The sequence below is a fragment of the Leuciscus leuciscus genome, assembly GCF_965113295.1.
Source record: "Leuciscus leuciscus genome assembly, chromosome: 16".
NCBI lineage: Eukaryota > Metazoa > Chordata > Actinopteri > Cypriniformes > Leuciscidae > Leuciscus > Leuciscus leuciscus.
The window spans coordinates 2,676,203-2,735,579 of record NC_138740.1 but is presented as its reverse complement, the minus strand read 5'-3'; the positions used below and the strand labels follow the sequence as shown (position 1 = coordinate 2,735,579).

The window sequence follows — 59,377 nt, the reverse complement described above, 5'->3', positions numbered from 1 at the left end:
GTGAAAATATATATTTTATGTATTCTCTCATTCACCTCTATAAAACACTGACGGATCATGAGCCGCTCTCGTGTAAATGAACACAGTGCCGCGCTTCACTCTGAAACACAACACAACAAAGTAAACTATATACTTATTACATTAGAAAGCGCTACTGATATCGGTATATCATGCAGAAGATCGTATTGAAACTATTCAGAAATATTCATAAAAAATATGATAATGCTGAAGTTTTATTTTGGAAGACATAATAAACAAAAATGATCATCATAATAAAAGAAAATTTTTTTAAGATAAACACACAATACCACTCGTATTTACTGAGATACTATTTGGTATTTCGTAGCTTAATGATTCATTCTGTGTCATATTCTGTGCAAAGAATCAACACATGCTCAACTGTTTCTGGCAGACCAGGAAACTCTATCTATCTCTATTATAGATCTGCCATCCGGGTGTGTGATGATCTGGAATCCGCTGATGAAAAAAAAGGAATCTGCTGATGATGCTCCGGCTTACTGCGCATGCGCGGCGCAGCTTGCGTACGCTCTCTTGTGTAAGTCTGTCGTGACTCGTGTCTCTCTGCACGTCTCTCCTCCTCTCGGCTGAGTCCTGTCCTCCTCACGACCTTACAGAGGTATGTTCAGATGTCAGACCTTTATCCTGCGGGAGATTATAAAGTCGTGCGTGTCATTGAGGGTGAATGTGATTGCCTGTATCTCTAGTGTTTTAGTGACTCTGGGATGATGATGATTGTGATGGTGAAGCGCATCAATGTCGCGAGCAGGGCCTGAATGCTACAACTCATGCTTATAATGCGCTCGCAGTGTCTGTGCATGAGCATCGAGTGCGCGCTATCCTGATCAGATGTGCACGTGCTGTTTAAATGCATTCATCCTGTTTATGTTATTGCATTTTTATGGTTTTATTGAAATGCAAACGCGCACGCATGACTCTTGTCATTGTCTCGCTGCGCAAGCAGAACGCTTAGACAAACCAAAGGAAATATTGAAGTGTTACAGTACTGATGTGTGAAAGTGTCTGACAGCTGTGATTCTGTGCTCATTTATCCTCAGTCTACTCTCTGATAGTGGCCTAAAAATCTGCGCCACTGAGTCTGATGCTTTCATGTGTAGAGCTCGTGTTGATTCATGCATAGAATATGCTCTTTGTGCTTAACTTCTCTGGCTTATTCTTAGAGAAATATTCGCATGAATCACGTATAGTGTGTGTAAGGGAATAGGCTTTTATTGTAATGGGTGTATGATTGATGTATTCATGTGTCAACCAACATTAGGCCGGTTTTGCTGTGTAAAATATCTCACCGGGGCTGAATTGGTCCATCTTTGGAGAAGCTGCTCACTGCAGAGCCAATGGGTGGGGCTTGACGTTCAGCCCCTCCTCTCTGGACGCAGGGGCGGAGCTTGAACCCATAACCTTATCCCTAATGAGGTCAAGCTCCGCCCGTTAGAGCCACAGAGGTGACTGTTAGACTCATGACGTCTAGATAGGGAGCTCTGTCTGCAGTGAGCAACACTTGCACGTGTTCATGCGCCGCTCCCTGTGTGACCTTGCCGTGACCTCTGCCATCTTCTGTCCTGCTCACCTGACACTCTCTCTGCATTGCAGACAATGGCCGTTCCTCCGACATATGTGGACCTGGGCAAGTCTGCCAGGGACATCTTCACCAAAGGATACGGTATGAATTCATCTGTTTTTATATTAGCGCTAAAGGTGCATTCACACTACAAGCGACTTTGCCAGTGGCTGGCGGTGAGGTCACTAGATGGCGTTCCCACTACTGGTTGCCTAGTAATGTTTGTGAGTGACATTCACGGATGTTACTCCAATGTTGTAGACAACAAATCAGTTTTTTTGCCCCTACAAACAAACATTTTGGAAGGAAAAGAAAAATATAAATGGAATCAGTATATAACATGCATAATATTAAAGATGAACGAGAAACAGCGAGTGCTCGTTGCCATCGCGGCTATTTAACTGCAGCAAACGGGCAAATGCTGGTCTATGGGTTCACGAAAGCATTCAGTCTCGGAGTCAGCACGGCGAGTACCACCGTATGCACACGGAGACATATCATACATTATAGGACAGTTTCTGACTGCTAAAACAAGCTTCTCATTCATCTAGCCTCGGTCGGACTCGGCACTGAAGGGTGATGGATCACGTGACTCCACTGACTTCACTCCTATTGGTTGTCACTCCCAAAAGTCACTCTTCATTTGCATAAAGTTGAACAGATCGCTGGACACGCCCCATCCAGTCGCCAACGGTCACTGTCGCTCGTGTCGCCGGAAATCACCCGCTCTCCATTGAAATGAATTGGATCCTGTCGCTTTGTCGCTGGTAGTGTGAACGCACCTTAAGGCTGTAACCATGTCTGAAACATTGGCGAGGACCAAAGATATTTTTTGTTTGTGTGTGTTAATAGTGTTTGAACATAAATGTGTGTCGGCAGTGTGTGTACACAACCACGCTATAATGGTAAAAATCCACACACTCCTCTTTTTTTTTTTTTTTATCTCCATAAATCATAAGCAGTGTCTCAGAACAAGCCGTTTGCAGATTGTAGCGTTTGTGACGTCACATATGATTAGGCCCCGCCCATGACTGCTGACGGACTCAGCCCTATTAGCACAGGCCCCGCCCACGACTGCTGACGGACTCCGCCCTATTAGCATAGGCCCCACCCACTACTGCTGACAGACTCCATCCTATTAGCATAGGCCCCACTCACCACCAATGATAGACTTTGCCCTATTAGCACAGGCCCCGCCCATGACTGCTGACGGACTCCGCCCTATTAGCATAGGCCCCACCCACTACTGCTGACAGACTCCGTCCTATTAGCACAGGCCCCGCCCACCACCAATGATAGACTCTGCCCTATTAGCATAGGCCCCGCCTACTACTGCTGACAGACTCCACCCTATTAGCACAGGCCCCGCCCACCACCAATGATAGACTCGGCCCTATTAGCATAGACCCCGCCCTCAGTGATCTGTACAGAATGCACTCTTGCGAAAGTCATAATTTTGTAGGGCTGATGAAAAACTAAATTTGCTCACAATCAGCTACAAAACTGAAAAGCAACTCTTTTGTTCAAAAAGTGCAAAATAAATAGAATCATGAAAAAAAAACGTGCAGAGATTAGTTTTCTTTGCGCGTGAGAGTTCATTAACATGCGGTGACGATGGCGGATGCACAAAGTTCAATATTACACTTTTTCAAGAAGCGGCACTGAGGCTTCCCATTTCCAGCACGCGCATATTTCATCACTGAACTATAGTGAGACTTCCACGAGTCACGACACAAATCTGCACAATACCAAATGATTTTCTCTCATTATAACAGTGGAAACAACTTAAAATACTCCATCATTTATGATCATACAGATTAGAGTAGGATATCATTTGAGACTGTTAAAGGAATACTTCACGGATTAGCATTACGCTTTGTATCAGTAGAAACCCGGTGGTATTCTCGAGTGACCGTGCTTCCCTCTCTCATATCCCCCTGAGACCAGAGATTTCTGTATTGTGTGTCTGGAAAAAAACCTCAGATGACGCAAAAATCGTCATTTATCATCATCTGAGGCTCTTTAGTCCAGAGGCGAGAGACTCCAGCCAGTAGGAGGAGCTCGTTCCGCATGTCTTCAACCCGCCCATAGGGGGATCTCACCATAAAACACCGTCTTTTCAGTTTCGAGTCGACTAGTAGCCTAGCTGTATCATTTCTCCCGATACTGCCCTCTGTAACCGGTGGGCGTGGCTTGGGAGTGTCCTCGTTAGGGCAGCAAAGCAAGTGCATTCTGGGAGTTGTAGTCTTTCATCCACATGAGCCAAAAATACATTTTCAGGCTTTTCTCAGTCTAGAAGGCACCAACTTCTAAAATAATTTCACATTTCTACATAAATTTCCAGCGGTGAAATATCCCTTTAAGGGTCTGTTTGTATTTGTGTACACTCACAATCTCTCTCTCTCCCTCTCCCTCTCCCTCTCCCTCTCCCCCTCCCCCCTGTTATATATGTATAGCCGCTTTCCGACCGGAGGAACCTTTTCACAGTTCCTAGAACTATTGGCTAAAGTACCCGGATGTCGGCGTGTTCGCACCGCAGGAACTAGGAACGATTTTAGTTCTAGGAACTCCATTTGGAGGAACTAATTTAGGTCTTACTTCAGAGTAGGGTCTAAACCAGCACTATAGGAACTACCTGTGACGTTAGTGTACGCTGATGACCGAACGCACGTGGAACACCAGCACCCGCCATTTTTAAAACAGCTAGAATGTAAACACACAGATTATAGCCTATATATTTACTCCAGAAACTAGATGCAAACATCGCTAACTAATAAACACAGAGAATGCGAGCATTGTTTGCTCTGGCGTTCTTAGCGCCGCCAAAGTAAAGGTCTGTCGCGTCACTCCCTTACCCCTCCTACCAGTTCCTATGGCCACTTGGCCAGTGCGAACGCAAACAGCAAAACCGAGTTTGGGGGAGAGTAGTTCATAGAACTGTTTAGAAGTGGACAGTTCCTAGAACTAAGTTCCTGTAACTACTTGGTCGGAAAGCGGCTTATGTATACAAATATATATATATACAGTATACACACACACACACACACACACACACACACACAGACCATTACATAATACACAGTTATGCAGAGACTTTGGTAGTTTTTTAGCTTAAATTCTGATAAAAAACAAACAAGTTGAAATAATGCAGGATAATAAAAAAAGAAAAAAAGAAAGCGGATAACATCAGTTAACATCCTCATAGTGTAACCATTTGTCTTTAATGGTTCACAAGTAAAGATCTTTAAAAATCAATTCCCCAATGGAGAAACTGAACTTTTCAGGAACCTGACTGTTGCACTCTATTAGAAGTCTATTAGAACGACTGAACAGCGAGTCCTCCGAAAGCAGACACAGAACATCTGTTATAATATAATGAAATTACATGATTTTATCGATCAGCCGTTTCACACAGTTGGTGGAAACTTTCTCTGATAACCTGGCTTGCTTTGGTCAGAAGTCTCCGGCAGCTTATTAAAGTGCATGTGTGATTCCCTGAGATATTGAGGTCCTGGGTTAGGGTTAGGGTTAGGGTTAGGGATATGGGATTTATGGACACACACCGACCGCTCTTCATGCTGTTCTGTGTTAGTGATGCTTGTCTTTGTCATTTGCAGGTTTTGGTCTCATCAAGTTGGACTTGAAAACGAGGTCAGAGAATGGATTGGTAAGTAGACAGTGGATCGTAGACAAAATCAACAACGCTTGACGTGATTTCTGTTCAGATGTCTACTTCACTCACAGGATCAGACTGTGGGACAAACTGCTGATGTGTAGTTTTAAAAAGCCAGAATCTTTAATGCTTTCTTTTTTTGGCAAGAATCTGCTCTGAGGTTAATGTAGACACTAAGAGATGCATAGAGCACTTGACCTTTTGACTGTTTACTCGTGTTAGTGTGAGCTAGGAATGTTAATGTCCGTACACTTAAACCTGTCATCGACTTGGAAATGACAAAGGATTTTGTCTTTAGATACAGAAGAGTTTAGGCCTGGTTGTCGACACTGATTTCACGAATCAATTTTGGCTCTTGATTTAATTAGTATTTTGATTTAGTACGTATACGTGTCCATTCAAGAGGAGAGAGTCTCTCAACTGAAGCTGTAAACTATACTGGGAATCCTGGCAGCTTGCACATTATTATAACAGTTTATATTTAAGTGCTTTATTTGGATATAATAAAACCGACATGGGTACAGACATTTAAATTTGGCATTAAACCAGTTTATATATTTAATGATATAATCATATCTACTCCAATTCGTTAAGTATAAACATTGAAACGATCTGTTTTCATGACAGTTTGTTTTAAACATAAATTAAATAATGAAGACATCTCTAACAGGTTAAGAAAAAATGTAGTGCATATATAATATCCGGGCTCCAGAATAACATTAGAGAAGAGTAGGTGTATTTAATTATAAAATTACTGTTGTTTTGCATCAATAAGTGCAGTTTTACAATAAGGTTCATTAGTTAACATTAGTTAATGTATTAACTAACATGAACTAAACATGAGCAATACATTTGTTACTGTATTTATTCATCTTTGTTAATGTTAATAATTGATACAAATACAGCTGTTCATTGTTTGTTCATGTTATTTCACAGTGCATTAACAAGATTTAATAAAGTATTAGTAAATGCTGAAATAAAAATTAACAAAGATTAATAAATGCTGTATAAGTGCAGTTCATTTATAGTTCATGCTAACTAATGTAGTTAACTAATGTCAACTAATGAACCCTTATTGTAAAGTGTTAGCATTTATTTCTTATAAATGCACGTTTGACAGTAAAGCACCGAGCTGGAGTTAAGGTGCAGATGAAATTAACTTTTATTAACAACAGTAACATGCAAAAACCACATTTTTATTGGTATTTTTGTTGTTAAATATGCTTCTCTTATTAAATGTACCATTGTTCTACTATAGTATCATACTGAACTGACCGACAGCTTCAGTGATTATATAAAAGCGAGGCTTTATGTCGAACGCACATGAACTAACAAAAAAGAACTAACAAACAATATTTGAATGTTAGTGAGAAGAAGAAAAATAAAGGCATCTTGAGTAAAACGCCTCTATATTTAACAAAACGCATGCAAAAGACAGAACTAGAAGCGATTTGACCAATTTTACAGAATACTTTGACAAAAAATTGTGTTATAGTGATTTCATTATGTCTAAATATAAATTTAAAGAGCAAAATTTGTGCAAAAAAATATATATTAGTGAGTGGAAATGATTAATAAGTCAATAAGTGCTCCTCTGCCGCCATCTACTGGTGATACTGGTAATTTCATGTCTTTTCATTTTTAAATAAAAGCATTTGTTTGCCACTTAGAGTTAGTTTTCCTAGATCTTGAAACTTTGAGCTTTACAAGTGGTGACTATCTTTTAAGGATGAACAAATAATGTTATCACATTAATCTTACTGGTTATCACATTAAAAATAACATGTAAATCGGATAATATTTAGAGCTTTGAAGTGTTTTGAAATTGAAAAGTACTTGAAAGTCCTTAAAGTGCTTGAAATTCACTCTCAAAAGGTTGTTTGAACCAGAAATGAATAATGTAAAAGCATTAGACTCTTTCGATACCATGGTTACAGTTAGTGTTTCTACATTAAATCCATGGTAAATGTTGGTGATTTGTGGACTGAAAAGCATTCCATAACTTGTTCGCTCAATGTTTCACAATGTCTCTCCTAGTTTCCTAGTTATCTATGGTTTTTAACAAAGAATATTAGGGGCTTTCGCACCAGAGGAACCTCTTCCTAGTTCCTAGAAACTATTGGCGGAAGATCCCGGATTTTGGCGCGTTCGCACCGCAGGAACTAGGAACGATTTCACTTCTAGGAACTCCTTATGGAGGAACTAATGTAGCTAATAACTAATGTAACCCTAACCCTCCTACCCTAGAGTCGGTCTAAACCAGCGCTGTAGGAACTATCAGTGACGTTAGTGTTCGCTGATTGGCCATTTTAAAAAGCTGTAAACGCACAGATTATAGCATATATATTTACTCCAGAAACTAACTCTACGAACATGTAAAACAGTGATAGATGAGCAGTGTTGGGGAGTAACGGAATACATGTAGCGGCGTTACGTATTCAGAAGACAAATTATGAGTAACTGTATTCCGTTACAGTTACTATTTAAATAGTTGGTATTTAGAATACAGTTACATTGTTGAAATCAATGGATTACATGTAGTGATCGACCGATATTGATTTTTTATAACCGATACCGATACCGATTATTTGCATGTTTATGTGCCGATTACCGATATGCAGAACCGATATTTATTTACTGTTATACTTCTGGTTTTGACACAATTATTACAACACAAATGAACTGAACAAACAATTTTATTTATAACAATCACTCCCTCCTTGCATACATAAAAAACTTTATATTTATACACAAATAAATAGAGGGGTCTGAGTCCAAAAAATAAAGTGCATTGTTACTAAGTGTCTTTGTTTAAAAATAAAAGCTTTGATGAGGTAAAAAATAAAGCACAAAAATTATTCTAACATATATTCAAAGATAGTTGAGTGATGTATCTTTAAGTGGTTCCACATGTTGGAGGTATTTTTTGTATTGTATTTTGTATTGAAATGTAATTCATTTTAAACAGTTTTAGAAGGTTTATGTGCCGTTTAATAGGTTTAAAGAGTGATTAATTCACTGAATAATATTAGCTGGAATATAACATTATCAGGAAAGTAACAAACAAAACAGCATATTTGCATTTTCCAACTAGTATGTTATTAATTATTAATAATGTTTTTGTCGGTCTAGATCATGAAATCCTTTCTGACAAAGTGCTGTTTATCTATGCGTTTACACAGAACTATATAACTTACTCAACCGCGATCGCGCGTGGACATAATAAATAATTAATTTCCACAGAGCGGTATTTATTTAGATTTGTATTAGCGAAATAATGGTTATGCAGTAAATGATAATATAATTTAGGTTGTTTAAACGAGATAATCTTGTCAAAAGTTTCATGCAGTAGCCGTGCTTGAGCATTCCTGGTCATCAACCCAGTGAGTGCGCAGCAATATGAACAAACTTTTTTTTTTCGAGACTATATAAACAGCACTTTGTCAGTTGACATTTCATGATCTAGACTGAATCTAGATCATGAAATGCCAACTGACAAAAGTGCTGTTTATCTATGCATTTATTTTACACAGAACTCAACCGCGATCGCGCGTGGAGATAATAAATAATTAATTTCCACAAAGCGGTATATTTAGATGTGTAACGTTATTAGCGAAATAATTGCTATGTAGTAAATAATATAATCTAGGATGTTTAAACAAGATAATCTTGTCAAAAGTTTCATTCAGTGGCCGTGAGCATCCTGATCATCAACCCAGTGAGTGCTCAGCAATATGAACGAACTTTTTTCTCGAGACTAATGGTGAGCAAATACAACTGATAGAGAATTAAATTCAGTGCTTTTATTTTCAACATGCACTCATTCATGTCTGTTTTATTTAATTCATGTAAAGTTACGTCTTTATTGGGGCAGGACATGACGGATTACGCTACGTGACTCCATGAGTTCGTCTCAATTTTTTAGAACCAAGCTGCATAAATAAACTAGGCTATATCAGGCATTCATGTCTCAAATCTCATTTCTGCATGTCTGTTATGTTAAATAAAGTTGAAAAATTAAAGCAAAGCAAGCAGAACATATGTTTTACCTGTGCACAGAGTTGTTGTTGACTGATCTCCTCAGACGCGGGCTGCAATGGCGGAATTCTCAAAACGGCCACAAGATGGCGCCGTTTATCGGCGAATCCGATATTACAAAACCGATACCCGATTATGGGAAAATGCTTAAATATCGGTAAAAATATCGGTAAACCGATACATCGGTCGATCACTAATTACATGACGATACTTCTCTGTTTCACGAGTTTATTCACTCTCTAAATAAATTAATGCAACTCCATGCATTTCCCAGAAGCCCCAATATGAAAACGAAAAAAAAATGCGCAGTTTGCGTGATCAGTCACAGTGGAGTCGGAAGAGGAGCAGCGGGAGCTAGAGGTAGAGATGGAGGCGGAACAACAGAGCCAGGGCAAGAATGCGTTTCTATCTTGGAAATTCAAACAGCATTTCACATTAAATAAAGAGAAGGGAGAACGAAATATAACTGTGCAGTGCAACCTCTGCTTGCCAGCAACCAACCTCCTTTCAGTGTCCAAAGACTCCACCTCAAACCTGAAGAAGCATCTTAAAGTAGGCCTACGTTTTTTTCAAATACGTGCAGTCAAAACTTGAAATATAAATTCTCAGCATATGGTATAAATGCATTAATACCAATAGTGAAACGTCTGTTTATATATCCATCAGGGTGGGAATTATGTTATTTTAGGGGCAAGGCCATTTGGCCTCCACCTTTTCTTTTTTTTTAGGGGCACCAAGGCCATATGACAGGGCACAAATGCCATTGAGTACAATTCAATGGTTTTCCCATTCAGATTGATACCATAATATCCTAATTTGGAATAAGACATGGATTATGACTTTAAAAATAAATAAATAAAAAATATAATGAGAGAGAGAGAGCGCCATTACATCCAGAAGATATACACCCTCACACAACAATAGAAACAACATAAATGCCAATAAAAGCATTCAGAAACACCACAAATGCAAATAAAAGCATTCAATATAGGCTATAAACAAATGTTGTGTAAACATGTTATAATTTGCCTATATATATACATATATATATATAACATAAATTGTAAGAATATGACTAATAGTAAAGACTAGTACTAATAAATAAACATTAGGCCTATGTTAAAGTTATTAAATAGCAGTCCCAAACTAGTTTTTGTTAATACAATGTTGGTATGAGCCACTAGAGTCATTTAAAAATATAAAAAATAGTGGCATTTTGGGGTTAATATGGAAAGGACAGTTACCATGGTGAATACACAATATTAACAATAACTGTTAATGAAACATGGAAACTGCTCCTGGTGAATAGAATAGAATAGAATGAAAATCATACCTGCATAACTTTTATTTAGTGTAATTTACAACGTAACGGCGTTGCATGCTCGTAGTTTCTTTTGCACTTGATCAGTGAGGCGATACAGCGCGCGCGCCGCCGCATTTGCGCGTGCAATTGAAGAGTGTGCGCTACGAGTACAGGATAACGGCTGACAGGACAAGAAAGTCTGAAGTTTTCTGAAGTAGTCATGATTCGCCTCTCATAACATAACATGCTCTAAACACGCACGCAGAGTGGAAAAGGAGGCGCGGGGAGCAAGGATCACAGCGCAAATTTGAACTATATCGATATGCGATATGGTCTAATTCCATATCGCATTTCAAAAATATATCGATATATTTTTTATATCGATATATCGCCCAGCCCTACACTGCACCTGCGCAAATCCACGAACTAATTGAAGTTCAGAGACTACTTGGGTGGCTCGCTGTAATTCAAAGCAAGCCCACTATGCCGCACTGGCGCTTTATACATGGAACTTGGACAGGGCCAGGGCACACAGGCCACTGTGGCCGTACGATGATTTTTTTTTTCACGGGGCATGAAGGCCAAAGTGTAGGGCAACGGCGGCCATGGCCGCGTGGCCGCGGTATAATTCCCACCCTGATATCCATACTCCCTTAAAAAAAGGAGTCCAGACATTAGAAAAATATCGGTCTACATGCGTTTTATATTTTGCCTAATATGAGGGAAATAAACATGCGTGACACAAAAAAATCTTTAACTTTTAGGTGGCAATATATATATATATATTTTAGGGATGTCCCGATCCGATCCACGGCATCGGTATCGTGCCGATACTGGCCCAAAACGCTAGATCGGATATCGGATGGGAGAAAAAAAATTATCCGATACGATACCTATTAGGGGTGGAACGGTACATGTATTCGTACTGAACGTACGTTCGGTGCATGGATTTACACAGAGAATACACGGAATATAAATAAAACTCGCGTGCACATTATTTAATGTAGTCTAATACGGAACTAACGATACTGTTAGATACGCGCATAGACATATGCGGGTTCTTTAGGGACGGACACCTAATCTGTAGCCCCGCCTTAGCTCTGAACGCGCGTCTATATCGCTTCAAATGCTCGCTTTATCATTATACGCGCGCGGCGCATCCTATTCGCTTTGGACGCGCGAATGGATTCAAACTGTTCAATCATCGAACTAGACGCGAATTTGACGCTCTATTCGAGTTTGGTGTGAATGCAGCAAAATGAACAGGCTGCGATGTCAAGATTGCAATGCTGGAATGTGTGTGTGTGTGTGTGTGTGTGTGTCAGAGAGAGAGAGGCACGGGCGCGATCGAACAGTGGAAACATAAAAACATACTCCGTCATTTTCATACAGGACATCATTAAAACGGCAAAAAGTGTTTAGTATTTTTTTCCGTACCCATGTGTTAACAGGGTAGAGCTTTCACACTGCACGCGGTTGTGGTCCGTTTATCCGTTCCAGGAGCGGTGCGTATACAGCAGTGCAGAGATCGTTTCCACACCGAGTCTATTTCTGCTGTGCTGAAAACGTTTCGTGGTCAAAATGAACACAGATTGAGCTGAAAATGTAGTAATTTCACCATAAATGCATTTAATTAAATAAAATGTAGTAATACCATCATAAATGTATTTAATTAAATACTGCTTTTTTTCACAGTCATCTTTTTTACTTTAAGACCGGGGTAAAGCAATGAAAACTACATTTTACCTCAACAAGGCGAAATAATGAACAACACTCGTCTCATTCGTGGAGGTTGAAAAACAAGTTAGGCTATTTGTGGCATGCACGATTTATTGTAGGCTATTAAAATTTAAATGCAAAAGAAAAGGCATGAGAGTCGGCTGTTTTTGTCAATTTTAAGTTTTAATTTAAAATGTTTGCGATTTTAATAGCCTACATGTTATTATATTACCACTTGCTTGAACAACTTAATATATAATCTATATAGAAGTAATGCATTGATTAATACGTTGTTTAAATTGTTTAAACTTGAATACGTCTATTAAAGAGTGTATATGTGTAGGCTACAAAGAGAATTGCACCGGTGACAAAACTTTTATAAAAAAAAAAATTGCTGATAACTTCTGGATTTGAAATACAAATATTGTGTAAATATGTAATCCGTATGAAATGTGCATTTCTCTCTGGCGCGTTCACTAGGCTACCGTGAAGATCATGAGTCAGCATCGTCAACTTCATCTTTGTAGCCGACACAGACAAAGAAAACACTTGTTTATTAATAAACAATTAAAATATCTCCTTTCTATATTTGACATATTGATAATTATTACTTTTGCCGGTTCTTTGTGACAGCTTTTAGGTGCTTTATTGGCATACGCGTCATCACCGCACCTCCACCCCACAAGAATAGGCCTGTTTATTAAGCAGGATTTGATGGCAGACACTTATAAAAATGCAATTTAATGTGGAAGTAATCCAAGTATTCAGAATACATTACTCAGATTGAGTAACGTAACGGAATACGTTACAAATTAAATTTTTGGGCATGTATTCTGTATTCTGTAACGGAATACATTTTGAAAGTATCCTTCCCAACTAGACATGTGCCGGTATTCGGTAATGCGATAAATCGCGGTAATGAATATGCACGATATTGTTATCGCGGGCACTTCAAAATACCGTGAAAAATAATAGATCAGAATTTATATTTATGGAACGCGCATTAGCTTATTTTCCATCAACCGCTTAAACAAACACTGCGTATATGCTGCGCGAAACACGTGCGCACTCTGATGTAAACAATCCCCACATGTAGAAGCACTGTGTGCATGCGGCGCCGTGCGCACTCTAGTCTAATGTAATGAATCCTCACATGGAGAAGAAGCGTGGCGGAAGGAGGAACGCTGCCGACGATTTATCCCTCTTCTAAAAGCAGGGCTGTCAACTCTACGCATTCAGTGTGAGACTCACGCAATTTACACTTCTCACACGCTCTCGCGCCACACATGCATTTTCTCACGCAGAGAAAAATCGCGGAGCAAAGAGGACACCGACAGACTAGACAGAGCAGGTTACTATTGATATGAAAACAATTCTCAGCTTTCAGGTTCTGTCCATTTTATTACGAAATTCAGACAATAAATACCGTTTTGGTGCTTGTAAATGTGACGTGACCGATCGCTGTAGCGCCTCAGTTCAAGTAAACCGATCATCTGTTAGTTTTTATTTAAAGATACAGTACAACTTACCGAAAGGTATTTATGCCTCATACATAATATCGATCAATCAGTGTTTTTCAACCACGGAAAGAGGTCAATAAAGCTGCAGGTGAACAATTATGTCACAGAACGTTACATTTACCTCAGGAAAGCCATTTATGACCAGCACGTTAGTTGACTAGAAAAAAAATAGCTATAGAGAGGAGTATTTTGCTAAATATGTGCACTATATTACATTTGTATTATATTTTTACTTGTGTCATAATTGTTATAATGAAAACCAAATTATATTTAAATTAATTTGTTAATTTTTAACCTTTAATAATGGGCTACCAGCTGACAGGGCTCTCTGTATGTTTACAGCATTATGTGAGATGTTAACATGTTAACATCTACTGTAGCCTACCTAATATTTATCCAAAGAGTCAATATTGAATCAAGATTGAAATCAAATCCCAAGAAATGAATTGAAATCGTGAAAATTGTGTAAAATTCTGTTTAGTTACCAAATGTTTTGACAATCACAATTTCACATATTGTGATGCAAGTTGTTTTTTTCTACATCCCCCCCAATCCATCCGTTTCTCTTGAGCAATAAAAATATCGTGATAATACCGTATACCGTGATAAAAGCTCAATCAATTAATCGCAGCATGAAAATTTGATACCGGCACATGCCTATTCCCAACACTGTAGATGAGCCTCTAAACCTTTACGCTGAGGAGAAAATCCAACGCCACTTTGAGGCAACAAGAGAAACATGATTATGTATTTGTGCTCAGCAACACTGGACATCAAGCACACGGCATACACTAATAACTCTTCATCACTGTCTACTTTCTGTGTGTAACAGTTCTGTCTAATAACGTATGAGACAGGACTGTTAGACAGATCGTACACTAATGAACACTGTGAGCTCAGCGCCGTCAAAATAAAAGTCTCAACAACAACCGTGTCTTACGTAACTTCAGAGTTCCTACAGGCGGTGCGAACGCAACCAGGGAAACGTTCCTATGGGAACCATTAGTTCTCAGGGAAACACACTGGTGGCTCGTTCCTAGAACTATCCGGTGCGAAAGCCCCTATTGTTGATATATGCTGCTGCCCTGATTATAGTTCATATATGCTCCTCTCTAGAGTTAATTTTTATACCTAGATTTTATGAATATTGAATGGCTTTTCTGATGTTATGAATCATTGTTTACAAGCTGTTTTACTGATGTCTTTCCACGGTTGAAACGCTGATTGAGCGATTACTCACCATTTTTTCATACTTGTCCTTATTAGTGTTCATCATATGTTCTCCTGCTTCTGATTGACCCATCAGTGTTCATCATATGTTCTCCTGCTTCTGTAGGAATTTAAAAGCTCTGGCTCGGCTAACACAGAGACCAGTAAGGTAGCAGGAACGCTGGAGACCAAGTACAAGTGGGCCGAACACGGGCTGACGTTCACCGAGAAGTGGAACACCGACAACACTCTCGGCACAGAGATCACTCTGGAAGACCAGGTGAGAGACGTGAAAAACTGATCCAGTGCACATGATGTGATGTGAGTTACAGTTTTCTAACATGAATGCTGCTTTATTTTCCTCAGTTGGCCAAAGGGCTGAAGTTGACATTTGATTCCTCCTTTTCTCCAAACACTGGGTATGTGCCTCTTCACCACATCTGTTCTCCAGTATAATCAATGCAGATGTAGCAACATTGGGCACTTCCTGGACAGATGTGATATGTGACCCTGGACCTGGTCACATGGGTCAATTTTTTTTGAAATCATACAAGCTGAATAAATAAGCTTTCCATTGATGTATGGTTTGTTAGGATATGATCATCTTTGGCCGAGATATAACTATTTGAAAATCTGGAATCTGAGGGTGCAAAAAAATAATTTATGTTCACGATTGTGCAGCATTCACTCACAAAAATAAATGTTTTATATATTTACGGTGGGAAATGTACAAAATATCTTCATGGAACATGATCTTTACTTAATATCCTAATGATTTTTTGGCATAAAAGAAAAATCTATAATTTTGACCCATACAATGTGTTGTTGGCCATTGCCACAAATATACCCGTGCGACATGTGACTGGTGACGTGACTAACGTATTAGTTGATGACTTCCTCATATTAAGTGTTGCTGTTGTGTCACACAAATGGAGCACAGAATCAACAATACATTTCTGAATTTCTCACGTTTCTCATGGCTTCTTTCCTAACTTCCTATAGCAAGAAGAGTGGGAAGATCAAGAGCAGCTTCCAGCACGATCACCTGAACCTGGGCTGTGACGTGGACTACGATATCAACGGCACCGCAGTGCATGGAGGCGTGGTGGTGGGCTTCGAGGGCTGGCTGGCCGGGTACCAGATGACCTTCGAGGCCGGCAGGAACCGGATCTCTCAGAGCAACTTCGCTGTCGGATACAAGACCGACGAGTTTCAGCTGCACACAAATGTGTACGTACTGAACCCAGTCTCTGCATTAGAGTGAGATGTCGTACTGAACCCAGTCTCTGCATTAGTGAGATGTCGTACTGAACCCAGTCTCTGCATTAGTGAGATATCGTACTGAACCCAGTCTCTGCATTAGTGAGATGTCGTACTGAACCCAGTCTCTGCATTAGTGAGATGTCGTACTGAACCCAGTCTCTGCATTAGTGAGATGTCGCACTGAACCCAGTCTCTGCATTAGTGAGATGTCGTACTGAACGCTGGATCTGCATTAGTGAGATGTCGTACTGAACCCAGTCTCTGCATTAGTGAGGTGTCGTACTGAACCCAGTCTCTGCATTAGTGAGGTGTCGTACTGAACGCTGGATCTGCATTAGTGAGATGTCGTACTGAACCCAGTCTCTGCATTAGTGAGGTGTCGTACTGAACCCAGTCTCTGCATTAGTGAGGTGTCGTACTGAACGCTGGATCTGCATTAGTGAGATGTCGTACTGAACGCTGGATCTGCATTAGTGAGATGTCGTACTGAACGCTGGATCTGCATTAGTGAGGTGTCGTACTGAACCCAGTCTCTGCATTAGTGAGATGTCGTACTGAACGCTGGATCTGCATTAGTGAGATGTCGTACTGAACCCAGTCTCTGCATTAGTGAGATGTCGTACTGAACGCTGGATCTGCATTAGTGAGATGTCGTACTGAACGCTGGATCTGCATTAGTGAGGTGTCGTACTGAACCCAGTCTCTGCATTAGTGAGATGTCGTACTGAACGCTGGATCTGCATTAGTGAGATGTCGTACTGAACCCAGTATCTGCATTAGTGAGATGTCGTACTGAACGCTGGATCTGCATTAGTGAGATGTCGTACTGAACCAAGTATCTGCATTAGTGAGATGTCGTACTGAACCCAGTCTCTGCATTAGTGAGGTGTCGTACTGAACCCAGTCTCTGCATTAGTGAGATGTCGTACTGAACCAAGTATCTGCATTAGTGAGATGTCGTACTGAACCCAGTCTCTGCATTAGTGAGGTGTCGTACTGAACCCAGTCTCTGCATTAGTGAGATGTCGTACTGAACCCAGTCTCTGCATTAGTGAGATGTCGTACTGAACCCAGTATCTGCATTAGTGAGATGTCGTACTGAACCCAGTATCTGCATTAGTGAGATGTCGTACTGAACCAAGTATCTGCATCAGTGAGATGTCGTACTGAACCCAGTCTCTGCATTAGTGAGGTGTTGTACTGAACGCTGGATCTGCATTAGTGAGATGTCGTACTGAACCCAGTCTCTGCATTAGTGAGATGTCGTACTGAACGCTGGATCTGCATTAGTGAGATGTCGTACTGAACGCTATATCTGCATTAGTGAGGTGTCGTACTGAACCCAGTCTCTGCATTAGTGGGATGTCGTACTGAACCCAGTCTCTGCATTAGTGAGGTGTCGTACTGAACCCAGTCTCTGCATTAGTGAGATGTCGTACTGAACCCAGTCTCTGCATTAGTGAGATGTCGTACTGAACCCAGTCTCTGCATTAGTGAGATGTCGTACTGAACGCTGGATCTGCATTAGTGAGATGTCGTACTGAACCCAGTCTCTGCATTAGTGAGATGTCGTACTGAACCAAGTATCTGCATTAGTGAGATGTCGTACTGAACCCAGTCTCTGCATTAGTGAGATGTCGTACTGAACCCAGTCTCTGCATTAGTGAGATGTCGTACTGAACCAAGTATCTGCATTAGTGAGATGTCGTACTGAACCCAGTCTCTGCATTAGTGAGGTGTCGTACTGAACGCTGGATCTGCATTAGTGAGATGTCGTACTGAACCCAGTCTCTGCATTAGTGAGATGTCGTACTGAACGCTGGATCTGCATTAGTGAGGTGTCGTACTGAACCCAGTCTCTGCATTAGTGGGATGTCGTACTGAACCCAGTCTCTGCATTAGTGAGGTGTCGTACTGAACCCAGTCTCTGCATTAGTGAGATGTCGTACTGAACCCAGTCTCTGCATTAGTGAGATGTCGTGCTGAACCCAGTCTCTGCATTAGTGAGATGTCGTACTGAACCCAGTGTCTGCATTAGTGAGATGTCGTACTGAACCCAGTCTCTGCATTAGTGAGATGTCGTACTGAACCCAGTCTCTGCATTAGTGAGATGTCGTACTGAACCCAGTCTCTGCATTAGTGAGATGTCGTACTGAACCCAGTCTCTGCATTAGTGAGGTGTCGTACTGAACGCTGGATCTGCATTAGTGAGATGTCGTACTGAACCCATTCTCTGCATTAGTGAGATGCCGTACTGAACGCTGGATCTGCATTAGTGAGATGTCGTACTGAACCCAGTCTCTGCATTAGTGAGATGTCGTACTGAACCCAGTATCTGCATTAGTGAGGTGTCGTACTGAACCCAGTCTCTGCATTAGTGAGATGTCGTACTGAACGCTGGATCTGCATTAGTGAGGTGTCGTACTGAACCCAGTCTCTGCATTAGTGAGATGTCGTACTGAACGCTGGATCTGCATTAGTGAGATGTCGTACTGAACCCAGTCTCTGCATTAGTGAGGTGTCGTACTGAACCCAGTCTCTGCATTAGTGAGGTGTCGTACTGAACCCAGTCTCTGCATTAGTGAGATGTCGTACTGAACGCTGGATCTGCATTAGTGAGGTGTCGTACTGAACCCAGTCTCTGCATTAGTGAGATGTCGTACTGAACGCTGGATCTGCATTAGTGAGATGTCGTACTGAACCCAGTATCTGCATTAGTGAGATGTCGTACTGAACGCTGGATCTGCATTAGTGAGATGTCGTACTGAACCAAGTATCTGCATTAGTGAGATGTCGTACTGAACCCAGTCTCTGCATTAGTGAGGTGTCGTACTGAACCCAGTCTCTGCATTAGTGAGATGTCGTACTGAACCAAGTATCTGCATTAGTGAGATGTCGTACTGAACCCAGTCTCTGCATTAGTGAGGTGTCGTACTGAACCCAGTCTCTGCATTAGTGAGATGTCGTACTGAACCCAGTCTCTGCATTAGTGAGATGTCGTACTGAACCCAGTATCTGCATTAGTGAGATGTCGTACTGAACCCAGTATCTGCATTAGTGAGATGTCGTACTGAACCAAGTATCTGCATCAGTGAGATGTCGTACTGAACCCAGTCTCTGCATTAGTGAGGTGTTGTACTGAACGCTGGATCTGCATTAGTGAGATGTCGTACTGAACCCAGTCTCTGCATTAGTGAGATGTCGTACTGAACGCTGGATCTGCATTAGTGAGATGTCGTACTGAACGCTATATCTGCATTAGTGAGGTGTCGTACTGAACCCAGTCTCTGCATTAGTGGGATGTCGTACTGAACCCAGTCTCTGCATTAGTGAGGTGTCGTACTGAACCCAGTCTCTGCATTAGTGAGATGTCGTACTGAACCCAGTCTCTGCATTAGTGAGATGTCGTACTGAACCCAGTCTCTGCATTAGTGAGATGTCGTACTGAACCCAGTCTCTGCATTAGTGAGATGTCGTACTGAACGCTGGATCTGCATTAGTGAGATGTCGTACTGAACCCAGTCTCTGCATTAGTGAGATGTCGTACTGAACCCAGTCTCTGCATTAGTGAGATGTCGTACTGAACCCAGTCTCTGCATTATTGAGATGTCGTACTGAACCAAGTATCTGCATTAGTGAGATGTCGTACTGAACCCAGTCTCTGCATTAGTGAGGTGTCGTACTGAACGCTGGATCTGCATTAGTGAGATGTCGTACTGAACCCAGTCTCTGCATTAGTGAGATGTCGTACTGAACGCTGGATCTGCATTAGTGAGGTGTCGTACTGAACCCAGTCTCTGCATTAGTGGGATGTCGTACTGAACCCAGTCTCTGCATTAGTGAGGTGTCGTACTGAACCCAGTCTCTGCATTAGTGAGATGTCGTACTGAACCCAGTCTCTGCATTAGTGAGATGTCGTGCTGAACCCAGTCTCTGCATTAGTGAGATGTCGTACTGAACCCAGTGTCTGCATTAGTGAGATGTCGTACTGAACCCAGTCTCTGCATTAGTGAGATGTCGTACTGAACCCAGTCTCTGCATTAGTGAGATGTCGTACTGAACCCAGTCTCTGCATTAGTGAGATGTCGTACTGAACCCAGTCTCTGCATTAGTGAGGTGTCGTACTGAACGCTGGATCTGCATTAGTGAGATGTCGTACTGAACCCATTCTCTGCATTAGTGAGATGCCGTACTGAACGCTGGATCTGCATTAGTGAGATGTCGTACTGAACCCAGTCTCTGCATTAGTGAGATGTCGTACTGAACCCAGTATCTGCATTAGTGAGGTGTCGTACTGAACCCAGTCTCTGCATTAGTGAGATGTCGTACTGAACGCTGGATCTGCATTAGTGAGGTGTCGTACTGAACCCAGTCTCTGCATTAGTGAGATGTCGTACTGAACGCTGGATCTGCATTAGTGAGATGTCGTACTGAACCCAGTCTCTGCATTAGTGAGGTGTCGTACTGAACCCAGTCTCTGCATTAGTGAGATGTCGTACTGAACCCATTCTCTGCATTAGTGAGATGTCGTACTGAACCAAGTATCTGCATTAGTGAGATGTCGTACTGAACCCAGTCTCTGCATTAGTGAGGTGTCGTACTGAACGCTGGATCTGCATTAGTGAGATGTCGTACTGAACCCAGTCTCTGCATTAGTGAGATGTCGTACTGAACGCTGGATCTGCATTAGTGAGGTGTCGTACTGAACCCAGTCTCTGCATTAGTGGGATGTCGTACTGAACCCAGTCTCTGCATTAGTGAGGTGTCGTACTGAACCCAGTCTCTGCATTAGTGAGATGTCGTACTGAACCCAGTCTCTGCATTAGTGAGATGTCGTACTGAACCCAGTCTCTGCATTAGTGAGATGTCGTACTGAACCCAGTCTCTGCATTAGTGAGATGTCGTACTGAACCCAGTCTCTGCATTAGTGAGATGTCGTACTGAACCCAGTCTCTGCATTATTGAGGTGTCGTACTGAACGCTGGATCTGCATTAGTGAGATGTCGTACTGAACCCATTCTCTGCATTAGTGAGATGCCGTACTGAACGCTGGATCAGCATTAGTGAGATGTCGTACTGAACCCAGTCTCTGCATTAGTGAGATGTCGTACTGAACCCAGTATCTGCATTAGTGAGGTGTCGTACTGAACCCAGTCTCTGCATTAGTGAGATGTCGTACTGAACGCTGGATCTGCATTAGTGAGGTGTCGTACTGAACCCAGTCTCTGCATTAGTGAGATGTCGTACTGAACGCTGGATCTGCATTAGTGAGATGTCGTACTGAACCCAGTCTCTGCATTAGTGAGGTGTCGTACTGAACCCAGTCTCTGCATTAGTGTGATGTCGTACTGAACGCTGGATCTGCATTAGTGAGATGTCGTACTGAACCCATTCTCTGCATTAGTGAGATGTCGTACTGAACCAAGTATCTGCATTAGTGAGATGTCGTACTGAACCCAGTCTCTGCATTAGTGAGGTGTCGTACTGAACGCTGGATCTGCATTAGTGAGATGTCGTACTGAACCCAGTCTCTGCATTAGTGAGATGTCGTACTGAACGCTGGATCTGCATTAGTGAGGTGTCGTACTGAACGCTGGATCTGCATTAGTGAGATGTCGTACTGAACCCAGTCTCTGCATTAGTGAGATGTCGTACTGAACCCAGTCTCTGCATTAGTGAGATGTCGTACTGAACGCTGTGTCTGCATTAGTGAGATGTCGTGCTGAACCCAGTCTCTGCATTAGTGAGATGTCGTACTGAACCCAGTCTCTGCATTAGTGAGATGTCGTACTGAACCCAGTCTCTGCATTAGTGAGATGTCGCACTGAACGCTGGATCTGCATTAGTGAGATGTCGTACTGAACCCAGTCTCTGCATTAGTGAGATGTCGTACTGAACCCAGTCTCTGCATTAGTGAGATGTCGTACTGAACCCAGTCTCTGCATTAGTGAGATGTCGTACTGAACGCTGGATCTGCATTAGTGAGATGTCGTACTGAACCCAGTCTCTGCATTAGTGAGATGTCGTACTGAACGCTGGATCTGCATTAGTGAGATGTCGTACTGAACCCAGTCTCTGCATTAGTGAGATGTCGTACTGAACCCAGTCTCTGCATTAGTGAGATGTCGTACTGAACCCAGTCTCTGCATTAGTGAGGTGTCGTACTGAACCCAGTCTCTGCATTAGTGAGGTGTCGTACTGAACCCATTCTCTGCATTAGTGAGATGTCGTACTGAACCCAGTCTCTGCATTAGTGAGATGTCGTGCTGAACCCAGTCTCTGCATTAGTGAGATGTCGTGCTGAACCCAGTCTCTGCATTAGTGAGATGTCGTACTGAACGCTGGATCTGCATTAGTGAGGTGTCGTACTGAACCCATTCTCTGCATTAGTGAGGTGTCGTGCTGAACCCAGTCTCTGCATTAGTGAGATGTCGTACTGAATGCTGGATCTGCATTAGTGAGATGTCGTACTGAACCCAGTCTCTGCATTAGTGAGATGTCGTGCTGAACCCAGTCTCTGCATTAGTGAGGTGTCGTACTGAACCCAGTCTCTGCATTAGTGAGGTGTCGTACTGAACCCAGTCTCTGCATTAGTGAGATGTCGTACTGAACCCAGTCTCTGCATTAGTGAGATGTCCTACTGAACCCAGTCTCTGCATTAGTGAGATGTCGTACTGAACGCTGGATCTGCATTAGTGAGATGTCGTACTGAACCCTGTCTCTGCATTAGTGAGGTGTCGTACTGAACCCAGTCTCTGCATTAGTGAGATGTCATGCTGAACCCAGTCTCTGCATTAGTGAGGTGTCGTACTGAACCCAGTCTCTGCATTAGTGAGATGTCGTACTGAACCCAGTGTCTGCATTAGTGAGATGTCGTACTGAACCCAGTGTCTGCATTAGTGAGATGTCGTACTGAACCCAGTCTCTGCATTAGTGAGATGTCGTACTGAACGCTGGATCTGCATTAGTGAGATGTCGTACTGAACCCATTCTCTGCATTAGTGAGATGTCGTACTGAACGCTGGATCTGCATTAGTGAGATGTCGTACTGAACCCAGTGTCTGCATTAGTGAGATGTCGTACTGAACCCAGTCTCTGCATTAGTGAGATGTCGTACTGAACCCAGTGTCTGCATTAGTGAGATGTCGTACTGAACCCAGTGTCTGCATTAGTGAGATGTCGTGCTGAACCCAGTCTCTGCATTAGTGAGGTGTCGTACTGAACCCAGTCTCTGCATTAGTGAGATGTCGTACTGAACCCAGTGTCTGCATTAGTGTGATGTCGTACTGAACGCTGGATCTGCATTAGTGAGATGTCGTACTGAACCCATTCTCTGCATTAGTGAGATGTCGTACTGAACGCTGGATCTGCATTAGTGAGATGTCGTACTGAACCCAGTGTCTGCATTAGTGAGATGTCGTACTGAACGCAGTCTCTGCATTAGTGAGATGTCGTACTGAACCCAGTCTCTGCATTAGTGAGATGTCGTACTGAACCCAGTCTCTGCATTAGTGAGATGTCGTACTGAACGCTGGATCTGCATTAGTGAGATGTCGTACTGAACCCAGTCTCTGCATTAGTGAGATGTCGTACTGAACGCAGTCTCTGCATTAGTGAGATGTCGTACTGAACCCATTCTCTGCATTAGTGAGATGTCGTACTGAACGCTGGATCTGCATTAGTGAGGTGTCGTACTGAACCCAGTCTCTGCATTAGTGAGGTGTCGTACTGAACCCAGTGTCTGCATTAGTGAGGTGTCGTACTGAACCCAGTCTCTGTATTAGTGAGGTGTCGTACTGAACCCAGTCTCTGCATTAGTGAGATGTCGTACTGAACGCTGGATCTGCATTAGTGAGATGTCGTACTGAACCCAGTCTCTGCATTAGTGAGATGTTGTACTGAACCCAGTCTCTGCATTAGTGAGATGTCGTACTGAACCCAGTCTCTGTATTAGTGAGATGTCGTACTGAACCCAGTCTCTGCATTAGTGAGATGTCGTACTGAACGCTGGATCTGCATTAGTGAGATGTCGTACTGAACCCAGTCTCTGCATTAGTGAGATGTCGTACTGAACACTGGATCTGCATTAGTGAGATGTCGTACTGAACGCTGGATCTGCATTAGTGAGATGGATAGGGTTCTCCATGCGTGTTGTTTTTCCAGGCTCAAGGTTAGAGAGGTGGGTTATTTATATATTTGTTTATTCCCTGGCGATTGGATTTGTCAAGGGCTTTTCTGCAGGAAGGAACGCACTAATGTCACTGCCTACTTCTTTATATCATTGAGGCTCAAATAAAAGAGTGAGTTAATTCTGTGCAGTTGTTTAAGGCTTTGTAGTAAAAACACCCTAGATCATCGGTTCCCAACAGGGGGGTCGCGGCCCACAAGGGGGCCTCAGCGAGCTCTGTGGGGGGTCGCGTCATATTTTGAAAAGTTTTGAGCAATGAGCATTAAAGGTACAATATGTAAGAATTTTGCATTAAAATATCCCAAAATCTCAAGGCCAGTGTTATATATTTTGTTAAGTTGATTACTTACAATATCCCAAATGTTTCCAACTATTTTTAAATCGTGAGAAAATTGCGATTTTAACCAAGGAAACGGGGCGTTAGAGCAGGGGGGAGCTGGGAGTCGCCAGTCAATTGCGTCATATCCGCGTTACCCTCGGTTTCCGCTCGTACTGCGTGGAGTCCTGGACAAATGCGGAAGTTGTAGGCCTAGTTGTAGCGTCTATCCGGCTACAATGTTCTTCCGAAAGACGCATTATTCTGTTAATAAACGCAAGTTTACTATCGCTCGCTATAGCGCCAAAAGCGTAAAAAATAAAGCCTCACATTGATAAAGCCTCACAAATAACATACAAGTATTGAGGTCCCAGACAGCAGTCATTTAGTAATAGCCTATATATATATTTTTTTTTTTTTTACCTACACACCAGTATGAATATTTTTGTTATTGCATTTCAAATAGGGCCAATTTATAGGCTACTCCTAAGCCTACGTTTTTAAATTACAAAGGGCCTACTGATGTTTTTGTTATTGTATTTTCAATATTATAGGCTATTATTTGTGCATAAACATCTGGTTATAGTAAACATAGCCTACCGTTTGTTTGAAAACAACATATTTTGTCATCCTTGCTGCAAGCTTACAAGAGCGATAATATCATTAAATGTGCAGGGGGGCCCTAAAATATTTTCTTGGGGAAAGGGGGGTCTCAGACAAAAAAAGGTTGGGAACCACTGCCCTAGATAACACATACATGATGTCTTTTAAAGTCCCCCTGTAGTCAATCTTTTTATCTTTTAAACTCATTTGATCATCAAAATGACATTTAAAATGTCATCATGCCTTAAAATATCTTTAATGTAACTCGACACCCTTGCCTCATTTAGTATGTGTGGTTCTATGAATATGCAAATGAGCCCCGCCTCCACTCACTCGCTCAGCTCAAGAGATCCACTGGTTGACGATCACACGTTGATCTGATTGGTTACAAGGTAGTTTGTGACGTCAGAAACACCAGCGATTTCAAAGCGTGTGTTTGAGACTGTCTTTGGTTCACTGCAGTTTTAAGGAGAAAATACTCAGCAATGCTGTCGACTTATGAATTTACACATGGTTTGTCTTAAAGCATATTAAAAACACCACATAGACACATAAACAACATTAACAGCTGGATTTTCACCACAGGGAATGGACTTTAAAGGGCACTTTTGTGTGTGGTGTTTTTCTTCTAGAGCAGTTATTTGACCTGTCAATTTAGTGCCATTTACTGTTTTAAAAAGCTTATAGTTTTGAATTGAAAAGATGAAAAAGATGTGTCTGAATGATGTGTTTTCTAATCACAGGAATGATGGAACAGAATTCGGCGGCTCCATTTACCAGAAAGTGAATGATAACCTGGAGACGGCGGTGAACCTGGCCTGGACCGCCGGAAACAGCAACACCCGCTTCGGCATCGCGGCCAAGTATCAGATCGACGCCGACGCTTCCTTCTCGGTGTGTGTTGAGTAACTAAGTGAAGTTAGCATTGACACTTTTAGTTTTTCTTTGAGCTAGGTTTTCTTTTCAATGATCTAGGTGAACGTTTGTTGGCACCTATAGTCATAATGATGCAGCCTGCGTTAAAGGAGTTGCTCACTTCAGAATTAATATTTCCTGATAATTTACTCACCCCAGTAAAGCAACATTAAAGGGTTAGTTCACCCAAAAATGAAAATTCTGTCAGTAATTACTCTCCCTCTTGTTGTTCCAACCCCGTAAGACCTTTGTTCATCTTCGGAACACAAATTAAGATATTTTTGATGAAATGTGAGAGCTGTCTCACTCCTCCATAGGCTTCTAAGACACTATGGGCCCTATTTTAACTATCTGAAACGCAAGTGTCAAGCGCGAAACGCAAGTAACTTTGTGGGCGGATCTCGGGCGCTGTTGCTATTTTCCCGGCGGGATAAATGACTCTTGCGCCCGACGCAAATCTAAAAGGGGTTGGTCTGAAGTAGCTTCATTATTCATAGGTGTGGTTTTGGGCGTAACGTGAAATAAACCAATCAGAGCGACATCTCACATTCCCTTTAAGAGAAGACGCGCTTGTTCTTAAGTTTATAAAGTGACAAGAATAATTTTTGTGCGCAAAAACCCCCAAAAATAACAACTTTTGTTATTCCACTATTTATTTCCTTCTCTCTGGGCCTCGAGTTTTTTCACGTAGTGTAATAGCGCAGCGCGTCTGTGTTGTACGTCACACGTAGGCTCACTATTGGCCGACGCTGGTCATGTGTGTCATGTGTGTGACGTACAACACAGAAGCGCTCCGCTATTACACTACGTGAAAAAACTCGAGGCCCAGAGAGAAGGAAATAAATAGTGGAATAAAGTTGTTATTTTTGGGGGTTTTTGCGCACAAAAAGTTAAGATTGAGCCACTGGAGTCACTTGGACTATATTAACGATCTCTTTAATGCATTTTCTGGGCCAGCAAGTTATAGTGTCTTAGAAGCCTATGGAGGAGTGATCCAGCTCTCAGATTTAATCAAAAATATCTTAATTTGTGTTCCGAAGATGAACGAAGGTCTTACGGGGTTGGAACAACATGAGGGAGAGTAATTACTGACAGAATTTTCATTTTTGGGTGAACTAACCCTTTAATACACATTTAGTTGAATTAGGGGGTGTGTTAGGCACGTTACTCAAATTTAATTCATCACTTGTTACTCCTTTCAAAAGTAATATTATTACAGTCATTTGTTACACTACTCGGTATATTACTTTTCCGTTACACCCCACACAAATGGTAATTGCGTATTTTCAAGGGGTGTCACGATATATCGCAATATGAAAAAGTGATGTGAAACCAATTCAATTATACGATACACTTCTCTCTTCTGCAGAATATTACGAGATGGAAAAATATTAAGAATTTAAACGCATTTACTGAGCTAGAAGAAAAGAGTAAAGACTGAGTTAGAAGAAAGGAGTAGATTTTGCTGTTTCTTATGTGTCTTACCCAGAACATAATGACTGTTTTTCCACTCACACACTTTTTGTCTGTCTTACAGGCCAAAGTGAATAATTCTAGCCTCGTCGGCCTGGGATATACTCAAACCTTGAAACCTGGTAAGTAAATATAGATGTAAATTGTGTGCAACAAGTTTAATAAACCTGTTCAAAATGCATATGCAACCGTTTAAACCAGGCGTGTCCAATCCTGCTCGTAGAGGACCTCTGATCCTAAAGTAACCCAGCTGATCAACGTCTGGAGGATTGCTAGAAACATTTGGCTCGAGGTCCTGGTGCAAAGGACCCTAGGTTGATTTTACTCCGAACCATCCCTTTAAGCCTCTTCTCGTCGAATAATGTTTAGTTGACTATTAGGTGGCAGCCCTACCATCCCGGTAACCTTCCAGTCTCTCTCTTGAATCCAAAACTGAAGTGACTTAAACTGCAAATCATCGACTGGCCACTAGAGACTGGATGCAAAAGAGAGTCAATCCCATAAACCCCAATGTTAAAATGTCCTACTTGACAGCAGAAACATGTTTACATCCTGGTGCAAAAAGTGATTTTGGTCTATAAAGCTAATTTTGCCCTTCATGACGACTGTGAGGGGGGTCCTTTTAAATTATATTAAGCCTTAAAGTTCTGGATAATTATGGGCGTGGCCACTTGAGTGAGTGACAGGTGGATTTCCGCTTGTGTCACTACTACCCATGTCTGCTGTCTGTTAGCGTCACGTCGGGTTATTTCGCTATTATTTCATACAATTATCAAATAATATGACTTGCTGTGTGGTTAATTGTACTAACAGACCGTCCATGAAGTCTGGACTCCTTTTTTTCCGGTGAGTGAAATTCTAATATAAATTGATTTATTGATTTATTTAAAATAATTTATTATTTATAATTTTATTTAAAACTTTACCACACTCCAGAATCCAAAAGACTGTGATTAGCTGTAGGCTGAATCCATAGACTGTATAAAACATTGTCATATAATGTTACGCCTGCATTTCATAAATAGCGTAACTATATTGGAAGTATTTGTTTTAAAGGGGTCCTTGACAGACTCACACACACACACACACACACACACACAAGCTCTTGAAGCTCTGCCCTCTGTGCTGGGAGCAGCAGCTCATTTGCATTTAAAGGGACTCACACAAAAACTGTGTTTTTGCTCACCCTCAAAAAGTGACAATTTTGACATGCTATATAAAAATATCTGTGGGGTATTTTGAGCTAAAACTTCACACACACTGGGGACATCAGAGACTTATTTTACATCTTGTGAAAAGGGCATTATAGGATCCCTTTAATTGTTGACATGTCCTCAAAAATATGTGTAGGAAATAGGCCTGTAAACCTAAAACCAGGCACCTCAGCTCCACTCACGTCCCGCCTCTTTGCCCATTATCCGGGAGTGACGCTCCAAGATAACGACGGCCGGCTCCGCCCACTTTGGGCTTCAAAAATGCTCCTCAGAAACAGACGGGTGATGTCACGGATACTACGTCCACTGTATGTTAGGACAGGGTGAGCAGCGCCCCCTGCTGGCCTCTCTAACACCTCTTCCAGCAGCAACCCAGTTTTCCCAGGACTCTCCCATCCTTCGCTTCAGTGGGAAACCAGTCTTGGGCTACAGGCTGATAGCTGTTTGATTAATGTGCATGAACTCTGAACTCAGCTGGGCATCGGACACCCCTGGTTTAAACTATTTAAAGATATTTGGCTTGTGGCGTTTATTTACCAATGCAGCAGTAGTAAGAGTTCGTACAAGGTGCTAAAAATGAAATTTAGTCCTGGAAAACCCTTGAAAACAGCCATATTTATGAAAAGCCATATTTATTGAAAGACAATACATGTGAAATTAGTGTTTAATTTTGTGTGAAAAGATTGTTTTATCGATAAAATGAATGCTGCGGCCCATCTGATATAGATATAGAGCCGTTTCGCATGACTATGAGTGTGATATTGCTCATATAAATATCAAAGTATACGATACAGCTTTCATTCTTCAGGTCAATCATATATTAATGAGGGAAAAATCAGTTTGAATAAGTAAAGCGATATCTTTGTCATAGTATCCTTTCAATGGTTAAAGTTTCCAGTCATTGCATCTGTTGCACTTTATTATTTGTACCATTTTGTTTGATTGTTTTTTTGTTTATCTATTTACCTTTTTTAGAATTCGAAAGATAATAAAGACATTGTTGGATAAGTGAGATCTCTGATTGAAGTCGTTGAAAACCAAAAAAGTAGTGCTTGAATACTTGCATTTTGCAGTATCTGTACGAACCCTGAATTTACTGCTGTACTAAACTGATCCTTTACTCTCAGTAAGTTCTCATGGATGTGAATGTTCCTTGTCTAACTCTTTTCCCATCTCTTGACTCAGGTATCAAGCTGACCCTTTCTGCTCTCCTGGATGGGAAGAACATTAATGCTGGTGGACACAAACTGGGTTTGGGTCTGGAGTTTGAGGCATAGGAAGCCGAGGATTGCAATAAATCCTGACTTGATTTTTTTTTCTTTTCTTTCTTCCCTTTTGAATACCTCCCCTCACAAACCTTGTTTCTCTTAGATTCCCTGGGCGAGGACACACACTCGGTCAAATGATGCATTAGTAGAGGCTCACTTCTTCAGAGAGTGTATTTACTAAAGGAAAGACACTGCTATAGGTCACACAGAATGAAAGAAGAGCATAAATGGCTTTAAAGTGTATTTTCAATACATCATTGACATTATTTATTTCAGTGTTGATTGTGACAGAATATTTTACCAATGTTTAATTTTTTGGCCGTTGGCTAGAAAGAGATGCTAGCTAACACTAATGCTAGCTGACAACATTCCTGATCCACGGTTTTCACCCCAACTAACCTTGAAAGAAGGGACCCGTATATAAGAATACACTCGAGGGCCGCTGTAGGAGCCCTTCACGTCTTTAGTTGTAGACACCAGACTTTTGGGTGCGTTTCGTGTTTGTCTCGTCTGTGCGAGTGAACCCACATGTGTATCTTGTCCATTATTGTTTTATTACTGCATACTTGCCTGTACCTTTTATGGCAAAACTCTTTCAGCTGTCCCTGAACTAAAGGAGATTGGAAACAACCTTTAGATGTGCCGGGGAAGAGCATGAAAGATTTGGATATGTGGACGTAGTCTTCCGTTTTTAAATGTTGGATTAGCATACTGTGGATTTAGCAGTTTGGTTACTTTAAGTTGAATAAAACATTTGGACCTGGACCACACTACTGGATTGTGCAGTTTGGTTTCTTACTAAAAACTCAATATTGGTTGATATTATATGCAAAAGACTGTTGTTTTTTTTAGAGCAAGCTTTATTATTACCAAGCGTGCCGCACAAGCCCTGAAAAGTGAAGCCAAAGCGTCTCGATCGCCCCCCGGTGACTGGTCCTAGTATAGGTCATAAGCCCCGCCTCCTCGTGTTATTCAACGGGACTTGAGACCAACTAAACAATTAAATTACACTATCTTTTTCCCGAAGGTGGTTTCTGTCATTTACTGTAGTTTTGATCACGCTGATGTAAATTCAAGTGTTTGTTTTTAAAATAAGTTTGTTTTTAGTTAGTTAGTTATTTGATGCTATAAAAACAGTGGTGTGACGTCATGATTGACAGCTGTGATTGACAGGTTCTCTGAGCGAAGTAGTCACTGAAGCACCAACAGACTTGGTTTTTCGGGATCTTCGGAGGACTGAGGAGATCGGAGCATTAAATTTAATATCTAAATTTCTATAATTAATTATTTCACACCGAGAGTGAGGGGGGCGGGGCCTTGATTTCGCGGCTTTACTTCCTGCTCACGACTGCACAGGTCTGGTCCCGAGATCGCTACTGCGCAGACTCAAGCCCCAAGATGTCAGCGCCATATCGGGACACTGGCGGCTTCAGTTCTCACCAATGGAAGTTAGCGAAGGGCGTCGTCCATATTTTTTTACAGTCTATGATTATTACTCAAAAACCCCTGTGGTGAAAATCCAGCTTTTAAAGCAACACCAAAGCACTTTTCCTCTTCGGTCCGCCTACAGGTTGGAAGCAGAATAGTCCATTACCGCTGTCGTAAATAATTTAGCCTACAGCCGCACGCACGCTATTTGTTTATCCTGCACCGGCTTTGGAAATAACGATGTCCACAGACAAGGTAGAGTATGTTGCATGATTTTATGAAAGTATGATGTACTGCGACATCAGAAACGGCTATTTTTTATATAGGCTCCACCTATCGGCTATAGTAACGCTTGCCGTAAAGCAAGTCAAATATGTAGTTTCTTATGTCTCATTCGAACTACAGATCCGCTACCCGATCTGGCAAACTTGCATAGTGTGGTTATAGCCGATAGAGGGCCTCAAAGCGAATGCAGGAGTGCCGTTCACCCTGTTACGAGATGATGAACCACTGAAACCATTTTGGAAACATAATTTTAAGGTACAAAGGAATCTTTGGTGTTGCTTTTAATGTTGTTTATATGTCTATGTGGTGTTTTTAATATGCTTTAAGACTAACCGTGTGTAAATTCATAAGTCGACAGCATTGCTGAGTATTTTCTCCTTAAAACTGCAGTGAACCAAAGACAGTCTCAAAAACACGCTTTGAAATCACTGGTGTTTCTGATGTCACAAACTACCTTGTAACCAATCAGATCAACATGTGATCGTCAACCAGTGGATCTCTGAGCTGAGTGAATGAGTGGAGGCGGGGCTCATTTGCATATTCATAGAACCGGCGGATACTGAATGAGGCAAGGGTGTCGAGTTACATTCAAGATATTTTAAGGCACAAAGACTTTTTTTCCAAGGAAAAAACACTTAAATATATAATTTTATTGATCAAAGATGAATTTTAAGGGATAACATGATTGACTACAGGGGGACTTTAAGTATGTTTTAAAAGAAGTTTGTTTTAACTTTTTATTTTAAAAAAGTAGAAGTAAATTTTTAAATACTACAACCAATGTGAGGGATGTTATAAAAGTTATTTAAGTAGATTAAATTGCATTAGATTCTGATCCAGACATCGTCTGATTTCTTTCAATGTAAGATGTAAACACTCGCATGTATTTAAGATGTGAGGAAAAGATGCATTGTATATTTTTCCTTTCAGAAAAAAATTCCCCTTTAAAGTCTCTCATAGGAAATTGTGATGAACGCAATTTTTTTTTTAACATACTGTAATTCACATTCTCTTTTGCTGTTTGTCAAAGTATTAAGAATATCAAGTATTAAGCAGTAATTAGAAGTTTATTAAAGCAAAAGTCGTATTTAATAGTGAGAACTGGACCCTAAACTAAAGTGTGACTGGAAAATGAATATAATAAAATAATTAGGGCTATCCCCAGTGGCATGATCATTTTAACCAAATCCTCAGATGTAAATATCAACGATACAACCTTTCAAAATCCATAACTTTTTGTAAATGGTATTTTCTGATAAACGTTTGAATAACAACTTTATAACTCCTTTAATGTTTGATTCAGTCCTTCATGTAAATCAACATGGCTTAAACCTCGCCTTATGGACATTGCCGTATAAATATATTACAAAATGAAATCATTTACAAAATCATATAAGTTATCCTGTAAATGCACACATCAGTAAATATATTAATTGTGTTTTTGATGCATGTACTTTTTGCAATATATTCAGTAATATTGAACACTTATTCTTATTTCCCTTCATTTTGGATTTCTCTCCAGATAGACATGGCAAAAAACAAAAGTAACCTTATGACATTTTACTGTTTACAAACCCCATGGTTTTCCTGAAGTACAAAATTACACGCGTCCTTTAATTATCTTGGCAAAGTTTACATTCACAAGACCAGAAATATTCATATTATCTTTTGTCACTGATCTAACGATATACTTTCAAATATGAGAACAAGAAACACATAAAAAGTTACAAATCCAAAGCTTGTCAGATTTATGTAACCAAACGTATTTTATACTCTTTAATACCCACACACACACTTTTAGCAATAAATTCCGGGTGAAAATCAAGGATCTTGCAACCCCGTCACAACGCCGCGACGGACACTGCGCATGCGCGCTGATGACGACATCACTGAAGATGGCGACGTTACGGAAGACTCGATGCAGGAACTCAACGATGGGAATAATCGCAGTTTTAGTGTCACTGCAGATCCTTTCTGTGAGCTGCGCTCCATTAAGCACACCAGGTTAGTGGAAAGATTTCCCTTCAAACCTCATCGGGTTGTTCCTGCGGCCAGTGATGTCATTTAATTATTAATCATATAACGCTACCGAGCCTAAGTTTCGTGTGAAGGTGAACCTGTGACTGAATTCCCCGTGCGCCTTAAATGTCTTTCTCATCAAATGGTTGTGTCTCGGTACCAATAAATGCCACGTTTACATAAATATAAGTATATGATTCAATATAGAAAACTCACACAAGACTCTTTCTGATACTGATACCGGAAGTCTCGTGCTTTTTGTGACGTGGTCAGTTTCGCAACTGTCAAGCCTTTGTAAACACAACGCAGGATTGAAAAAAATAATATATTTTGCACTCAAACAAGTTGATCTTCAGATATTCCTCTTTAATATATATATATATATATATATATATATATATATATATATATATATATATACTACCGTTCAAAAGTTTGGGGTCAGTAAGATTTTTTTATGTTTTTTAAAGAAGTCTCTTCTGCTCACCAAGACTGCATTTATTTGATAAAAAACAGTAATATTGTGAAATTTTATGACAAGCATCATTACTCCAGTCTTCAGTGTCACATGATCCTTCAGAAATCATTCTAATATGATGATTTGATGCTCAAGAAACATTTATGATTTTATCAATGTAGAAAACAGTTGTGTACAATTTTTCAAAATTCTTTGATGAATAGAAAGTTCAAAAGAACAGCATCTATTTCAAATAGAATATTTTCTAACATTATAAATGTCTTTACTGTAACTTTTGATCAGTTTAACTCATCCTTGATGAATAAAAGTATTGATTTATTTTATTTATTTCCCCCCCCAAAAAAATAAAAAAAATCTTACTGACCCCAAACTGTTGAACGGTCGTGTTTAATGTTACAAAAGCTTTAGATTTCAGATAAATGCTGTTCTTTTGAACTTTCTATGGAAGTAAAATAATGTCAAATGTTTTTGAAATAAAAAGCCTGTTGAATTGCACTACTTGAAAAAAAATAGGCATTGCATTAACCATGCTTGCATTTTAATGCATTGTATTTTTAGTGCTTACATTTTTATGGGCTGAAATTCAACATGGTTGAATATTTAAGCTGTGAATATTTCAATTAAAAACATTTCAAACACCTTTTCATTATTAAAAATTCAATAATCCATATTCACCTTTCATATTTCACTTCCAAAATATTCAAACTGTTTAAAAATACAACCAATAATATTCAACAGGCAATTTTCGGTCCATTTTATTTCGCTTTGCAAATTCGCTTCCACAAATTCAGTGGTTCAAATTCGACAGTAAATTCAACATTGACGTCCAGGAACTGCAGGAAAAGCAGTAGATTGCCGAGCATACTCTCCATCTGCTGTTAGTCGACCTCACCATCAGATGGTGCAAAAGCGCGTGTTGAAGACCAGCAACAGTTAGAACAAGTCATTCATTCATAAAACTCATTTACAGCAATGTAAGTGTATTTGTGATTATTATGACGGCTGTTTTATGTTAAATTCAGTGTCTAAACGGTTACTTTTCCTGTGTAGCCTACATGCATCTTTCTCTACCGTGAACGAGATTATAATGTTATTCCCCGATGCGGATATACAGATCCAATGTTACATTTTTGAGGTTGACATATATTACTCTTGGTTGTTTAGTTGCCTTAACTTTATATTGTGGCGATGTGCTGCATGCAGGCTATTAGGGTTTCCCTCAATACTTCAGGATTCCCCTGCTGGACATATACAACGCTTAACGTAGCTTAATGGACTACAGTGAAAAGACCAAACTCGCAGGCAAGCAGATGGACTCAGAATAACGCGCAAAGCTTAATGCTGAGCGTTTCCCAGTGATAGACTGGCATAAAGATGGCTTGATGTTGGAGTCGGACATTCGCACATTTAGGGACCGTCTCTAAAGTGTATACGACTTTGGTATACACGTTTCTAAGTCCGATAGCATTTGAATAGAACGACTTACAGTCATAAAACCAACTGTAAAGTGTTCATGTAGTGTCAGGCATAATGCGCACCCTTTGGATTTTTGATATTTATTCAAATAAATTTAAGTTTGCTATTGAAGTTAGAAACGTGTATGCCAATGTTGAATGCAACTTTAGAGACGGTCCCTAAATGTGCTAATGTCCAATATCAAGCCAATTTTTACATTTAGTCATTTAGCAGACGCTTTTATCCAAAGCGATTTACAGTTAAACTAACAATAGGAGGACAATATGCAAGTGCTGTGACAGTTTAAGCTAATGCAATACACGTATGCATACTATATATATGTAGGCTATGTGTTGATTTTATGCCAGTATATCACGAAACGCTCAGCATGAAACTTTGCGCGTTAAGTTCATATTCTGAGTCCATCTTCTTGCCTGTAGCCTATATAATAGCCTACAGCCTACTTCCCTAATAAGGTGCAAGATTGGTCTTTCATATCACTGTATCAACGGAAGGGAAATCCTTGAGTATGAGGTATTGAGGGAAACCGATTATAATCCTGTTCATGGTAGAGAAAGCTGATGACATGTAGAATACACAGGGAAAGTAACAATGAAGTTATTGAATGAAACATAAACACAGCTTTTGTGTGTTTATCATCTTTTCCGCATATACTGACACAGATAATAATTTTCATTTTATGAATGAATGTCTTCGTCAGCAACAAGCGCTTTTGCACCATCTGATGGTGAGGTCGACTAACAGCAGATGGAGAGTATGCTCGGCAATCTACTGCTTTTCCTGCAGTTCCTGGACGTCAATGTTGAATTTACTGTCGAATTTGAACCACTGAATTTGTGGAAGCGAATTTGCAAAGCGAAATAAAATGGACCGAAAATTGCCTGTTGAATATTATTGGTTGTATTTTTAAACAGTTTGAATATTTTGGAAGTGAAATATGAAAGGTGAATATGGATTGAATATATTAAATGAACAAAAATCAACAGGCTAGCAGGAATATTAGGCTGCTGTCCCTTTAAGAGTTGCACGGGTCCAATACACTGATACACGTGCAGCACAGAGTCGTCTCACGCTTCAATGGTTTAAAGTCATACTGAAATGCTCACAAAGGAATATATTAAAATTTTATAAGTATCCGATTCCTGACCTTAAGTTTTGGATTACAGAATTGGAATCGATTTTCGATTCCCAACCCTAGACAGATGTAAACGCTCTTAATGTTGCTTTTTTCTTTCTACAGCTGCTATTGCACCGGTCACTAATGGCAGTGCACCCCAAAACATCTCAAAAGCACCTCATAAGAACATGAGCGTCAGTGAATCGGCCTCGGGCCTGGTTTTGGATGTGACGGCAGCTCCCGCTATCGACTCCAACAGCAGCACCACCACCACCAAAGCAGAAGACGTTCCCATCACCGTATCTGCATCAGATCCAAAGAAAACCACATCAGACCAGCCGAAAACCACATCAGACCAGCCGAAAACCAATTCAAACCAGCCGAAAACCACATCAGACCAGCCGAAAACCACATCAGACCAGCCGAAAACCACTTCAAACCAGCCGAAAACCACAGCAGAGCCCACCGTTACACCGGCAAACAAGCCAGTCTCCACCCCGGCAGGAGATAAACCAGAGAGCACCTTAGATTACATGGCTGACAGCACGTCTCCAGAACCAGACCTGGGCTTTAGAGAAACCGAAGATGAAGATGAAGATGATGGTGATGGTGACCCTTACGAAAAACTCCCATCTGAAAACATAGATGTAAACATCAAGGACACAGTCATCTACACAACCAAGGATGAAGATTCCCACTTCTTCTTTCATCTGGTTGTCATCGCCTTTCTCGTTGCCATCGTGTACATCACCTACCACAACAAGAGAAAGGTATATGTACTGTCACTACTTGATGTGACATCGCAAAAAGAAAATGGGCTTCTCTTCAGAATGATCTCACGATTATCGATTAATGGATGAGTTGTTTGATCTAATTGCGTTATTCGTAGTGGTTGACATAGGCTATATTGCCAATGCTGATTGGAATATATTTTAAATTTTTTAGTTTTCTGGATCAATGTTTCAGACGCATTAAACAAAGAAAGTACATTTTCTTACATATCAAATATGGTACCATAGTCGTTTTAGAGTCACGGGAATTGAACCGGATCAGCTGATAGGCGAGTGAAAAAGTTCTGGAGTCCAGCGCTGGTTTGGTTCGCGCCAAAATCACGGCAAAGTTTATATTTAAAGGTGCAGTGTGTAATTGTGACGGTTTGAGAAAGTCTAAATATTGGAGAGAGTTGGTTCTCTTCGGGTTGCCAGATTGAGATCCCGCACCGCGGAACAAGCACGATAAGCTTTACACTGTAATTTGATCAGCTGTTATATCTGCGTTTTAACATTCCTCTGATCATCATAGAGCTTTCTAATTGGATTTCGAGTATTATTAGGTCGTGTAGAATCTGTGATCTCTGACCCAGTTCGTTCGCTGCTTCCTCGGCTGCAATACGCGGAGTTTCCCACCAACTTGGCAACCTGGGTGTTGAAATACTATTGGGTGAATTGTCAGTGGGCGGAGTCAAATCAGACACTCCGATAAGTAGAATAACTGGGTGTGGTAGTGTTTTTCAGAATTGTTTTAGCATGTTTCCTAAATATCTGCAAACATATTATGGTGTTTTTATGCTTTACATACAGCACCTTTAAGGATTAACTTGCGCAATGGACAAAAACACTTTGATTTTCCTGTTATTTAACATTCACTTCATGCCAAACATTCTCGGTCACATGGAGGTAATGACAGGAGACAAGTTGCTTTTTTTATTTCTGTGGAAACGAAGAAGAAAAAATACACTGTTGTAAAGTACATAAAGACAGTCAATGGTCTATGAATCAAGGGCTTGTAGGTTTAATCAGACTGTGTTATGTTATATTTTATAATTCAGGTTTTCAGGGCTCTTGTGAATCTAACATGGACCAAGAGTAAATTTAAACAAATAGAAAAATATTTTTATTAAATTAAAGAAATCATATGGGCCTTTTTTAATAATGTTTTCATCTAAAATATAATAAATTAATGTATTAGGTCGTGATTCGATGGCTCCGATTTGTCAAAACGCTTCTCAAAATACTTGTAACGGATGCGAAAAGTGCAGAAAATCGAATCCGATGCGAATTGTTTTATGACGGACGAAGGCTTCGGAGGCAGTGTGATTGAGAACGTGATTGACACAACATGAGGGCGTATTTATTTTTTAATGTGCGAACATTTCGGACGAGAATTTCGTACCTGTACACTGTAACTGATATGAGCAAAACAGAAAATGGACATTTTAATTACGGTTATTTGTTTGACAATTAGCCTAATCGACAGCACAATAATCCCGATCGTGACAGAGCTAGAAACACGTGAGCGGTTTAACATGTTGCTCTTCTGTTGTTGCAGCAGATAATGTGGGGTCAAAGGTCAAATATCAGCGAGGAACATGTGAAACATCGATAGAAATTAGTCATTTTGGGCTTTACAATACGCGTAATGTTTAAACAATCCACAGTTTATATATCATTGTTTGTGAGGTGTTTTGTGTGCATTATGCTCATAAGAATTAGCTTGAGAATGTGTGCTAAATAAATGTAGCAGAGAGTCCTAAAGCTAGCAGGGCTCCACAGTAACTGTAGCGTGACTTTATGGCTCGTTGGTTTTATTACTTGCGTTTGAGGTGGAAAATCACCTGTATAATAAAGTCCGGTCACTTAATGTTTTTATTCTATTGTGATTTAAAAAAAAAAATTTTTATCAATAAAGACACATTGTTTTCAGTCAAAGTACAGTTTAAAACAGGAAGTAATAGAAACGAAACGATGCATAATGAATTATTTTCTGACAACATATTGGTTCATACCACTGTTGTCAGTTTTTTTCAAAACACATCGATTCTGAATATTTCTTAATAGTTTCAATTGCCGTAATCACTCCTTGTGCATACACAAATCTCAAAAAAAGAATGTTTGGAAATGTAAACTGATATTTCCTACTGACACACTACAGCAAAATATATAAATAACTGACTTAAAACCTTTTTTTTATGGGGGGGGGGATATTAACATGCCTAAAGGCGGCCGCACACCGGACGCGCAGCTCAGCGCCGCGCCACGTCTAGGACAACTGTCACCTGAAAATCCGATAACATCAGCAATTTTCTGATTTCTGTAAATAAATATAAAACTAAATGTATATTGCAGCACAGGGTGAGGTCCGTATATATATTAACTACGATTTGAGACACATACATGTAAATTTAATATAAAACTATGTAAATGGCGCTCTGTGGCGCGGCAGGATTTTGAACACGGTCCTGAGCCGCCGCGGACAGACGCCGAAAGGCGCCGCCGGTGTGTGTACTCTCATAGAGAATAGTGTGTTCGAATTTAAAAGACGTGGCGCGGCGCGCCGCTGAGCTGCGCGTCCGGTGTGCGACCCCCTTAAGACTTTTGCACAGTACTGTATATTCTCATAGAAAAGAGTTATTTTAAATTGCAATAATATTTCACAATATTACTGCTATTTTTTGTATTTTATTTAGACTTCTTTTAAAAACATAATAAATCACACGGATCCCAATCTTTTGAACAGCAGTGTGTGTATATGTCAGATCCAGCAGTGTGTGTATATGTCAGATCCAGCAGTGTGTGTATATGTCAGATCCAGCAGTGTGTGTATATGTCAGATCCAGCAGTGTGTGTATATGTCAGATCCAGCAGTGTGTGTATATGTCAGATCCAGCAGTGTGTGTATATGTCAGATCCAGCAGTGTGTAAAATGACGGTAATGAATAGACTGAGCATTGCATGATCTGTCCTGATGATGAACTCTTTCCCCCGTGTGTGTGTGTGTGTGTGTGTGTGTGTGTGTGTGTAGCTGATGCTTCTGGCTCAGAGTCGACGCTGGCGGGACGGTTTCTGCTCTCGAGGAGTCGAGTATCACCGGCTCGACCAGAACGTCAACGAGGCCATGCCTTCGCTCAAGATGACCAGCGATTACATCTTCTGACCCGCTGCAGAACAACACATGCTAACCGGCTACACATGGTGTCTTATTTAATCAAGGGGAAGAAGAAGAAGACGTACTGTTAAATCTATTAAAAATGTATAATTGTATTGTACTAAAAACATACTCAAGTTCATTACATTTAACAGTACGTCTTATTCAGCTGGGTGAGAGATTGTGCTTTACTAGATGTGCGTTTATTTTGTGTCTTTTCTTCTGCTTGTTCTCCTGTGTTTTTCTTTTTGGTGTCTGTGAAAGAGGTTTTGAGTGCAGCTGATGCGTGTAAACCATTCTGTTCTCCGGCAGAACTGCATTAGTACATGTCTGCCGGATCATTCGTGAAGAAAAACTAATGAAGGTATGTAGATATCAGATTATAAAGCTGCTGTCTGTCACATATAGGCCAAGCACAAATACAGACCATTCATTTGCTTCCATTGCAGTGTGTGTGTGTGTGTGTGTGTGTGTGTGTGTGTGTGTGTGTGTGTGTGTGTGTGTGTGTGTGTGTGTGTGTGTGTGTGTGTGTGTGTGTGTGTGTGTGTGTGTGTGTGTGTCTGAGGTGCACAATTAATCTGTAAAAGATCGCGACTAGGGCTGCACGATATTGAAGGAAAACGCGATATGCGATAACTCATTAAATACTGAGATATTCAATAATGCTTAAAGTGTGTAAAATAAACTTAAATTATCTTTCAAATATTTAAAATGATACGTGTTTCACATTCTTTTTGTGACGAGAAAACATCCCTTCGGCTTCTGAAAGTGAACAGCAGTGTTTTACTGTAGCGTAAGAAGTTAATAGTTAATTAAAGAAGTGTTTAATATCTGGTTTCAGGAACGCCTACATTAGGGTTATTTAACAGCAGAAACTGAATAATCAAATGTAAAAATAAACACTGCTTAGTTTTCACTGTACGAATGAAATATACACGTATTCTTATTAAAGCTACAAAAGTTATTCAGCCGAGAGCAGCGAGTGATTTTTCTCTTATTCATATCACGACATATACATTTGCAATATTCCGATATATTGTGCAGCCCTAATCACGACCCATGAAATCTTATTGCAATCGTATGACAACGATTCACCTGTGTCTATTAAACCTTTAACAAGTACATTCAGATCTGAGTTCTGATCCAGAGAGAGTCTGTCATGTGTAGATATGAAACAGCTTCAGTCTTTTCCACCACACCGTATCGTCATTTCTGTGTTACAGACGTTCAAATCATCACAAAAGAGCTGGGATTAAAGGTTATAGTTTAAGGTTAAAGGTTTTAAGGTTATATAGATTATAAGGTTATCAGATATAAACACTGATGTCTACAGTAGCGATCAAAATAATCGACACTTTCTATCAGAACGGCGAACACAGTGTCTGAGTTCAAAGAAGTCTTTTGAAAACCCATTTGTACTCGTGTGCTTTTAACGTCTTGTGAATGTATTATTTTGGTGTTGGGCCTAGGCAATTTTGTACAGCACTTTGGTCAGCCAAGGTTGTTTTAAATGTGGCTTATAAATAAATTAAACTTGAAACTGAAACTTTTGGAAGTAGCTTGACGCTTCAAATTAATTTTCTATGAATTGCATCGTTACACCTGTAGGTGGCGACAACTGGCTTCATTTTTATCTGTCATTGAATAATTCACTCGAGAGATTTGTCGAAAAACGGATTAATCTGGTAATGAAACAAGTGAAGTCTTAATGAGCGAGTCATTCACTCAACCAGGTTTTTTTTATTTAATTATTCAAATTAATTCAATATGTTTAAATAGACTGCACAAAAAAAAAAAAAAATTAAATTACGTTTTTTGGTTTTGTTTAGTTGTCTATTTTGAATCGTGATCTCTATTTTAAACAAAACGGTGCAGCTCTAGTGTGTGTTCAGCACAGATCATGTGTGTGTGTTCAGCACAGATCATGTGTGTGTGTGTTCAGCACAGATCATGTGTGTGTGTGTTCAGCACAGATCATATGTGTGTGTGTGTTCAGCACAGATCATGTGTGTGTGTGTTCAGCACAGATCATGTGTGTGTGTGTTCAGCACAGATCATATGTGTGTGTGTTCAGCACAGATCATGTGTGTGTGTTCAGCACAGATCATGTGTGTGTGTGTGTTCAGCACAGATCATGTGTGTGTGAGTGTTCAGCACAGATCATGTGTGTGTGTTCAGCACAGAACATGTGTGTGTGTGTTCAGCACAGATCGTGTGTGTGTGTGTTCAGCACAGATCATATGTGTGTGTGTGTTCAGCACAGATCATGTGTGTGTTCAGCACAGATCAGAGAACCCATGCTAACTAACAGCAATATTGTCATGAAACGTGTGTTTGCTATGATCCCCTTTATGTTTTTGTGTTATGACTTCAGTGAAGTTGCTTTATATTGCACATGATGTTTAGATGAGCAGGGTCCACCGTTGCCTAAATCCCAAAAAAATAAAATAAATTGTCGTGTCTTTCTTTATGTGAGCGTTGCCTAATATCAAACACAACTGTTGCAGCAGCCGAAGTCATCATATCAGTTTTATGTGTGCAGGACACTAATAATAACACTAATATGAGCGTTAGTAGAGCAGCTCTGATGTACCGTCTGTGCATGAAGACCACGTATTGAGTTCCACTGTCAATTCAACAATAAAGCACCTCTGTATGCAGACAGTCACTGAGTGTGTCTTTCATTATGATATATGAATTATACACACACATGCACATCAGAAAATCACATGTTTGTCGATTTTTAAAAAAATTTTATTTGAGTTTCCCAGTCACATTCAGCCACGTTTGTTATGCATTTAAGTTCACACATAGTGTTAGGGGATGGTTACAGCATAATTAAGATTTTAAATGAATACATTTAAATGAATTTGAACAACATCAGCCTGTCAAAAAATAATAAGCTGAAACACCTCAATGACAATTTCATGATCTCTCAATTACTTTTAATCAAAACTCCAGATCTTCTTAATCTAATTCACAAATATAAGTGTAAAATAAGTTGCAGGAAATGTACGTAAATGTTTGTGTTACTGTGGGTGTGTGTGTGTGTAGACATGAATACATACAGAAATAAATTAAAAATAAAACTCTGTGTGAAATACAGTACAGGCCAGAAGTTTGGACATTTGGACACGGTTTCGTTCCAATGAACTGCAGTAGCCAAGGCGACATCTAGTGTATATATCTATACCCGCCCGCGCTCTCAGATCACTTGAACGTGGCTGTGTACAAGAGGTAACAACGATATAAATACTGTTCGTTTTCTCACACAAACCACTCATTTCGTGTTTTAGGCCATCAATGTGTACTTACGATGGGGAATTGTTTAATTTGAACGATGGGGAATTGTTTTAATTTGGACTCTGTGCATGCTCTTTGAGGTGGTGACCATAGACCTGCATTATATTTAAAACCCTGAGACAATGGCATTATATATAATGGCACACAAGCAAACTAGAAAGGTATAAAAACAATTTACCAAAAACAATTTACAGAGGGAGTGAACTACAGAACTAAAAATCTAACAGAAAAAACAAAGCAATTAAGCTACAAACATGAAAGAAAATATACAGAAACAAGATGTGATCTGTAGATCTGTTCAAGGGAAGTTTCATGGTGTTTTTTTCCCTATTCACCTGGGTTTTTCCCGTCTTAGAATTTAGAGAACAAATGCTTAAAAAATTTGCATAAAAAAATTTAATCTAAGACAACTTGCAATGGTGTTTTTCTTAGTTATTATGTAATATGGAATACATCACATATCATATATACACTGGGAACATTTAAGAGTGATATTGATTGAATATGTATGTCGGCCTTAAAAAAAATGACACAAATAATGCTTAATTTCACCTTAAAAGTTGGTATTTTGCATATATATATACATAAAAAAGGCAGTGAGCCTCCATTATATCTTTGCTCTGACCCTTGATTATCGATCTAGAAACTTAATTTCCTCATCTTGATTGCCTACCTACAAAAAAACTAGGGGAAAATGGTCCAACGACTGAGCAAGAGAGGCAATTTGGCGGCCATTTTGATATGCAAATTAGAAGGTCAAAAACTCACAATTTCGCTTGGGTACCATTTTTTTGGGGGCTCAGCACCCTTTAAATATGTAAAGTAGGCCGGTTCCCGACTTGTACCCATAAATGCTCCTCACTTTCACTTTTTGGGTACATCCCATCTAGACTATATTAGCCCGGTTCTGTCAACACTGCATTGGCTCCCTATTAAACATCGTATACATTTTAAAATATTGCTGATTACTTACAAAGCACTAAATGGTTTAGCTCCGCAGTACTTGAGCGAGCTCTTAACGCATTATAGTCCTTCACGTCTATTGCGATCTCAAAATTCCGGCCAGTTGATAATACCTAGAATATCAAAATCGACTGCTGGCGGTAGATCCTTTTCCTATTTGGCACCAAAACTTTGGAACAGTCTTCCTACCATTGTCCGGGAAGCAGACACACTCTGTCAGTTCAAAGCTAGATTAAAGACACATCTCTTTGACCTAGCATTCACATAATACATTACAGACTTCTATAATTTAATGTTAGGCTGCATAGATCAGGGGCCCGTTCGTTGTACGTCGCTAACTCAGTTAGCTGGATTTGATTGTTGGCGATTTGGCATGATCTTGGATTGTTTGGTTCTTCAACGCTCATCCTTTACATTATTAATTTGTTGGAAACGCACATTTATTTTCGACTTGTCGGAGTCGGGCTTTAACTACAGCACAAACTGTTTGCATTGCCTTAAGATTATTTGCGGCTCTTTCCTTTACACTTTTGGAGATGCGGAGAACTTGATGGAAAGTGCTGTCTGTCGTGTCATTCAGAGTTTACCTGCCGCTTTTAGGTTTATAAAAAGGTTTTTTTTTTTTTTTTTTTTTTGCTATTTCCAAGCCACTAATTAAGACCCAATGTTGTAAAGCAGTTTTTTTTAAGGCTATCATCATTTTTTATGAAGATCATGCAATCATGACCATGCCGATTACAGTATATGTCACTCAGGCTTCACTAACGTGATTGGTACCATAGACTATAGGCTAGACCATAGACTGCCATCAAGGCCTCAATGAAGGGGATTATGTGAACAGAAAGGGGGTTCACAATGTAAATGTGCAGCCCAGTTACTATTGTGATTCTAAGATTCCAGATTAGTAATATTATATCAAATAAAAAAAGGCAGTTGACTAAAATCTTCCATATCACAAATGTGAAAGCAAAATGGCCAGGATCTGTGCATGACTTAAGCATTTTCAGAGATTCATATTTATGCACATTATTTGAAAGTGGTAAAAAAAGTTCCAAAATTAAATATCAAGCTCACTGTATTACATACACTTATGCTGATCCTAACAGAACTGCATTTTTTCATAGGTGATTATGACATGTTCCTGCCTGCAGACAGGTGTTTTATGACCCCATTCCCTGACCCAAACCAGTTATGCAGCTCTAGCCAGGACAAGGGCACACAATGAAATGAACTTTGGCTAACTAAAGGGAAGATTTCAGTGTCTGATAAGTCTGAGGGTTGCACACCTGACAGGGCCTGGGACATTGTTGCATGTGCCATATTACACAACATTGCCCAAAAAAAACAAAAAAAAAACAACACTATTCATTAAATGTTTAATAAAAGACAAATATGCTTAGTTCCTTGAGTTTTATTTCAATTGTTCTTTGTAAAGAAAAGCCAGTGATCAAGTGCCTGCAACAAGAGATATTAGACACATGCCTCATGCAACAAATAAAAAGGAAAAGTTGTCTATCCACTGCCCACCTGTAGGCCTATGTCTCCTCTGTCTGTGCAGACTCTTCTGTAGGCCTTTCTGTAGATGTGGAATCCTGACACTTATATTGCAGCCATAAAGCATACAAGTATAAATTAAGTAAAGTTCTTTATGCACTTGCAGGTGGGATAGTTCCTCCATATGACAGTTATCTGAGAGGGTTTATTCACTGTCCAGTGCAATGGAAACAAATGGACATTACAAAGTCTTATACTTTCTTTCCTTTGGAAAGTTAGAAAATGTCCACTTACTGCACATATTTCAGCACCGCTTTCTTGGGAACAGATACAAGTGTATTATGTAAAAGTGCACAAAAGAGGAAAACATAATGTCATTACAATGAACTACACTCGGGAAAAATGTGATCAATAACTCATGGCAAAATATTTTTACATTAAACGTTTATCAGTTTTCACTTTCACAAGTCAAAGCAATTCATCATTACTCAAGATTTAACAGTTGAAATGACTATACGGCCTTAATTTAAAGCAGCAAAAATAATTTTACAGTGTAGGCTAAGATCTTTTCTTTCTTTTTTTCTCAGCCTTTTTCTTGGTTTTATTTTTATAAACAGACATCCATTTATTTAACAGTGTCTTTTATAAAAGAGACTATAATATAACTAAAAATTACCATTATGTAGAATATTTTTGTACTCCACTTTTATTTGTCCCCATGTTCTAGTGTGGTGACTCTGACATTACAATGAACAAAGTAATTATGCAATTATTAAAATACAAATATATAGGCTAATAAGTGATAAAAACATCTAACATGGCCACGGATTTAAATTGTCTGCTACTTTTTGCCAGCCCTCTCTCCTGGCTTTTGCAGACTTTGAGGTGTTCCCTGGCGTTTTGATTAAACATTAAAATTCCGAATTAACTTCGACTATTAGTTCTTGCTCTGCTGAGGAGAAAAACTGAGCGCACTCTTTGGCCACTCTGAACAGCCAATAGCAGCGTTGCTGATCAATGTTTCTACTATCGATACATATCCCCTTTTCAACCAGCGCATGAACGCGCAATTATCTCACTAACTCAATCCAGCGATACTAATCATATCCAGCAAGTGTGTTCGAAGAACCTAATTAGCCAGATCATGATTACCACGATGATATCATCTTGGATGTGTCATTTGATCTCGGATGTAATAAGCAACGTACAAAGAACAGGCCCCAGGTCAGCCGGAACTGGAAACACTTCCCATAAATCCTGATGTACTCGTTACATCATAAGAAGAATGGCATCTACGCTAATTTTAGTGTCTCCTCGTTTTATCCCGAGGTTTTCCCGCAGCCTGCCGGATCCATGCCGTATCCAGATCTGACGAAGGACCTACGCCTGGACCCGATGACAACGCAGTGCCAACTAGTCTCTCCCTTTGGAGGATCCCTTTACCACTCTACAGATAAAGCGTTGTCGGGAAAATTCGTTTCGCGTAGCTACCCCGGGGTGGTGGTGGCGCAATGGATAAGACACATGCCTTTGGTGTGAGACACCAATGTGTCCCTGAGCAAGACACTTAACCCCTAGTTGCTCCAGAGGCGTGCGACCTCTGACATATATAGCAATTGTAAGTCGCTTTGGATAAAAGCGTCAGCTAAATGAATAAATGTAAATGTAAAATGTACCCCGAAGTGACAAAATAATAAAATTGTGTATACAAATTTATAAGGAAAGACCAGTCCTTTGTTTAGGCTTGGTTTGTAGGGAATTACAAACCTGCGCACATATATTCAAACGCACATAACTATAGAACCAATTTGTAATGCGCATGTGAACGCCATCAGCGTTTCTCACAGGTTTGCGTTTAAAGTCTGTGTAGAGAGAATGGTGTCATCTTAGCGGCCCCTAATTTTAATAAATGATCGCTGCGACGGAAGCGAATCAATCAAAACTAACTTTAGCTGGAAAATAACTTTATTAAAGACCGCTATAAAGCCAAAACAATCTCTGTTACCTTAAATTATACGTTTATCTCTGTAAAGCTGCTTTGAAACAATCTACATTGTTAAAAGCGCTATATAAATGAAGATGACTTGACTTGACTATCGCCCCTTTTGCTAACAGATTCTGTATTTCGGAGCGAAGCACGTGACCCACGCTGCTTCTCACCGAAGTCTCGATAACCGCCTGAAACTTTGGGGGTCTGCGAGCGAATTGGAGCGAGTAGCCTCGCTTTATTGTGTTTATAACCCAACTCGACACACCGGGGATGGCTTGCCAGGCCAACGCCCGTGTGGCTAGGGTTTGACACATATTTTGGGCCTAACACAGGGGGACCTGATACCCTTACATTGTGATTTGTGCACATACTGAGTGTTGGACTGACTGTACAGGCTTTTGCCTGGGGGAAAGTCAGTTAACAACTGGGAGGGGGCCGTGAACCTGTGTGTTGTGTTTGTGAAACATACTCTTTTTGTGCTTTATGTGGGTCACCGTGAAAACGGCGTTAGTTTGTAGAAAACTTTTAGTTTGTTTTCCGAAATCAGCAGGCACATAGCATCGTGGCAGGTCCACCTTTTCCAGATTGACAAAGTCATTCTGCCATTTCTTCCACCACGGGCTAAGAGCAAGAGAAAGTGGATCATCCCAGCCTGTACCCTGGCGACACATTTCTTGTAGGATCCTCTTACCATTGAGAACATCGAGAGCTACAAAGCCCAAAGGATCATATATGGAGGCAACCGTTGACAATATGCCACGACGTGTTGTAGGTTGTCCTTTTAGTGGGATATGGAATTGGAAGCTATCACTCTGTATGTTCCAATGAATTCCCAGAGCTCTCTCAAGTGGCATGTCATTGAAGGTAAGATCCTTTGTTTCAAAGTTTACAGCACGTTCTGATGCTGGTATGCTCTGCAGAACAGTGTTGTCATTTGATACAAACTTGTGAAGTCGAAGACCTCCTTTTGCGCACAACTCCCGTGCTTCTTTTTCCAGCTGAATGGCCTTTTCCACTGTCTCTACACTTGTGACTCCATCATCAGCATAAAAGTCTCTTATGATGAACTGAGCGGCTAATGAGTGTGACTGACTATGCTCACTGGCTAGATATTTTAGTCTCACACATTACAGCTTTAGGATGCCTTCTGAACCTGACAAGGACTCCTGTGAGATTGTTTCTCATGTCTGGTCCTGGTGACAAATGTCCATTGAGACTTGTGCCTTTAAATTTCGAGGAACAATCAAAAACGACACGTAGCTTGTCTGGCTTTTTTGAATGGTAGATGCCATGATGAGGTATGTACCACTTTTCGCCATCAGTTCCATCATCATTCACTGTTTCTACATCACCTCTTTCAATGATGTCATTCGGTCTTGTATTTCTTGTTTCTACAGAACTTCTTGTTCAAATGATTGAGTCTGACCTTGGCAAGCTCTCTGTTGTCAGGTAAGTATGGCCGTTGTTTGAACGGAAGAGGCATTTGTGTGTTTATTGTCTGTATTTTTGTATTGTATTGTTGTATGTGCACCATGTCGGAAAACCGCTCAAGTGTCTTTGAAGATCCCAGTGAGGTCAGGGGTCATATGGCTGCTGAAATAAGCAAGGCTCTTCTCCGTGAGGCCAGGGTGAGACAAATTTTGATCAACTTACACCCATGTCTATGAAAATCACTATTGGTATTACATATTGTTTGTTTGTTTGTTGTAGTTGCTGTTGAGGAATGATGTTCTAGACATTTATTGCACATTGGTAGTGTAGTATTTTATATGTTGTAGTTTTTGATTTGTGTTTTTTATTGTTTGTTACTTTGGAAAAAAGCGTCCATCAAGTAAACATAACCATAAGTTAGTCTGATATTCTATCAGAAAACATTAGTATTTTTATTTTCATATAGGCTGCAATGGCAATGGAAAGCCAAGTTCCCTCAAAAAAGAAAGAGGACTAAGAGAAAGAAAGCAGTCGCAAGCGCAGCGGCCACAAGTCACAGACGTGAGAAACATCAAAAAGCCGTGCATTAGGTTTGTTATTTATAGCACTGTTGTCATAGTTTAATAACAATAATTCTCTAAATGTTGGTGGGTGTACAGATGGTTTGAGCTCACTTTGCCAGATGTATGATGGAATTTTGTGAATTTTCTAGACTAAAGTATATGATGCTTTAAGACCCTGATAGAATAGATAACCAAATGTACCTCTACAGCTTCCGACGTTCAATTGAACACAGTTTCTGAGGAAGTCCCTCAGATAGAAGAAGAGCTGACTGCAAGCCTTGGTGAGTATGTCTGTATTATCCCTATGACTATATTTCCTATTCCTCCATATCAACAACTTTTCTAATGCCCTTGCTAAACTTTTCCTTGATTCATTGTTGCTGATGTCTCAAACTTCTTCTCCACGTAATCTACATTAAAAGTGGTTTGTGTTTGTATTTTGTTGTTGTAGACAGAACATGTGCATTATATTCAGATTTTTGACAATTCTGCACTCAGTGCTTTGCTTTTGCAGAGTAGTTCATTCTTGCCTAGTTTGGAAGTGATAGACACTCCAGACTCTTCATTTCAAACGGGTCTATTATCGGAAGCATATTACATGGTTTGTGATACCATGAGAAAGTCCAAATACATCACACCAACATTGAATGGACACTGTAGTGTGTGGCATGGTCAAAGTCAGATTTGAAGTCATAATTATTATCGTACCATTCAGTATTAAGTATTTTTTATCTATTGTGCCTTCACTCAATCGAAGGGTTGTTTAACAGTTTTTCCTTTTCTTTTTTCTTTTTTTTCTTTTCAGAAACACGTCTTCAAGAGTTGAGGGACACTCTTGACTCAGTTGAGGTTAATGTGGCAACAGAAAGAACAGCATGGACGCAGCGGCAGCTACACGCTGATACGAGGGCAAAAGCAGCAAGGCCAGTGCTACTCGATGCTAAACTGTCCGCTGAAGAGACCTCAACCAGAAACGCCACAGGTGCGGTGCTGGAGAGGCAGTAATAAGGGTATCTGCATTGTGTGCCACTGGACATGGAGTTTCTATGTGGAGGATGCGACATGGAGGCTCACAAACAGAATGTGTTCCACGTAGGGCTGTCACTTTTGTGAAAAAATCCTGTTTGATTTTTGAGACATAAGTGTTCAATGAATCGATTGTAAAAATCAATTTTCCATGTCTAAAGACGTTTCCATTTTAAACGCCAAATATCAAATTCATTCGCGCCGCAGGAATTTTTTACGCGCGTAACGCGTCTTTGCATTGACTTAACATTGAAATCACTCGCGCCTGACGCGCTATTCGCGTCCGGTGTGAACGCACCATTAGAATCCACCACTGAGCCACAGGGGAGCTCTTATAATACTTAGAATGGCAGCTTGCTCTCGCAGTGAGAGAGAACAGTTTCAGCGTGGTTGATTCCAGGCATGAAAAGTGTCTGAATTACGGAGAAGGTTCTGCGTGATGAACAGAATGTAAGGGAGCGGTAGCTCTCTTGTGTCGTAAAGAGAGATAGCCGCGTGCACATCTGACCGCACGCTTCTTCCGTCGCTGTTCAATGAGGGAAGGAAGCGGGTTAGCAGCGTGCCATTACACGTCAGAGCCTGCCAAGGGGGCGTGGCCTTAGCCTATATTAGTCCCCGAAAACGCCATTTTAGCAGATTTTACTCCTTCAGCGACAACTTCACGTCTCTGAATCCTCTGCAAGCCTTCACCGTCGAATCAAGCATCACATGGTTTGAGCGCGCCATTGAATATGCAGCACAGCCAATGAGTGAGCCAGACACTCACTGTGCTAGCTGTGCAGCTGCAAATGCGTTTTACATTTTAGGCTTCAGTAAATCGAGGAAAATGAGTTTCCCCACTGCGTATAGCTACGCAATACGAAGTGACCGTTCTCGAAAGGGAAGCATTGTCTGAAGCACAGCCATTGTCTGGGTGCTGTGCTTTGGCGTATTTTTTGGACTCGATAGAAACGTATGAAAACGACAGTTGTCGTTATTGATGTATCCCAAGACCACTTTTGAGTCAGTCCAAAAGAATTCATTGACATTGGTGAGGTCAAGCTCTTCTCTCAGCATATTGCTTATTTTGACTGATACAACGGCTGCCGTCAACTCTAATCTTGGTATTGTAGTAATCTTTACAGGAGTAACCCGGGCTTTGCCAATGAGGAAAGTGCAATGAATCTCATCCTTCTCATTGATCATTCTCAGATAAGAAAACTGACCATAACCACAGGTACTTGCATTAGAGAAATTATGTATTTCTGTTTTTACAATCTTTCCGAAATCAGCAGGCCCATAGCATCGTGGCATGTCCACCTTTCCCAGATTGACAAAGTCATTCTGCCATTTCTCCCACCATGGGCAAAGAGCAAGGGAAAATGGATCATCCCAGCCTGTACCCTGGCGACACATTTCTTGTAGGATCCTCTTACCATTGAGAACATCGGGAGCTACAAAGCCCAAAGGATCATATATGGAGGCAACCGTTGACAATATGCCACGACGTGTTGTAGGTTGTACTTTTAGTGGGATATGGAATTGGAAGCTATCACTCTGTATGTTCCAATGAATTCCCAGAGCTCTCTCAAGTGGCATGTCATTGAAGGTAAGATCCTTTGTTTCAAAGTTTACAGCACGTTCTGATGCTGGTATGCTCTGCAGAACAGTGTTGTCATTTGATACAAACTTGTGAAGTCGAAGACCTCCTTTTGCGCACAACTCCCGTGCTTCTTTTTCCAGCTGAATGGCCTTTTCCATTCAGATAAAACTTCCATTTTGTTGGTGCAATGATGGGTTTGTGTGACGTTGTTCCAGAGAGGCGTGTTTCGGGCGTGTTTTAAGTGAAGCGCTGTGGAGCTTCTGGCCCGACAGTGGAAACGCAGCAGATTTTGGGTACGGTGCTACTGGCCCGAGGATATTAGCCTGGCACGGCCCGTTTAAAGCCATGGCTCGCACTGGCCCGACAGTGGAAACGCTGCTAATGCCTACAACTAACGCAACGATTAAGTGATGCACCATCTTGACAGGATTGAAAACGTGGGAAATAATGAGCTTCCAGATCCGGCAGACAAGCTGTGTGCGTATGTCACAAAATTATTCTGACTCAAACCGTCATCACATCGGTTTAGATAACATCCCATGTAAACAGTCAACCGGAATCCGTCAATCAGAACAATCTCAATCAGAATAGCAAAAAAGTGTGCATGTAAACGGGGCTAGTAATCAAACAACCATGAGGAAGCATCAAACAGACCTTAGCACTTACTCTACTGCTTCCTGTTTTATCTCAATGTATCTCTTGTATCCCCCTAGTGGCTAGGACAAAAATAGCACCCACAATTGAACTAAAAGAAACCCTGTGACAGGCGGTGACTGTTACAATGTCAACTAACTTTCATTGGAGTATAAGTAGACTGTCTGCTTAATATCTGCTAACTCTTTATTGTGATGGTCCTCCAACAGACACTCTACTGACTATAAGTAATTTTGCAACTACATGTCAACTTAATCTAACCCTAACCCTAACCCTACCAGTCTATTAAAGGAACCGTATGTAAGATTGTGGCCAAAACTGGTACTGCAATCTAGTGTTGCACGGTGTACCGATACTTCAAAAGTATCGCGATACTCGGAAATTAAAAACGTCACGATACCTAAATTTTTCAGTATCGATACTTACATTTTTTTAAATGCCTCCCTATGGACGTCTGTGTTTTTTTCCTGACGCACGCAGCAAAGAACCTGCCGCTGTCAGTGTCATGTGACAAAACCATGGACAAAACACTACAGCGAGATGGCTGCATGTGCGAGCACAAGTGGTCCACGACTCGTAGAAAAAGATGACGCGAGGAGTGACATATGGAAGTACGTTGCCTACCTTGCTCTGTTGCACGGTGCACCGATACTTCAAAAGTAAATCGGAAATGAAAAACGTCACGATTCCTTAATTTATTAGTATCGATACTTCTAAGAATGACTGCGTTCCAGATTTGGCTGCGTGTCGTGTCCGTTTTTATTTCGGCTCCCATGTTAACTGCCTGCGTGACACGCGTCTGGGCGCAGCTCGAGACGCGCGGAAAACGCGTGCATGCTACAAATAGAACCGACGCCTATTTTTCACGCGACACGCAAGCGTGTTGGAAGCGTTTCCAGGCAAAATAGAATAGGAAAAGATGTTTCTATGTCATTTTGACACGAATACATATTAATAAATGACATTTTGATGTTTGAACGTTTTGACATAAATACAATAAATGTCATTTAAAAAAAATATTATCGATTTTCAAATATTGCACCTCTCAAATACAGAACGAATTATTCTGTAGCCTATTTTGCCATCAACACTGCCGACGTTGTCTTTGCTGCTATATATTTATGTTTAACATGAAGTATAGGCCTTCCACAACTCTCTCCCCACATGTCAAATATATCACCAATGAGGCTTATCATATGTTACCAATATTAAACATTGTTTAATATAAACGCTGTTCATATTTTTATTCAAAGTTCAGAATCAAGATAAAGCTCTTATGTTTCTTATGATAAATGAGATAATGCTGCTAAATTTATATATTTTTTTACCTTGAATGTCATTGCTCTAATTTATTTTTTATATTTCATATTTTGTTCAAATGTTTAATATATCTGCTGTTCATATGTTAATTTATTAGTGTGTTATATGATTAGAATGTTGTCCCGGTTTTAAAATAAAGCACAGCAATGATATTTTCAGGAAAAGTATCGAAAAAGTATCGAAATCGCAATACTTGACTTGGTATCGGTATCGAAACAATAATTTTGGTATCGTGACAACACTACTGCAATCACTTTCAAATTACTGTAGAGCGGTGTATCCCCTCCCCCTCGCCCCTGACTCCAGGTTGCCAGATAGGCTGGATCCACTGGTAGCTGCAGCTGTGGTAACTAGAGCAGAGTTGGCAACCCGGATGCTGAAACACTACTGACTTCGTGATTGGTAGATAGGTGGAGGGTGGAGCATCAGGCCAAAACACAACATGACAACATCAACATCAGTTGAGGGCTGCAACTTCACTTTTAAATGACAATATCCTGGCCGGACTACTGTTGTCAGTGATATAAGTATTTGAAATGAACATGATTTCTTAATGTCTAGTGACATATCAGGGCCATTTTATGATTAATTGAAATACATTTCTTACATACGGTTCCTTTAATACTCTACTACACTCTAATGAGAGTTAGTAGACATGTAGGTGTAACAAAGTTACTTATAGTCAACAGCACGTTCAAAAGGGACCATCAAAATAAAGTGAAACCGGTAAATCTGCTTGAATCATTGTAACACATGATCATATTACTGTATCTGTATCTTTTCTGTAAACACTAATCACATTTTTTTTTTATGTCAGAGCCGGGGAATGTCTGTGCAGATACAGACGTTTTTTTCTAATATTGTTTTTGCAAGCATACAGAAGAGGTGATGTGTGAAGTAAATGACTTTTATTGTCCAGCGTGTCACCCAGACATTAATGTCAATATCAAAACCACAACATTGTCATAGAAATAGTTGCATGTAGAGTAATGTTTGGACAGTTAAAAGAGGTTAAAAAATACACCTACCTTTGGCTATGTTATAAAGGAACAGGCTCTACCGTTTGAAAGTTATTAAACAACATCGCATACTGCATTTCAAATAAAGCGCACGCCTAAAACGGCTGTAATATAGACTTAAACAACGAACGAATGAGTGAGACGTTTCAAATATGGCCAGGCCCAGGCAGACTAGCCGCCCGTAAAAGCTTTTTTCAGAGGCCAGACGCGACGGACGATGGTGAATCAGGAACGCCTGAAGCCTCAGATGTCCAGACAGCTCCACCACCACCGGAGAAAAAGAAGAATCGGATCAAGAAGAAGCAGCGAAGTCGCCTTGCGGAGAACAAGGTTTCGCGGCTTATGCGCATTGCAAGTTGTGGAGAGACACTAGCCGCGTTTCCATTAGGCTACCCTTCAAATTGCGCAAATTGAAATTGCGAATTAAAAATACGCACAATGGAAACACGTCAATTTCGCAAAAACTCCCGTTTATTGCAAAAAAGTTTTTATGCTCGCATGAGGTGGTTTTTCAGGCAATTCGAAAAAGGAATATTTCGCAAAACTGCAATGGAAACAGTTTTTGCGCATTTACAGTCACCTGACTTAGAAGACGCGGTGTGTTTGAGGTCCATGTATAGCTACGCAAATAATAATAATTTTATATTATTTTATTATATTATAACATTTAATAGGCTATATTTAGAAGACGCTTTTATGCAAAAAAGGAACAAAGTTGAGTGTGGAGCGCGCACTGCATGGCACGGAGGCGCGGGCGCGAACACTTGCATTTTCCTATTAACAGTGGAAACAACTTACAATACTCTATAATTTCTGCTCATACAGAAAATAATAATACATTATTCTCAACTACTTTTATTTGTGTAAACTCACAATAACAAGAAAACGTTGTGCTTTTGTAAAATAAAATAAAACAATCAGACGCACTTTCATGATCTCCGTAAACTGGAGCGCAAGAACTGAAACAAAATATAGCCTACTGTATGTAGGCTAAAGCTTGAAATGTCCACTTTAAAACGAACAAATTCGAATTGAAAGCTAATACCTTCTGATTATGTAATCCGTATGAAAGGTGCATTTCTCTATAAAAGTGCATCTGCTTAACAGCGGAGATGGAGATGTGATTTTAGCCGACACTTAGAAAACAATAGTTTATTAATAATATTAATGGCTCTTCTCATTCAGCACTGCGGGAAAAACATAAATTCCAGGTTCTAATTTGGCCTTAGAAAACCAGTAAAATCGACATGTTTTCCATATTAATTTGTGAATATTTTAAATGTTTAATAAAGGGGCAAAAAGTCATAAACAAAAATCAGAAAATTCGTCTGTATTTACTTTTTTGCGCAGCAGAATTGATGTAGGGTCCGTGTACTTTTTGATCATTTCATTTCCTGTTTGGAATGGAATAATGAGAAATGAAAACCAGCTTGTTTATTCGTTTTCTAGTTTAGCTTAAAAAACGAGTCGGTTTATGGGTTTGATATTTCATTTGCACACGTGGGCGCCGCTGAAACGCCCCTTTCATCTGATTGGTCAAACCGCTCCGCCTTCAGTAAGCTCTGAGCTTTTCTTTCTGTCAGGCAGAATAAGAGTCAGTACGAGTGCGGCACTTTAATGCAAATAAAATAATGTCTGAAACCACCACTCACTGTTAACTACACACAATATTTGAAGCAGAAATATGTTGCTGGTCACGTAATTCGTGCTGCTGCGACTTGCAAGCGACCCCAATAATGTGAACTACAGTATATGACAGATTATATTAGCATATTTCCCATTGATAAATACAGTGCAAATAGTTCCGTCTCTTTGGATAAAAGGGAAGTGGAAATAAAAATCAATAATAGGCTGAACTGTACCATGATAATATGTCCGTAACATTTACCACTCTAGTCTTTTATTTACATCAAAAGGCAGGTAGGCGTGTGTGACATAGCCTATGGGCTATAAATAATTTTACATTTACATTTACATTTAGTCATTTAGCAGACGCCTTTATCCAAGGCGACTTACAAATTAGGACTAAATTCAGCGAGTCATCATAAAGAGGCAAGAGCAACAACAACGCAGGAAGTGCTCAAAATACGAAGTTCAGGTATTATTCAGAGCAGCATAAGCCTGATAAGTGATGTTTCGAAGGGAAAGGAATTTTTTTTCTTTTTTTTCTATTTTTTTTTTCTATAAGGTTAAGTGCTCACGGAAGAGATTGGTTTTCAGCTGTTTTTTGAATGTTGTCAGGGATTCTGCATTCCGGATGAGGGTGGGGAGAGCGTTCCACCAGCATGGAACTGTGAATGAGAATGTTCTGGAAAGTGATTTTGTGGCTTTCTGTGATGGAACCACGAGACGTCGCTCGTTGACCGATCGTTTTCAATTTTGAAAATTTTTGAAAATTGAATAGAAATTAAGTTTATATTTTTGAATTTAAGCATGTGTAGCCTACTTCGTTCACATGAAAAGAAAGAGACAGAAAAGAGAGAAGCTAGAATCAGTGAATGTAAACTAAATACTGGCAAAATTACCAGGTTTGGGATTAATTGTTATTATTATTATGAGCAATTGACTCCGCCTAGAACTTTGATGCTTCACCAAACTCAGCTCAGACCCTCAGACTGGTCTGGCTTGCTTCTAACTGGTCAGGCTTACTTTACCAAAAAAATGAGCAATGAAGGCCGTAATACTTAATGCTGTCCACTAGAGGGGGCGACAGGATAATAAGTGTTTTCTACTCTCTTTCCCTGTTTGCATCAGTTTAAAATGACAAATAAATGCATGAATTTCATTCATAAATAGACCATATCTGTGTGTCCACTCTCTAGTTTATTTTAAGATTGTTTTAAGATATTGTTATTCACACTGGTTTTTGCATTTAATGTTTGTCCATCCGGAACTTTTATTTGTCATGAGCTCTGTAGCCTACTAGAAAAAAATATGATTCAACAACACAAACTCTGTTTTTACTCGGCAAATTTGTTTTTCTTTCAAGTAAGCTATAGCCTACAA

At 40.2% G+C, this 59,377-nt stretch overlaps 2 protein-coding genes and 2 long non-coding RNA genes across 7 annotated transcripts; 3 read left to right on the top strand and 1 right to left on the bottom strand.

The window, feature by feature from the left end:
• The first annotated feature begins 497 nt into the window (after positions 1 to 497).
• Positions 498 to 31,072, top strand: vdac1 (voltage-dependent anion channel 1). The gene is made up of 9 exons (XM_082141441.1): positions 498 to 637; positions 1,630 to 1,699; positions 5,215 to 5,264; positions 15,187 to 15,339; positions 15,426 to 15,478; positions 16,062 to 16,289; positions 26,173 to 26,323; positions 27,882 to 27,939; positions 30,217 to 31,072. Exons 2-9 carry the CDS (start codon positions 1,633 to 1,635, stop codon positions 30,306 to 30,308), a joined length of 852 nt encoding a protein of 283 aa, XP_081997567.1. The 5' UTR covers positions 498 to 637; positions 1,630 to 1,632; the 3' UTR covers positions 30,309 to 31,072.
• Positions 30,988 to 33,764, bottom strand: LOC309478041. Its single transcript, XR_014198779.1, has 2 exons — positions 33,584 to 33,764; positions 30,988 to 33,502 (listed from the first exon to the last, which is right to left on the bottom strand). It is a non-coding gene; the product is annotated as an uncharacterized lncRNA (long non-coding RNA).
• Positions 33,765 to 33,860: 96 nt separating this feature from the next.
• Positions 33,861 to 43,694, top strand: cUnh5orf15 (chromosome Un C5orf15 homolog). 4 transcript variants are annotated; one of them, XM_082141432.1, is made up of 4 exons: positions 33,861 to 34,016; positions 37,226 to 37,872; positions 40,904 to 43,016; positions 43,231 to 43,694. In XM_082141432.1, exons 1-3 carry the CDS (start codon positions 33,890 to 33,892, stop codon positions 41,033 to 41,035), a joined length of 906 nt encoding a protein of 301 aa, XP_081997558.1. In that variant the 5' UTR covers positions 33,861 to 33,889; the 3' UTR covers positions 41,036 to 43,016; positions 43,231 to 43,694. The 4 variants fall into 4 exon arrangements, with proteins under 4 accessions (XP_081997558.1, XP_081997557.1, XP_081997559.1 ...); XM_082141431.1 differs by having other exon boundaries at positions 40,904 to 43,146; XM_082141433.1 differs by having other exon boundaries at positions 40,904 to 43,162; positions 43,317 to 43,694.
• A 6,532-nt stretch (positions 43,695 to 50,226) lies between these two features.
• LOC309477468 lies at positions 50,227 to 51,684 on the top strand. The gene is made up of 3 exons (XR_014198646.1): positions 50,227 to 50,404; positions 50,980 to 51,051; positions 51,576 to 51,684. It is a non-coding gene; the product is annotated as an uncharacterized lncRNA (long non-coding RNA).
• Positions 51,685 to 59,377: the final 7,693 nt, after the last annotated feature.

What these genes read in the sequence shown, in the direction of transcription:
- vdac1 (XM_082141441.1), top strand. Translation starts at nt 1,633, where the DNA reads ATGGCCGTTCCTCCGACATATGTGGACCTGGGCAAGTCTGCCAGGGAC. An exon ending in AGATCACTCTGGAAGACCAG is followed by an intron (nt 15,340 to 15,425) that starts GTGAGAGACGTG and finishes TATTTTCCTCAG; the next exon opens with TTGGCCAAAGGGCTGAAGTT. An exon ending in TACTCAAACCTTGAAACCTG is followed by an intron (nt 27,940 to 30,216) that starts GTAAGTAAATAT and finishes CTCTTGACTCAG; the next exon opens with GTATCAAGCTGACCCTTTCT.
- cUnh5orf15 (XM_082141432.1), top strand. Translation starts at nt 33,890, where the DNA reads ATGACGACATCACTGAAGATGGCGACGTTACGGAAGACTCGATGCAGG. An exon ending in CGCTCCATTAAGCACACCAG is followed by an intron (nt 34,017 to 37,225) that starts GTTAGTGGAAAG and finishes TTCTTTCTACAG; the next exon opens with CTGCTATTGCACCGGTCACT. An exon ending in CCTACCACAACAAGAGAAAG is followed by an intron (nt 37,873 to 40,903) that starts GTATATGTACTG and finishes GTGTGTGTGTAG; the next exon opens with CTGATGCTTCTGGCTCAGAG.